A 55,573-nucleotide genomic window follows, 5' to 3' on the forward strand; every position below is an offset into this window, starting at 1 on the left:
TGCCCACACTATGTCTCTGCTTCCCTTTAGATGCAGTGTCTCCTACTGATTGACAACTCATCCATAACTTAGTCTTAGAGAGGCACTGACAGGCCAGGAGATTTGCCTGCTGCAAAGCTACATGGTCAATGTTGGGGAGGAGAGAGGAATTCCTTTTGACCCTCCCCCCTTACCGGGACTGTCTTCCACAAGCAGGTCCTGGCTTGCAAAGTCTTACAACTCTTGAAATGCTTCTCTGATTGCTAAATGGTATGTGTCCTTTTGGAAAAATCACTGCTACCTGTTATGACCAGTAGGAGGGGGAGAGGAAGACAAATTTCCTCTGCTCCCCCTGAAAGGGGTCTCACCCTACCAACGATTGAAGTTTCAATTGCCTTGAGCTCCTCTGGGCTTAGCTATTCAAAGAACTCCAGGGGCATGACTAGTTTGGCTTCTCAGCCATTCACATTTTTCCCTTTTTGATTTAATCAGAGAGGTATTCCCACATCCTAAAGGTATCTGCTCAAGATTTATTTCCACTTTAACATCTCACCTTGTGTTACTACCTTAGCTGAAACGAGAGGGGAGGGATGTGCCATGAGAAGAATTATGTTTCACCTTCTTAAATAATAAAATACATGTTCTGACCTTAGCCAGGGGTGTGCTGGTTAAGTGTTTAACAATCAGCTGGGGGCAGAGGGAGATCTACACTGCTAACGTTCTCTCCATCACTTTCTTAAGTCTAGACAATCAACAAAACAACAAATCAAGCTCAGAATTTGTACCTTTTGCTACTTTACAAGGTGTGACTGCCCGCGCTGTAAAAGAACACATAGGGAGAATGGAAGAATAGGGGAGGGATCCCTGGAGGGGGGTAGGTAAGTAATAGGAGGGCAAGGTAGTGGTTAGAAGTAAAGTAGAGAAGTCAGGAGGGATAGGAAACAAGGGGTATGCACAAACATAAAAACAAAGATCAGGAGGAGAGTATGTTTGGGAATGTTTATGTCCATTTATATATGTACATATGCATATATGTATGTGTATATCTATAGCCATAGAGAAAAATATCTAAACTTTCTTGTAGCCTTCTTGGGGGGGTGGAGGGAGGGGAAAAAGAATGAAGTAAAAAAGTGCACAGCAGAGAACAAAAGAAAACTCACAAGGAAGCAAAGAAAAGATGGACAATTCTCAACACAATGTGTATTGTTTACAATACAGGCTTTCTTGAAATGAAAATTTACTGTTATATATTTTGAATTATCTCTTACATTCTGCTATGTACATGACATGCTTTTTTTTTCTTTCTTACCTTGTATTTAAGTTTCAATATTTAAGTTTATGGTATGTTTGGTTTCATTTCTCTATTCTGTATATATGTTCTGGCCTTTGAGTCTAAAATAAAATTTGAAAAAAGAGAACCCATAGAGAGCTGGCTCTCCTCTCCCCACTCCAGCTTTAAGTCAGACCAAGAGAATTCATTTGGGTGCCGTGGCACTGGTTAGTGGCCAACTAGTCATAGGGGCATGGTGCATAGGGGTAATGTGGGTGTGCTAGCAGTTGGGTTCTCCAACCCTGTCCCATCCGCTTAGGAAAGGAGTCTACTGAAAAAAAAAACAGACTGAAATACCTAAACTAGGTGATTGGAGTTTGCAATTCAAAAGTTAAAATACCTTTTCAGAGTTCATTTTCTAGCAACTTACAAAGCAGCTCAGCAAAGGAGCTTCCCTTCCTAGACATCTCCATGCCATACTGATCACACTCCAACATTCTCCTCTTCTGCTTGGACATCAGGCTTCCACCCCTGGGAGCTCAGATTAATGAATATTCCCTTATCTTTTCTGAACCTGGGTCTATTGGGCCACTTCCATTACTGACTCCAGACATCACTCCCTCAGACTCCTCCCTGGCCATCACTCCCCTAGATTCTTTTGTCTTTTCTTATTAGAATATAATAGCTCTCTGGAAGCAGAGAATATCTTGTATTTGTATCCCCAGTGTTTGCCACAGCACTTGATATATATTAAGTGCTTGATAAACTTTTTTTTTTCCTTTTCATTCATTCATCACAGCTGAAGACCAGCAGATGGTAGCTGAGCAGCTACCGGGAGCAGCAATTACCAGAGTCTTCCAGCAGAGAACATTTCCGTAGAAATGCCCAGCAGAGAACAACCTGGTGAGATTACCAGAAGTTATCTGCAACGTGCTGTGAGTTGTCCCCACCACATCTATTCCCAGTCCATGTGTATGTCCCCTGTGTGTGTACTCTTCCATCTGTGTCTGCTGATCATGCACGTATGATCTTTCCCCCATTAGGGTTATGAAAAATGATGGGAAAAGTGTGCCTCTGTGTGTATGGGAAGCATTGTCTTTGTTACTTGTTTTCCTAAGGCCCTTGATTGTGTCTTTTGCTTTGAACTAATAGGTCCTCTGTTGGTTCAAGTAAGAGAAACACGTCAGTTAGGGTTCTTAATCTCTGATTTCCGATGGCTGTTGACCAACCCAGCACCTCAAAGGTGGACTAGTTTTCTAGGGGTCCATGTGTGAGGGAGCCCTGGGTCAGAGACATACTTAACAGCTGCTTGGCCTTTGAAGAAATACAAACATCGCATAGTCTATTTATTTCACATACTCGTTACATGTGAGATCCCCACCCCTTTGCACCTCTTGCTAGTAGTTCTCCTGCAGAATTTCTGTAGCAAATTGCTTCTGGAGGTCTTCAAGCCTGGTGTTGATGTGATGCCGTTATGGGCTTGAACTACGACTGCTTTGAATCATTTCATGGCATTTGGTTTACAATTTTTGTGACCCTTTTTATGATGGGTGTAAGAATACGTTTGCTTGATAGAATGTTGTAGTTGCAAACACTATATACTTCCTTACTCTGGGGAATGTAAATGAATTGATATTACTGGCTAGAAAGTATAAACATTGTTATATTAATAGTTAAGGCCTGTCTCCCTTTTGAGGATCTATATGTTATTGGAAATTTGTTCCCTCTCCTTTGTAGAATCTGAATTAGCATTCTGATGTGGAATCCTAGAGGAAAGAGCCATAAACATCCATAAAGTTTTGAGGCTCACTCAAGAGATTAACCTAAGGCTCTCCTCTTGGCACTGGCCAATTTACAGTTGGCTACCATCCTGTACACCCATGTAGCTTTAATTGTTCATTGCTTTCATTTGGAGCTATGCCCAAAGGGCTATACAACTATTTATACCCTTTGACCCTACAATACCGCTTAATCACTGAATGGGCATTGTCTCAGTCAAACTGAGGCCTGTTTAAGACCGTAGCTTAAAAAGGCCAAGGTCTCCCATTGAATCCAGGGTCATCACCAGTTGTCCTGATCTATATCTCACCACTGGACCCATGTGGCTCTGGAGGAGAAAATGAGTCTGGTGACTTTGCACAGCCCTCCCCCACTTAAATCCAATTCACTTGCATGTTATAACATCACTTCCTTGATGTCATGGTTCTCCTCAAGAACAAAGGACAAACAACAACAAAAACGCCGTTACTAGGTCTGTACCCCCAAAGATATCAAAGAAAAAAGAAAAGGACCCATATAGCTAAAAATACTTACAGAATTCCTATTTGTAGTGGCAAAGAATTGGAAATTGAGGGGATGCCCATTAATTGGGGAATAGCTGAACAAGTTGTGGCATATGATTGTGATAAAATACTATTGCACTGTAAGAAATGATGAAAGGGACAAAAAAAACCCTGGGAAGACTTATGTGAACTGACGCAAAGTGATATGAGCAGAACCAGAATGTTGTATACAGTATCAGCAATATTGTAACATTGGTCAACTGTGAAAGACTTAGCTTCTCTGATCAATACAACAACCCATGACAATTTGAAAGGACTCATGTTGCAAAATGCTATTCACCTTCAGACAGAGAACTGATGGATTCTGCGTGCAGATTGAAACATACTTTTTTTGCTCTTTTTTTCTTGCTTCCTGCCTCCCCTGCCCCCCGCCATGTGGCTAACGTGGTGTGTTTTGTATGGCTTCATTTATAAGTATCATATTTCCTGCCTTCTCAATGGGAGGGAGAGAATTTGGAACTAAAACTAAAAAATTTAAATTAAAAAAAAGATTTATTGCTTTCTTTTGTTTTCCCCTGTGAAATCAGCCAAAAAGTCTCCCCATTTATAACTTCAAAAATAAGAGTCTATCTGCACCCAAAAAGCCCAGAGTACCTGGTGGGCCTAGATAAGACCCTCCACATCACCCTTGTTTGTTAACCTTGAATAAATTGGGAAGCATTCCAATTCCAGAGTCTCATCCCCCTCAACCAATTATTGTACTCAAAGATCCTAAAATATATATTTGGAAGTGGAGGTAATGGTTACCATTTTGCCACCCACCAATCACCGTTCTGGAATCCCTGAAAAGAAAGGAGTGACTCTTAGCAGGGATTTTTTTTTTAATACCAAAGGGAAAGCTCTGGGAAGTTATCTTTGAGGTAGCTGTGACATTAACATCTTCTCAATCTGGATTTGGGGCAAGGCAGCCCTATCTCACTGTCATCTCCAGCCTTCCTGACACCTTGGTTGGTTATACAGAATATCCTTAATAAATCCCTTTTGGAAATCAAGTCTCATGCACCTGGCTCCTTCATTCCCCTTCTTTTGTATGGAGGCTAGCTTACCACTCAGCCATATGTAGCCATTGAAATGGGTAGGAGAAATACAATGATCCAAGACAATCCCAAAAGACCAATGATGAAGCATATGACCCACCTCCAGAGAAAGAATTGATATTATTGAATACAGACTGAAGCATGCTATTTTTCACTCTTTCTTTTTTTCATTTATTGGAGTCTTCTTGTACAAAATTACTAATATGGAAACATTCTACATAATTGCACATGTATAACCTACATCTGACTGCTTACCATCTCAGGGAGGGGAGGAAAGGGAGAGAGGGATAGAATTTGAAACACGAAAATTTAAGTAAAAAAGTTTAAAAATTTTAAAAAAGAAATGGATATGAGAAACTGATCATGTCTCCTCATTTTAAGAATTGTCAATGTCAATCATGACAGCCTTCGTCCCATTGCTGTGGTGAGCCCAAGCATTTCATTCAGTAATGCTTTCCCAACTGCTTCTTGGTTTCCCTGGCTTCCTTTTAAGTCCCAACTAACATCCTACTTCCTACAGAAAGCCTTTCCCAATGCTTCTTCATTCTAATGTCTTCCCTCTGTTAATTATTTTCTATTTACCTAGTATATATATAAAATGCACACATACATATATGTGTGTGTATATACACACACATGTGTATATATGTTTGCATGTTGTCTCTCCCGTTACATTATAAGCTCCTTGAGGCCAAGGTCTGTCTTTTGCGTCTTTTTGTATGCCTAGGTTTAGTATAGTGCCTAGCACATAGTAGGCACTTAATAAATGTTTATAGACTGATTAAGTGAACAATTACTTGTCTAGGTAGCATTTTTCACCCCTCAGCACCCAGGCAATCCTACCCAACTTCCTTTCTCACTTCTTTAAAAAAGTTTAGTTTATGAAATGACACAAGCATTGCTGTAACATAGTGGAACAAAAAAAGGAAGATTGTACATGAAACTGGAAATCTGTTACATACAACTTGCTATTCCTTTTAAATATATAATAAAGTTGTCATGTAACTTTTCCTCCTTTTTTTTCTTCCCTCCCTCCACCCTGGAGATGGCTACCATTAGATACAAATACATGTGCGTGTGTGTGTGTGTGTGTGTGTGTGTGTGTGTGTGTGTGTAAAATCACTCTATATATATTTCTATTTATCAGTTCTTTCTTTGGATGCAGATAGCATCTTCCTTCATAGGCCTTTTGTAGTTAATTTGGGTATTTATAATAGTCAAAATTACTTAGTTGTTCCAAGTTGTTCTTAAAACTATATTGTTGTTACTACATACAATGTTCTCTTGGTTCTGCTCATTTAACTCTTCATTATTTCACCCAAGTCTATCCATGTTTTTCCAAGATCACTGAGCTCATCATTCCTTCCAGCACAGTAGTAGTCCAACACAATCATACACCACAACTTATCCAGCCATTCCCCACTTTCTGGGCACCCCTGCCATTTCCAGTTCTTTGCCACCACAAAGAGAGCTGCTATAAATATTTTAGAACATATAGGTTCTTTTCCTCTTTCTCTCATTGTCTTTGGAAATAGGCCTAGTAGTGGAATCTCTCTCTCTTTTTTTTTTTTACTAATCTTGTTTTACCAACTTATTAAAATTCTCATCTTCTCTTCTTCCTCTTCTCCAGGTTCTCCTGCTTGAGTTCTTCTATTCCTTCCATTTTTCTTCTTTAGAACACAAAATGTCAGACCTGGGAGGGCCCATCAAATGTCACAGCTGGAATGGCCCTTAGAACACAGAATGTCAGAGCTGAGGAGGCCTTAGACCAGAGAATATCAGAACTAGAAGGGCCAGTTCTGAAAGAAGGAAAGAAGAAAGGAAGAAAGAATAGAAAAAAAAAGAAAGAAGCATTTATTAAGCTCTTACTGTGTGTCAGATACTGAGCTAAGTGCCAGGAATACAAATACAAAAAACCCCCAAACAGTCCCTACCCTCAAGAAGTTTATATTCTAATGGAAGATAAAATTTAAAGAGAAACTGAAAAGGATGGGGGAAGGGAAGGCAATTGGTAGGGACGTGTCAAAGACTGGAGGGTGACCTACATGACTGGGGGCTCTTCAAGAAATGTTGATCCAACCTAAGGACTCACCAACCCAGAGAACAGACCTCAGTTCTCCCATGAGTCAAGGTAGTTGGTAGGAAAGTGGAGCAGTCTGGAGGGTGAGATGAGCTTGGGGTGAAGTGGGTAACAGTCATAGAATTTAGTGTAGGAAGAGACTTGGGGGGGGCAGGAGGGTTTTAAATACAATCCATAACCAAAATGACATTCTATTACATTATACTTGCTTAGTGTGTATCCAGCCTCTTCTTTCCTCCAGGGTTGGGGAAATCCACCATCTCCCAAGGCAGCCCTTGGTCTGAAATAGGTATTTCCCAGCCCTAACCCTGTGCTAGGGGCCCTCCCAGCTCTGACAACCTGAACTCTGTCCCCGGGACCTCTTATTCTTCCAAATCCGAGAGCCCTAAATCCCAGGGGGCAATACAAAAGACGCCTTCTTCTCTCCCCTTCCACCCCCACCCCAGCCGGGTGGTAGGAAGACAGCTGGTTTCCTCCTGATCCATTTCGTAATAGAAGAACCACGGATTTTCAGGCCGACTGATGAGTCACTCTCACCTTCCTGGCTCCTCAGGAAAGGCTGTACCGAGGGGGAATCCCCGGCCATTTCTTTGAAACCAGGTCTCTTCACCAAAGTCATCGGCTGGGCCCCACGGGGTCATTCTGAAGAATTTTTTGCTGAACTTGTGGAAAATCTACATCGTCTGGTAAAGCTCTTGCTTAGAGTTCCGTTCTTGAAAGGGAGCAGATGTTGCGATTTGATAGAATAAAGATTTACCCCAGGAGCCCTGGTGACTTAAAGCATCTAGAAGGGGCCTCAGAACCAGGGTTGTAATCAAGGTGGGACAAACAAGGCATTTGATGGACTATGTCTTCCCCTTAAGAATCTGGAAGTTGCCATTGCTGGGCCTACTACCTATCACCTCTTGTGCTGTGTGTAACATCCCTGGCCCTCAGGTCCTATCTGCTTGGCACCCTTTCCCTGGGATCCACCTTCCCCACCTCCCCCATAGGGATGCTGTGCAGGATACCCCTAGGCAGCTAGGTTAATGCAGTAGATACAACATTGGGTCTTAAGTCAGGAAGACCTGAATTCAAATCCAAACTCAGATACTGTGTGGCCCTGGGCAAGTCACTTCACCGGGTCTCATCTATAACATGGTGATAATGATAGCAGTGACCTCAAAGAGTTTTTTGAGAATCAAACTGGATAACTATTTGCAAAGCACTTAACACCATGCCTGGCATATAGTATGCACTATTTAAATGCTTGTTTCCTTACTTTTTTTCCTCCCTTTTTTCTGGTGTAACTACATTCATGGTTGTTCATCATTGCTAGCCACCAGCCACCTCACCCATCCTCATCCTTCACTATTTTTATCCCTCAGTGAAAGAAATTCTAGCTATAGCTCTGATACTAATGTAGATCTTTGATAATAATGTAGATCAGATCCCAGAATCTCCAAAGCCATCTAGTTCAACTTGTACCCTGTAAAATATACCTGACAAGTGTTCATCCGACCTTTGTTGGAAGGCCTCTGGTGAGTGGGAAGCCACCAGGCCATGGCCGCCCATTCCACGTTGCCATAGCTCTTAGCCTTAGAAGGATTTTAAAGCAAGACTCAAGCTACCTTCTTGCAGCTCCCCTACTCCCACCTTCATTGCTCCTAATTCTGCCCTAGGGCAGAAGCCAAGCAGATGTTTAATTCCTCTTCCATTTATTTCCAAGACAGCTATTTTCCAATTTTCTCTTCTCTAGGTAGAAACTCAAGGCCATTCCCCATCCTGATGGTCTTCCTCTGGACTGTCTCCAGCTTATTAATACCCTATCTAAAAGATGGCCCTAGAACTGAACATAGTGTTCCAGATGTGGGCGGACCACTGAAGTGTATGAGAGGCTCTTGTTGTTATTAAGTCATTTTTCAGTCACATCCGACTCCTTTTGTGGTTTTCTTGGTAGAGATACTGGAGCGGTTTGCCATTTCCTTCTCCAGCTCATTTTACAGATGAGGAAACTGAAGTAAACAGGGTTAAGTGACTTGCCCAGGGTCACACAGCTTCTAAGTGTCTGAGGCTGAATTTTGAATTCAGGAAGATGAGTGTTCCTGATTCCAGGTCCAGAACTCTATTCATTGTACCACTTAGCTGCCCTTAAGAGGACAGTCACCTTATTTCTAGAAGCTCAACATCTCAAATCAACCCAAGATTACATTAACTCTTCTGGCCTACACATCACAATTGAGCTTGCTGTCCATGAAAACCCCCAGATCTTTTTCAGAAAAACTGTTATCTAACCTCCACAGTTTTTACTTTTGAAGTTGATTTTTTGAACCCAGTTATAAGATTTACATTGATTCCTCTTCAGCTTCATCTAACTAGGGTCATTCCCATGTTCTAGCCTGTCAAGATTCCTTTGGATCCTCACTGTTATCCAGGGTGTTCCTCATTGGTGCCAGTCTTGTCTCATCTGCAAATTTGATGAAGGGGTTATTTATGTACCTAAGCCACATAGCAGCTCTGTTAAGTAACCATGACAGGCACCATGATCTCCACTTTATAGATAAATAAACTGAGACCTGGAGAGTTCCAATGACCAGTTCATAGTTAGACAACCAACTTTAGAACAACAGAATTGGGTGGGACCATAGAACATAGACCATTAGGGCTGGGAGTGCTCTTAGAATACAGGATGCCAGAGCTAGAAGGGCCCTTAGAACACAGGATGGCAGAGTTGTGGGGGCCCCTAGAACCCAGCATGTCAGAACTGGGAGGACCTTTAGGACATAGGATGTCAGAGCTAGGAGGGCCTTTAGAATACCAAATGTTAGTGATGAAAGATACCTTAAAATATAGACCTGTGTTCAAATCCCACCTCTGATAATTACCACTTGTGTTACTTTGGACATGTCATCTACCCTCCCCAGGCCTCAGTTTCCTCAAGGGATCATACTGCATGGCATCTGAAATACCTTCCAGCTCTAGAGCTATGATTCTATGATCCTATGTGTCTATGGTATTGGAGAATATATTAATAATGTACTCTGCAGGGTGGGCACAAATCTATCAGAAACAATTTTTATTAATTTATTTTTATGCTAATCCAAGCTCTTTCTAAAACTTGGTCATTTTGAAGTGTCACTCTCCTGCCCTCAGGCATCTGTCAAACACAAGCATTCTTAAAGTTTTTTGTGTCCTGAAGCCCTCTGTCAGTCAATCTGATGAAGTCTACAGGACATCCCCCTTCTTAGAACAATGTTTTTAAATGCATAAAATAAAATCTACCAGATTACAATGGAAACCAATTATAATGAAATACAATTATCAAAATGTTAAAAGTTCTGAGTTCATGGGTCTCAAGTTAAGAACTCAGGTTCAGAACACAAAACAATTTGTTGTAACACAAATCAGGGGAAGGGAAAAGCCAGCATTTTGCTCATCAGTCCAAACAATGGTCATTTAATCTTAGAGTCTCATTTTCCTAAAACTATTCAATCCCTTTATGACCTTTCTCTTGAGGATACTTCTTCCCCCTCTCCGGAGGCCAGGAGGCTTCCTCTCACCCCCACGCACCCCCCAAGATGCTTCCAGACCCCACACCCCCAAGGTGACAGGGACCTCTTCCCACTGATCACTACCCTAACTCCTTCAGGGACTTGGGGAGAGGGCAGGGAAGACCACTACTCTCAGGTGGCTTGATCAAAGACTACTTGCCTTGTCTAGTGACAGTTCTAACTACTTCCCTCAGGGATCCTTCCTGTGCTGATCAGAGAGAGGGCTATCTGATACTGTTTCAGAACTGAAGGAAAAACTTTTTTCTAAGGGTTTCCCTTTCAGATCAATCCAACAGCTTCATACTAGGATATATTTAAAATGCTTTCTCATTCCTTCTAAAAGCAGGATGAGGTAGTGGGTTGGAGGTTGGCTGCTGCCACTGGGGTGAGAACGTTGGAATTGAGAGGACTTGTGAAATGTAGAACGTTGGAACCATGAGGGCCCTCAGGACAGAATATCAGAGGAAGAGGGGAACCATAAAACAGATCATGTAGAGACTGGGAGGGTCCCAAAACATAGAATGTTGGAACCAGAAGGGGCCTTCTTTGTTCAGTCATTTCAGTCTCAGTGGACTCTCCATGACCCCATTTTGGAGTTTTCTTGGCAAGATACTGGAGTAGTTTTTCATTTCCTTCTCCAGCTCATTTTACAAATGAGAAAACTGAAGCAAACAGGGATAAGTGACTTGCCCAGGGTCACACAACTAGCAAATATCTGAGGCTAAATTTGAACTCAAGTCTTCTTGACTCCAGACCTGGCCCACTAACTAATTAACTATCTGGCCCAGAAGAGTCCTTAGAACACAGAAAATGGAATGTTAGAGCTAGAAAAGGTCTTGGAAAATGGAACTGAGAATGTTTGAGCAATCCCAGGCCAGGGTTCTTTCCAGATGCTTGCACCCTGAACTTACTTCCAAACCACGTGAAGGAAACATTTCCTGTTTAATTAGCCAAACTGCACTCTCTGCCCTTGGCTCCCAACAGGGATCCTTTGGAGAGACATAAATGCAATAATTCAAGTCTCTTTCCAAGAGTGAGTCAGTCCTGGGAGTGCATAAAGGAACCTAAGGAAGGTAAAATTAGGGCCAAGAATGTCCTTGTGGTTTACTCTTGTTTCTCCCATGTTTATAAATGCCCATTAGAGGGGATGCTTTCTGCTTTTTGGCATAACTGCCCCATGGCCCTCCTCCTGTATGCACACCTGGTTTGCAAAATCAGCTCTGGGCGGTAGATCAAATGCAAAGGGCCCCACAATTCAGCCCCCACGTGGAGCCAGTAGAGCCAAAGGAAACATAAAACAAGAGGATCAGAGGATGGGAGGAACTGGGCTCCTTTTCTCCTTTCTGCTTTTTGACGCTCCTTTCTGTTTTTTGATTTGGCCTTCCCATAGCACAAGTCCTTCTAAGAAAAAGCATCCCTTGTTGATTACACTTCAAATTATAGGCACAAATGGGATCTGGGTCAGCTAGGTGGCGCCCAGCCTGGAGTCAGGAAGACTCACCTTCCAGAGTCCAAATCTGGACTCTGACACTTACTAGCTATGTGACTTTGGGCAAGTCATTTAACCCTGTTTGCCTCAGTTTCCACATCTGCACAATGACCTGGAGAAAGAAATGGTAAACCACTGCACTGTTTTTGCCAAGAAAATCCTAAACGGGGTCACAAGGAGTTACACACGGAGACACAAATGAACAAATAAGTTGACCAAGGACTTCTTACCTTCATCTAAAGCCTTTGATTGCTTCACTAGAGGTATCTAGGCCTTGCTCAACTTCTATGAGTTCAGTGAGATGCTTTCTCATCCAACAAAAGTATCAGGGCAAACTGAGTGGGGTGATTGAATCAATCAACTTCAACCCTTACAAAGTAGAAATCTGCCTCTCGGAAATGGCCATCTGTTTATTTTCATTCTGTCCTCCGGAATTTCCAGTACCAGGGTTTGCTGAGCCATTTTTGGGGCTGCTCATTCACCTTCGGTATCCACCTGGCACTCAACCCTCACCTGTGGCTCCAAGAAGCTGTAGTACGTGCAGTGGCCACACCGCAGTAAAATTGTCTCAGCAGACAAGCTAAACCAGATTGAGGGTAACAACGGATCTCATGCACTGGTGAGGTGGAAAGATGTCTACACCAAGCATGTGAAGGGCAGAGTAGGTGGATGAGGGCAGCTGAAGCAGGCACTGTGGAATGCTTAGAGCTTGGTTGGACATTGAAGGCGCCAAGGACATCCACTGCATCCCAGGCCATTGCCAGTCACCTTGACTTTTGTCCTACCACTAGACTTTGATAACTGGAAGAGAGAATGAGGCCAACAACTTTGTGCAACTCTACCTCATTTAGGTCCAATTCATGCATGAGTCATCACTCATGATGTCATTGGTCCTCTTTGAAAACAAAGGACAAGCCACAGCCTGATAGAATCAAACACGTGATTTCCCTATTCGACATTTCAGCCCTTCAAGTACTCAAAGACAATGACTGTCTCCCCTGCTAAGCCTTCATATCCCCAGTTCCTTCCATGGATCTTTGTCCGGATCAGTTCTCAGAACTTTCTCCATCCTGGCTAACCTTCTCTAGATTTGTTTTAGTTTGTTAATGTCTTTTCTGGAATAAGGTCCCATAATCAAACCCAATGGCCAATCAAAGTCCTCCTAGGGTATAGGATAACAGGATCATCATCTACCTTCTCCTGAATACAAGATTTCTTTTAATGTGGCCTAAAATCACCTTAGCTTTTGGGGGTGCCTGGTCACAATGATTTATATCGGGCATTTACAGTTTGCCCAAAGCGCCAAAGCTTTTTTTCAGGTGGCTGTCACCCAATAATGCCTACTTCTCTCTGCATTTTTCCAGTTGTGATTGCTTGGCCCAAATGTAGGACTGCCCATTGAGCAATATTGAATTGTATCTTTTTGATTAGGCTCATATTTCTGCACTCTCAGAGCTAGAGCAAACCCCTAGCAGTCTTTGAACTCTAGAGTTCATCTGGAAATTAGCCAGGAAGAGACACATAGTGTCTTATAGTGAGTAGAGCCCTAAACTTGGAGTCAAGAAGACCTCATTTAAAACCTTTTCCAAACTCTTGCTAAGCTGAGAAAGTTCACTTAACCCCTGAGAACTTCCGTGTCCTCATCTGAAAAAAGAGAGGGTTGGACCAGATGGACTCCATGGCTTCTTTTAGCTTTAAATTTATGATCTTATGAGCTAAAAGAGTCAGAGAGGTGTTGCCACTCACCAAAAAGTGAAATGATAACTTTTAATTTGCATTTCTCTAATCCATTGTGATTTAAAGCCTTTTTCCATATGACTATAGATAGTTTTGATTGCTTCTTCTGAAAACTGCCTGTTCCTATCTGTTGACCATTTATCAATTGGGGAATGACTCATATTCTTATAAATTTGGCTCAGTTCTCCATTTTTTGAGAAGTAAAGCCTTTATGAGAGAAACTTTGCTGTAAAGAAATTTCCCCCAGTTTCTTGTTTTCTTTCTAATCTTGGCTACATTGCTTTTGTTTGTGCAAAAAAATTTTTAATTTAATGCAATAAAAATGATTTTACATCCTATAATGTTCTTTATCATTCATTTGTTTGGTCATAAATTCTTCCCTTATCCATAGATCTGACAGGTAGCCTATTCCACGATCCCTTTAATTTACTTATGATATCACCCTTTATGGCTAAATCATATGCCTAGTTTGACCTTAACTTGATATATGGTGTGAGTTGTTGATCTATACCTAGTTTCTGCCAAACTGTTTTTTAGTTTTCCAAGCAATTTTTGCTAGATAGTGAGTTATTGTTTCTAAAGATTGGATCTTTGGGTTTATCACACACTAGATTACTATAGTCACTTACTACTGTGTATTGCATACTGAACCTATTCCACTGATCCACTACTCTATTTCTTAGTCAGTACCAGATTGTTTTGATGATTACCCCTTTATAATACAGTTTGAGATCTGTTACTACTAGGCCATATTCCTTCACATTTTTTTTTCATTGATTCTTTGATATTCTTTACATTTTGTTCTTCCAGATGAATTTCATTATTTTTTTCTAGCCCTATAAAATTATTTTTGGTAGTTTGATTGGCATGACACTGAATAAGTAAATTAGTTTAGGTAGAATTGTCATTTTTATCATATTGGTTTGGTTTACCCATGAGCAATTAACATTTCTCCAGTTGTTTAGATCTAAGTGTTTTGTAATTGTGTTCATATAGTCCTTGGGTTTGTCTTGGCTGGTAGACTCCCAAGTATTTTGTGCTGACTACAGTTATTTTAAATGGAATTTCTCTTTCCATCTCTTCCTGCTGGACTTTGTCGGTAATACATAGGAATGCTGATGATTCATGTGGGTTTATTTTATGTTCTATATTTAAAGAAATTAATTTAGACTGTTCTTTGGAAGGACAAATGCTGAAGCTTAAATACTTTGGCCATATAATGAGAAGACAGGACTCATTGGAAAAGACCTTGATGTTAAGAAAGATTGAGGGCAAAAGGAGAAAGGGACCACAGAGGATGAGATGGATAGAGAGTGTTACAGAAGCAACAAAAATGAGCTTGGGTAGATTTGGGGAGATAGCAAAGGCTAGGAGGGTCTGGCATGCTATGAGGTCACAAAGAGTTGGACATGACTGAACAACTGAATAACCACAAAAATTTCATATCCTGCAAAAATCACTATTGATAAGAGAAATGTAAATTAAAACAATTCTGAGGTATCACCTCACACCTATCAGATTAACTAATATGACAAAAAAGGAAAATGACAAATATTGGAGGGGATATGGAAAAATTAGGACACTGAAGCATTGTTGGTAGAGTTGTAAACTGATCCAACCATTCTGAAGAATAGTTTGAAACTATGCCCAAAGGGCTAAAAAAAACCCCAAAATCTGCGCATACCCTTTGACCCAAAACACTACTACTCAAAAAAGGGAAAAGGACCTACATATACAAAAATATTTATAGCAAGTCTTTTTGTGGTGGCAAAGAATTGGAAATTGAGGGGATACCCATTAATTGGGGATTGACTGAACAAGTTGTGGTGTATCAGTGTGATGGAATGCTATTGTGCTCTAAAAAATGATAAGCAAGTTGCTTCCAGAAAAACCTTACATGAACTGATGCAAAGTGAAGTGAGCAGAACCAGTAGACCATCGTACACAGTAATAGCAATATTGTGCAATGATCAACTGTGAATGACTTGGCTAGTCTCAGTAATACAATGATCCAAGAAAATTCCGTAGGACTTATGAAAAATGCTACCCATCTCCAGAGAAAGAACTGATGGAGTCCGAAAGCAGATCAGAGCATACTTTTTTTTTTTACTTTTTTTTTGTCTTTTCCTTTGCAGCACGGCTGATATGGAAATGTTTTGCACAACTCCACATGTATAATCTATAACAAATTGCTCACCTTCTCAAGGAGGGGGGAGAGAAAAGAAGGAGGGAGAGAATTTAGGACTCAAAATTTTTAAAAAATGAATGCTAAAAATTGTTTTTACATGTAAAAAATAAAATAAAAACCTAACATGTAGTGCTTACTATGTACCAGGCACTGTGATGAGCACTTCCTAATTATTTTCTCACTTGAAACTCCCAACAAGTAGTAGATACTACCATTATCGCCTCCACTTTACAAATGAGGAAACTGAGGCAAACAGAGGTTAAATGACTTGCCCATAGCTAGTAAGTGTCTGAGGCTATTTGAACTCAGGTCTTCCTGACTCCAGGTCCAGCACTGTATGTAGCTTCCCTGATAATTACAACTAAGAGTAGGAAGTGGAAGAGGAGGAGACCTCAGTAGTCCTCCTCTGCCAAGGACCATTGAGAGCATTTGTTCCCTTGGCAAGAGAGATGACTCCGGAGGTACTGAGCCAGATCCAAGTTGAAATACAAAAGATACACTGTCAATCCCTTTCAGAGGAGCTGGGTGACACAGAGGATAGAGCACCTAGCCTATGTCAAGAAGACCTGAGTTCAAATCTGGCCTCTGACACTTACTAGCTGTGTGACCCTGGGCAAGTCACTTCACCCTATTTGCCTTGGTTTCCTCATCTGTAAAATGAGCTGGAGAAGGAAATGGCAAACCACTCTAGTGTCTCTGCCAAGAAAACCCCAAATGGGGTCATGAAGAGTTAGACACAGACGTGACTAAACAGCAACAGCCGTGTTCTTATCGGCAAAATAAATTAGATGGAAGTTTATTTTGTTAGACCATCTCTCATCTTTTATTTTGATTTATATCATTCATTTCCATATTTTACCACAAGGGAAAATAATCTGAAGAATCATGGAATTTCAGAACTATTATAGAATTATATATAATGGAACATAGCTATTATAGAAAAATCATGGAATTTCAGATACATTAACTGACTCCATAAGAATTCCATTTTCTCTTCTAAGGACCCTTCTAACTGAATATTCTGTGTCCTAAGGGCTCTCCTAGCCTTGACATTCTGGGTTCTAAAGATCCTCCCAGCTCTGACACAATCATCTAAGGTCCCTTCAGATCTGACATTCTCTGTTCTAGGCTCCCTCCCAGCCCTGACACTCTATGTTCTAAGGTCCTTTCTAGGACTGACATCCCAAAAAGACATTGCCATTTTCTCAGGTTCATCATCTCTACTTCAACCTATGCAAGGTTATTCCTCATGTAACTTAAGATTTAAGTTTCCTGAAGACTCAGATGTTCTTAGAACTGAAAGAAGAGAAAGTGTTAACATCCTTACAGGGGTCCCCACCTCTGGAGAGGTGAAAAGTGGTGCCATTTGCTCTCTCTCACCACCATCTTGACCACACAGGTGCCTGGTATCTTGCAGGCCATCCTCCCCAACTACTTCCACATGATTCTGCCTATTGTAGCCAGAAGGAAGCTCCAAGTCCAGGGGTGGGTCATTTTCTCCACCCGTTGGTCTCTCTTTGATGTCTGGGATCCCCTTGGGCTCCTCAAGGTGCAGTAGTCTGACCTCAGAGCTCACTTCAGGCTCCACTTTGGGGGAGCTGACCTCAACAATCAGTAGGTCCCTTAGGCCAACATCTTTCACTGTGTCTGAGGATCCTACCCATGGCCTTACCTATGGAAAGAACAGGGAAAGTTATAAACCCAAGCTTGGGTCTCCTCTCCCAAGAGGCAAGTAAGCAGGTGAGAGTCATTCATGAAAGGCCAGCTCCAATCTCTCCTCTCTTCTCTATCTGTCTCCAGAGACATTCTCTTTCAGAGAACTTCCTTGGATGAGGTGGGAGTTGGTGTTGGGCCCTTGGCTAGATCTAGAGCAGGGCTTCTTAGATGTTTTCCACTCTCAACCCCCTCTCGTGTTTTGGCAGCATTAGTTGGCCTGAGGGCATGTACAGTGCAAAGTGTGCATGCTTTGTGTTCAGAGCCAAGGCTGCAGTGAATTGCCTGATGCAACATGGGCAAGCACTGCCAGAAATACCTTGGGTTCATAAGTGTTTGATTTTGAATTAATTTTCGGTCATCGTACAGTCAGGTCATGACCCACAGTTTAAGAAGCACTGTTCTAGAGTTCTCTAGATAACCTGGGAACCTCATTGATTGCCATTCTCGAGAATCAACCAGAGCAAAGGAATTCAGAGAATTGTCATAGAGATGGCTAGAACTAGCCATTGTTTGGCCTTAGACAAGAAACTTGTCATTCCTCTTGGCCTCATCTCCCCCATTTGCAAAATGGAGTTAGGAATTCTTACACTCCCTGTCTCAGGGTGGCTATTGGAGTTTAATCACGTATAGATCTGACCATGTTACCACCAACTCAGTGAACTCCAGTGACTCCATATTGCCTCTAGGATAAAACATACATACACACACACACACACACACACACACACATAAAATCTCCTTTGGCTTTTCAAGTCCTTCAGAAACTAATGTCACCTGTGTGTGCACATGTCTCTGCACTTGGTGTATACAAACTGTCCCAAAATTCTTAGTGCATTTAAAAGCTTTCAATAACTTCAAACTCTAATCCTGTATTTCTCAGTGCATGTGTGCCTAGATGCAGGTATAAGGGCAGAATCAGGACTTGTGACTTTAATGGTATGGGAAACTCCCTTTCCTAATGCAAATGTACCCTTTCTCTTTACCTCATGGTCTTAGATGACCTAGAATGTTGAGACTGGCTAACCGTCACATAGCCAATATGTGGCTGAGGTAGGACTTGCAGCTCCCTCAGTCTTCTGGGCTTAAAGGCTGGCTCTCCAGCTCCAGCACTCTGCTGCTTCTCAGGCAAGGAGGATGATGAGAAATTAGACGAGAGAAGTAGGTGGGAGATAGATTGGATTTTTTTCTTGGTTTTTTTTTTTTTTGGCATGGGAGGCAATTGGAGTTAAATGACTTGCCCAGGGTAATACAGCTAATAAATGTGTGAGGCTGAATCTGAACTCAGGTCTTTCTGACTCCAGAGCCAGTGCTCTTTCTACTGTGCCACCTAGCTATTCCTTGGGAGCCAGATGGTAAAAGGCTTTCAATACCAGCCTGAGGAATTTAAATCAGATCTTAGAGGGGCTAGAGACCTGATTTTTTTTTATCAGAGGAATGACATGGTTAGACCTTTAGAAAAATAACTTTTGCAGTTAAGTGGAAGATGGCCTGGGGTGGAGAGAGACAAAACCCAACAGGCTATTACCAAAGTCCCACTCACAGATGGAGAGGGCCTGGACCAGGGTGGTCACAGTGTCAGAGAGAAGAGGGCATCTAGGAGACATGTTGTGGATGAAGGCTTGAACAGACTGGATATGGGAAGTGAGGAAAAGGGAAGAGTTGAGGACAGCTTTAAGGTTGGAAACCTGGGTATCTGCTCAAAAATCAGGACGTTGCCCTCCCTGGCAAACTCTTAAGGAGCTCAGGGTCACCTGTGCCATAATAAGACATCAGCAAAGGAGAATGGTAGAGTACTGGTATTGGTGTTGTTGTTATGGGGTAGCTGGGTGGCACAGTGGATAGAGTTCAAGGCCTGGAGTCAGGAAGACTCCTCTTCCTGAGTACAAATCTGGCCTCACGCACTTACTAGCCATGTGACCCTGGGCAAGTCACTTAACCCTGTTTGCCTCAGTTTCCTCATCCATAAAATGACCTGGAGAAGGAAATGGCAAACCCCTCCAATATCCCTGTCAAGAAAATCCCAAATAGGGTCATGAAGAGTCAGGCATGACTGAAAAATGACTGTAATAGGAACTTACCAGCTTTGTATCTCCTGCAAGGAACTTAGTTGCGCTGCTGGTAGAGGGATTGGGTAGAGGTGGACATAGGAAGCTTTTGACCCTGTGGAATTATGACAGGATTTCATTAATACTCACATTCTCAAGGAAATACAATGGACAATGGCACAAAGGGGACCTTGAGTTACCTCTTCAGGACAAAACATATGACGACGACTATGAGGACTATGGCTACAAGCAAGATCACACACGGCAGGAGGACGGGAGATGGGTGAGCCGCTTTATCATCTAGAGAGAAACAGAGTTCTGGTTTGGAAAATGATCTCAAGGGAATCCCAATAAACAAGACCTACCTGACTTGAACCCTAGACCAAGGCACTCTAGAGACAGGGATTCTATTCCTGACTATCTCAGGGTACTGTTTTGGGGCTTCATTTCTTTAACTCTAAGTTGAAGCATTTGGATAACTAAACTCTAAGGTCCTTTCCCCCTGCCAACATTTCATGTTTGAAGGTCCCTCCCAGATCTGATATTCTACATTCTAAGGTCCCTCCCATCTTCAACATTCTGTGTTGTAGGGTTCCTCCCAATTCTGACATCCTATATACAGGGAAAGCTCTGGAATTAGAATGAGGAAGATCAGAGTTCAAATCCTGCCTCAGACATTTATGAACTATGACCCTGACAAGTCACTTAACATCTCTCAGCCTCCGTGTCCTCCTTTGTAAAATGGGGTTAATAATTTATCTATCTCACAAGATTGTTACAAGGATTGAATGAAATAAAATTGCAAAGTGTTTTCCAGATCTTAAAGTACTATATACTACATATAGTGTATATATATATATACTGTATAGAAATACTAGCTATTATTGTTATTTTCTAAGGTTCTGCTTATCTCTGATGTTCTATATTGGTTGAATAGACCATCCTCCGTACTTGGAATGAATTGTTTACCATTCCTGGTCCCCAGCCTGTTGAAAATCCCTTTCTCCTTTTAAAACACTTTAGAGATGGTCAAAGGATATGAATAGGCAGTTTTCAGAGGAAGCTATGAAAGCTATCTATAGTCATATGAAAAAATGCTCTAAATCGCTATTGATCAGAGAAATGCAGATCAAAACAACTGTGAAGTACCACCTCATACCTATCAGATTGGCTAAATGACAAAATAGGGAAACTAAAAATGCTGGGGAGGATGTTGGAAAATTGGGACACTAATTCGTTGTTGGTGGAGTTATGAACTGATCCAACCATCCTGGAGACCAATTTGGAATTATGCCAGAAGGGCTATAAAAATGTGCATACCCTTTGGCCCAGCAATACCACTTTTAGGGATGTATCCCAAAGAGATCATAAAAATGGGAAAAAGACCCACATGGACAAAAATATTTATAGTAGCTCTTGTTGTAGTGGCCAAGAACTGGAAATTGAGGGGATGCCCATCAACTGGGGAATGGCTGAACAAGTTGTGGTATATGAATATAATGGAATACTATTTTGCCATAAGAAATGATGAGCAGGTGGACTTCAGAAAAACCTGGAAAGACTTATATGAACTGATGTAAAGTGAAGTGAGCAGAACCAGGAGAACATTGTACACAGTAACAGCCACATTGTGCAATGACTAACTTTGATAGACTTAGCTCTTCTGAGAAATGCAAGGACCTAAAACAATTCCAAAAGACTCATGATGGAAAATGCCATCCACATCCAGAGAAAAATATGGAGTATGAATGCAGATTGAAGCAGACTATTCACTCTCTTTTTTATCTATTTGGCTTTTTCTTTCTCCTGGTTCTTCCCATTTGTTCTAATTCTTCTATACAACATGACTGATGTGACATATATGTTTAATATGAATGTATATGTAGAGCCTACATTGGATTGCATGCCATCTTGGGGAGGGGGAAGGGCAGGGAAGCAGAGAAAATTCAAAACTTATGGAAGTGAACGTTGAAAGCTAAAAATTAATTAATTTAAAAAATCTTTAGAGGGATCCTCCAATCAGATCAGTTCAATTCTTTGTCTCTAAGACTGCTTTGGGAGTAGGTGAAACAATAGTGGGCTCTCATTTTGTAAAGCTCACAGAACTTGAAGGCCAGTCCCAGCTCTACCACTTTGGAGCTATGTGACCTTGGGACAGGTTCGTTCCCTAAGCCTCAGTTTCCCTTGCTACAAAATGAAGATACCCCCTCCTGAACCTCAAAAGGCAGATGAGAGGAAAGTGACAGGAGCTGGTTGTTTAGGGAAATGGTAAGTGGGTCATTCAGAGTAGGGATTACAAGAGTGTGTGTGTGCGCATGGTTGTGTACGTGTGTGATCTAGAAAGGACAAGCCCAAATGCAGTTGAAAAGATGCTACAAAGACTTCCTAGGGTCTTTATTTCCTAACAGAGGAATGCCTATAGTGAAGAATCATGGGAAGAATGGACTGACCTAGTTTGAACTCCAGGGGCTCACTCCACACCCCGGAAGTTGTTGCCGTGTCTCCTCGGATCCTAATGGCATAGAGAGTGTCCTCACTCAGGTTGCCAATTGTGTACTCCGAGGCAGAAGCATTCACGTAATGAACTGTTCAAAGACACAAGGCAAAAATAAGTTCCCTGGGAAATGATTTTCAAGTCCCTTCCCCCTAGTCTTTCAGCAACATGTCACAGTGTCCACCGGCTAGTCTTCAGCCAGAAGATCCATCAGGATGGCAGGAGAGATTGGAGAAATCTTGGCAACCCAGCAAGAAGCCAAAGACCAGGACTAGAACCAAGCTAGTCTCAGGATAGAAAGGCAGGGGCCAGACACATGTGTGGGTCACCTCCAATGGTACAGCAAACCAAACAGAATCGGGAGTCAGGAGAGGGTCAAGTATCCAGGAATTTAAAAGTACAGAAAGCAGCTAAAGTCAAAGGTGAAGCCGCAGCTAAGAGACCAGGTGAGAGGACAGATCATAACAGATACAAAGGCAGCATGAGACAACAGAAGGGAAGGGGTTTTATAAACTGCAAAGTATTACATTTGTGTAAAGTGTTCTCCGTAGAATCAAAGACTGTCAGGGCTGGAAGGGCCCTTAGAACAGAAGATGTCAGGGCTGGGAGGAAGCTTAGAACACAGGATGTCATGACTGGGAGAGAGTTTAGAAAAGGGAATGTTAAGCTGGGAGAACCCTTAGAACACAGAATGTCAGAGCTGGGAGGGAGCTTAGAACACAGGATCTCAGGGCTGGGAGAGAGCTTAGAATAGGGAATGTTAGAACTGGGAGGGCCCTTAGAACAAAGAATGTCAGAGCAGGGAAGAAGCTTAGAACACAAGATGTCAGAGCTGGGAGGGAGCTGGGAGAGAATGTCAGAGATGGGAAGAGCCTTAGAACATGGATTGTCAGAGTTCAGAGGGACAAGAGCATAGAGAATGTGAGATCTGGAAGGGCTCTCAGAACAGAGGAGATAGAAAAGACTTAACACACAGGCCCTTGAGACACAGACCATAGACTGTACTGACAGGCAGGTGTTAAACCATAATTTCCAACCTACAGATGGTTTTGTTGTTCATTTCATTCCAGCAATAGATGACATATTTCTTCAATACTCCTGGGCACTGGCTGAGTGGGGAAGGATTCCATTCCAGGGTCACTTCGTGGGCTATTATCCTTTTCACTGTGAAGTAACTGGGCCCAGCTTTCAAAACTGAGAAGATTAGCAGAGGTGAGGGAGCAGCTTCTGAAACCCAGTCTTCAGGAGGAGAAAACTATCCATCTTATTAATGAAATAAGGAAAGACCCCAAGAGAGGTCCTGGGATGGGAGAATGGGAATGATCACAGGAGGGCCAACTAAATGGAAGGATCATAGAGTTGGAGCTGGGAGGGACTTTAGGGAACATCTAATCCAATCCCCTTCATTTTACAGATGAGAAACTAAGACTCGGGTCACCCAGAGAGAAAGTCTGAGAGAGGGCAGGTTTGCATCTCATTCATTCATTCACTTACTCACTCAACACACATTCAAGAAGTAGTTCCTGGGTACAGACTGCTCTGAGGGTGACAGAGATGGATAAGGGTCTGTCCTAACCCTCAGCAAACTTTCAATCTGATAGTATAGAATAAGTCATACCGGGACATGCTGATCTGTAACAATGGGTAGGATGGGATGAAGAACTGAAGGACATGGAAGAGGGACAGATATAGGATTGTGGGGTTGTAGAGTAGGGAAGTAGGCTTTGGAGAAGGAAGCAATAGGGAAGATTCCTGGGGAATGTTGCCTTTGAGCTAGGTCAGAAAGGATGAGGCAGGGGAGAGCACAGACTTGATTAGTAAATCCATAGATACATAGGCAAGTCCCTTCCCCTTTCTTAGCCTCAGCTTTCCTTAAAATTAGGAGCTGGAACAAGGTCAGGGCTCCTTAATCTAGAGTCCATAGACTACCTTGAAAGATTATGCTCAGTTTTGCTGGTAGTTGCTTTTTGGTTATAATCCAAGCTCCTTTGCATTCTAGAATATCATATTCCAAGCCCTCTGGTCCTTTAATGTTGAAGCTGCTAAATCCTGTATAATTCTGACAATGACTCCTCGATATTTGAATTATTTCTTTCTGAGTCCACAGACTCCCAAAGGACCCATGGTTAGATTCCGGGGGGGCGGTTCATGAAATTGGATGAGGAAAAAATTACAACATTATTTTCACTAACCTCTAACTAAAAGTTAGCATTTCCTTCAATTATGTTTTTAAATTATTATGAGAAGGGGTCCACAGCCTTCTCAAGACTGCCAGAGGGACTGATGATACAAAGTTAAGCATACCTTGGCTGGTGGATCTCTAAGGACCCTTCTGGGTTTGACTCTATGAGCTGAAGTTATGCTATCTTGGTACCTAGTACCAGATATCCCCAAATCCTGTATGCCACCTGGATCCCAAGGCCTGATTTCTCCTTTGGAAGAGAGGTATAGACTTACCATCCCCACTGAAATGGTGCACAGAAAAGACAGTGACCCAGGAATGAGGGTTTTTGGGTTTGTCTGAAGCATAAATATTGATCCGGTAACACTTTCTAGGGTCCATGATTCCAAAATCTTTAGCCCAGCTATATGTCACTGTTGGGGAAAAGAACGACATCAGAGCCAGGAAAGATTTATCAGTCATTTAGAAAACACCAACTGTGAGCAGGGACATGGGCCGACCTCAGCGTTGGACTGACAAAGAAAAATAAGGTACAGTCTCTGCCCTCAAGGAGTCTCTCAGGGAAAACAAGATATGGACAAGCCAAAATGTGGGGCAAGATGAGATATGGGCTGTAGAAGAGGGCTAGGCATGAGTGTTTAAGGGATTCAGAGAAGAGATATCAGCTCAGCTCAGCTGCCACCTCCCATCTGAATCCTTTCTGTATCCTCTGGGCTGCGAGGGATGCCTCCCCTACACTGAAATTGCCTTGCATGTACTTTATATATGTTGTGCATTTGTGTGCGTGCTGCTTCCTGCAACAGAGTTTAAGCTCCATAAGGAAAAAGACTGTTCTGGGGTTTTCACCTCTAGGTCCCTCATGCCTAGCCCAGAATCTAACCCATAGCACTTAATTAATATTATTTAATTGATCGATTAGTGTAGTTGGGAAAGGCTTACAAGAAGAGATGGGGCTTGAGTAGGAAGGAAACTGAAAGGCAGGTAGGATTCAGAAAGGTCAACTAGCAAGCATTTATTGAGCACTTTCAAGGAGCCGGGCGGGTGCTGTCCTAGGTGCTGGAGGATTTGGAGTAACGGGAGGTCCAGCCAGCAAAAACTTTTGCAGAGCAACCTCCTTCTGATGACAATAGGATTACACCGTCTTTAGAGTTAATAGAAAGTCAAATAAGACTCCAGCACTGGTTAATTTTGTGACTATCTGGCAAATTTCTGCCAGAAAAAAAATAAACCTGTCATTGATCTGAACTCTGACCCAGCACCGAGGATTATCATTGGCCCAGAAATCTGGCGCATCCTTCATTTTAAGAGAGGCAGCTTAGTCCCAGTGGGGAGAGACCCTAGCCCTGCCACAGATTTTCTGTGAGACCTCAGTCACCCTAGCTGTAAAATGAGACCAGTAACTCCTCCCCTGCCTTCCCCAACCCCCTTCTGGTAAGGAGAAGAGATGGAGAAATGCTTGGTATAAGTGCCTGGGGCTATTCACACAGGAGAGAGGATTATTGTTCCCAGTGCCAATTAGAGTCTCACACCCACTCTTTAAGGTCTCAAGTAGCATCATGCCGGGTGTAGGATGGGCCTCTCCCTAGGGTGACAATCAATGTTTACAGAACACTGGAGAGGCGGGGGAAGCTAGGTGCAGAGTGATTACCTAGGTGTTATGAATGGTGTGATCACAGGTGATGGGCCTTGATACCCTCAGGAGCTACACTTATCTCTGTTTGAGAAGAGGAATTGAGCAGGCTTGCATCTTGCATGAGATTTCTTTCAGTAATGCTTCCTCTGGGCCTCAGCATTCTCTTCTATAAAGGGAAGGGTGGGGGTGGACTTGAATGTATTTAAGGCCCTCCGTTCCCAGTTTTCTTAGTCTGATTGTCAGACTGAACTCTCCTAGACCTGACACTCTGTGTTCTGAGGGTCCTAGCATTTCTTCTTTCATAATATCTCTGTTACGTGCCCCCCTCTTCCCTCGCCACTCTGCAATCACCCTAACTCGATGATTAGGCTCTCATCACCTTGCACCCGGACCATTGCAATGGCCTGCTGGTTGGCCTCTCTGCTTCAGGCTCTCCCCACTCCAATCCATCCTCCATTCAGCTATCAAATTAATCTTCCTAGAGTGCAGGTCTGACCATGGCACCCCACCTTTCAATAGGGGCATGGAATAAGCATTTATTAAGCATTTACTATGTGACAGAGACTGTGCTAAGTGCTTTTTACAAATAGTGTCTCATTTAATCTGCACAACCACCCTGGGAGGTAGGTGCTATTATAATCCCATTTTACAGATTAAGGAAACTGAGACAGAAAGAGGTTAAATGACCTGCTCAGGGTCACAGAGCTGGTAAGTGCTTTAGGCTAGACTTGAACTTGGGTCTTCCTGACTTGGGGTCCAGAACTCTACCCACTGCAGCCCCTGGCTGCTTCAGTAAATCCCAAGGGTTTGCTTTTACCTCCAGGGTCCAATATAAATAGAGCCTTTGACAGCCTGACCCCTTCCTTTCCAATTTTCTTATGCATTGCTCCGCCTCTCAGCAATGCAGTGACACAATTTTCCTTGTTATTTCTTGAACACTGTTCTGTTTGCCATCTCCTGACTTCAGGCATGTGTGCTGGCTGCCTGCATGCATGCCTGGGTCAGTCTCTCTCTTCATCTCTCACTCCTAGCTTCCATGGCTTCCTTCAGTTCTCAGCTAAAGACCCACCTTCTATAAGAAGCCTTTCCCAGTTCTCCTGGATCTTAGTGCTTTCTCTCGAGACCACTCCCCTATCTATCTTGTTTTTTCATAGTTGCTTTCATGTTATGTCTCCAGTTAGATTGGGAGCTCCTTGAGGTCAGGGACTGTCTTTTGTCTTTCTCTGCATCCTCAACACTTAGCAGAGTGCCTGACATAGGAGAAAGTGAATAAATGCTAGTTCACTGATTGACTGAACCCCAGCTCTGACATTTTGTGTTCTAAGGGCCCTCCCAGCTCTGATATTCAGTGTTTTAAGGTCCCTCCCAGCTCTGACCTTCTGGGTTCTAAGGGCCCTCCCAGCTCTGACATTCTGTTCTAAGGTCCCTCCCAGCTCTGACATTCTCTAAATATCTATAAAGACAGGACACAGTCAGCACTGCCCTTTCTGCTATACCTTTTCTATTATTTCTTTCTTTTCTGACACTCTTCAGAGAACACGTGACATCTGTCCAGTTGGCAACATGGGGGTACCATTCAATGCAGTAAATCTTGACCTTTCTTTCTAAGGAGAACCACTGCATCATCATGTTGTCTTCTGAGGTGCTGATGTTCAGATACTCTGCATCCTGGATAAATCCTAAGGAAACATTAATAGATAACCATACTCCTCCAACCATTACAGCGCCCATTGTCATTTACAAGGTGTTTTATACGAGTCTGCAAGGTGCTTTATAGCTTACACCATTTCCCCTTCCATTCTTTTCATATCCTCCCAGTAGCCTTGGGAGTGGGCTGTATGTGACATAGATAGGGCAGTCAGGGATTTTGATAGATTCCCATTTGATAGACGGGAAAACTGAATCTCCAAGAAATTAAGTGATTTAACTAAGGTCACATAGCTCTGAAGCAGCAGTACTGGTATTTGCACTCAGGGCTCCTTCTATTAAACCACAGCTGCAGCTCAGATGCTAGCTGATCACCAAGGGAGACACGGAAGAGAAGATGGAGAGAAACAATGATCTTGTCTCACATTGACTCATATGGTTTATTTACATAGACCTTCAATCAAATGACCTTGTCAGACAGTTAGTGCCCAAAGGCAGACCTCAGCTCCTATAAACACTGTAGGAATGGACTAGGCCTTTAAGGCATTCTAAACACATGATCTCATCTCCCACCTCTGTGTCTTTGCACTGGCTGTGCCCCATGCCTAGAGGGCCTTCCCACCTCACCTGCAACTCTTCACCTCTCTGGCTCCACTCAAGGTCACCTTCTGCAGGAGACAGTCTCAGTCCTCCCTATATATGGGCCTCCCCCTCTAAAGTTATCTTCTTTCTACTGTCTATGTAGATTGTATGCACCTCTTTCATTTACATGTTGTTTCCCTCAATAGTATGTGAGCTCCCTGAGAGCAGGAGTTATTTTTGTGCTTTTGCTTTTCTTTGTATTCCCAGAGCTCAGTACAGCACATAGTAAACCGTTAATGTTTGTTGATTGATCTGTGTTCTAAGCTTCCTTCTACATTTGATGTTCCAAGATTTTATTCTTCTCTCTGTTCTGTGTTTGAAACTTCCAGTTCTAGCATACAATGTTCCATATCTTATATTTCAGCTCTGTTATTCTGTGTTCTAAGGACCCTCCCTGCTGTGGCATTTTATGTTCTAAGGACCCTCCCAGCTCTGACATCCTGTATTCTAAAAGGCTCTCCCAGCTCTGACATCCTATGTTCTAAAGGGATCTCCCAGCTCTGATATTCCCTTCTAAGGACCCTCTCTGCTCTGACATCTTAGGTTCTAAGGACCCTCCCAGCTCTGACATTCTGTGTTCTAAGGACCCTCCCTGCTGTGGCATTCTGTGTTCTAAGGACCCTCCCAGCTCTTATATTCTAGGTTCTAAGGACCCTCCCTGCTGTGGCATTCTGTGTTCTAAGGACCCTCCCTGCTCTGACATTCTGTGTTGTAAGGACCCTCCCTGCTCTGACATTCTGTGTTCTAAAGGGCTCTCCCAGCTCTGACATCCTGTATTCTAAAAGGCTCTCCCAGCTCTGACATCCTATGTTCTAAAGGGATCTCCCAGCTCTGATATTCCCTTCTAAGGACCCTCCCAGCTCTGACATTTTGTGTTCTAAGGACCCTCCCTGCTCTAACATCCTGAGTTCTAAAGGGATCTCCCAGCTCTGATATTCCCTGTTCTAAGGACCCTCCTGGCTCTGACACCTTATGTTTAAAGATTACTTCCAATATTGACATTCTGTATTCTATATTGTAAAGTTCCTTCCAACTCCAACATTCTAAGTTCTGTATTCGATGATCCTTTTCAGCTCGGACATTTTGTGGTCTATGTCCTAGGTCCACTTCTGACATCCCACTTTCTCGTGTTCCTTGAAGCTCTTTCTGTGTTCTAACTCTAACATTCTATGTTCTAAGGCTCTAAGGTCCTTCTCAGCTCAGACACCACGTTCAACTCCCAACTAGGTGGTACGGTGGACAGAGCACTGGGCCTGAAGTCAGGAAGACAGGAGTTTAAATCCAACCTCAGACATTTCCTAGCTATGTGACTCTGGACAAATCCACTATCTGCTACTCGCCTCAGTTTTCTGAACTCTGAAATGGGAACAGTAACAGCACCTACCTCCTAGGTTATTGGGAGGTTCAAATGAGACAATATTTATAAACTCTTGGCAGAGTGCCTGGCCCAGAGTAGGCTTAATAAACACTTACTCTCTTCCCCTTCCCATCTTTCCCTCCAACTGCTTCTTCTTTTTTTTCCTTTGGAGAGGGGAGGCGAGGCAATCAGGGTTAAGTGACTTGCCCAAGGTCACCCAGCTGGTACATATCAAGTTTCTGAGGCCCTATTCACTGTTCTACCTAGCAGCCCCTTCCTTACTTCTAAGGCATCTCTCAGCCCTGAAACTCTGTGCTGCAGGCCCTCCCAGCTCTAGCATTCTTTTTCACCAGTTTCCAGTTTTTCTGCTTGTATGTTCTATCCCCAGTGTAGTCTCCCACCGTCACCCCCACATACCTGAGTTGAAATCAGCAGGGATTCGGAATGTCCTGCTCAGCTGTGGCCCAATGGTTCCCTGGGTCTGGATGATGACATCATACTCTGCCCCAGAAACCTGAACCACTTTCTCCAGCTTCACTTTCTTCTCAGACCTTGTTTTGCAGGGGCAGGAAAGCACCCGAAGAACAAGGCTGAAATTCACTTTTTCCATGCAGTTGGGGGGCAGCTTCCCTTGCTCAGGCTGCTTGGGAATGAAGGGGATGAGTACAGAGGTGGGGATACTGAGCCATCTCCACACTGTCAACCTTCAGAGTGAGTTCATTTAGATACTTTATGCAAACCATTAGAAAAGGCAAAGGACAGCGAAGAAGCCCAGAAGAAACTCATACCCTCCCTTCCTCTAATGGGAATCCAGACACAGTCTGGAATATCGCTGTTCCAGTTAAATGAGACCCCTCACATTCTTACGGGGCAAGTGGAAGATCTCAAAGAGCTTTTCTCTCCATAGTCTACTCATCCCCACAGCATTCTGGGAAAAGGACTAAGCACAGACTATCATCTCCCTTTAATTTGTGGCTAAACTATATCCAAAGAGGAGAAGGGCCTTGTCCAAGCCGATAAGTGATCAGTGAATTTGGAGGACCAGAACCCAGGGCCGTTGGCTCCCAGACAACAAATGCTTTTCCCATTGAGTGTCAGTGAGGCCTCCACCAATATTCACAAAAGTACCTCCCAGTCAAGGATGAGGTCCCGCTTTCCGTTATCATCAAGTTTTCCCACTGTGTAATTCACCTCTGGAATTTTGAGAATTTCTGTAAAGAGAGGAATACATTTCGCACATCAAGTCATTTATCAGTGTTAAGTCATAGACTTTTAGCAATAGAAAATCCCTTGGTGAATGTTAGCATTGGGAGGGAGCTTAGAACATAGAATATCAAAGCCTGGAAGGACCCTTAGAACATGGAATGTCGGAAATGGAATGGAGGTTAGGACACAGAATGCCAGCTGGGAGGGATTCTAGAACTGTGAATGTCAGGGCGAGAATAGACCTATGGGAAGAAGCAGTGCCGACTTCTTACCCGCAGGAATGCAAACGGACTTGCTCCAGTTGCTCCACTGACCGGTCGGAGAGGCTCTTTTGTGGCGGCGGAGCTGAATTTCATAGGCAACGGGGCCTTCCAGCTGGAGACTGCACATTTCTAAAGAATGTCCAGGTGCCACAGGGGTTAGCTGGCTGGCTAGTGAGAAGGTTCCAGAGATACCTAGACAGTGCCTCTCCAGTCACCTCCCCAGGCTGGCCCTGCTCCGGCCAAACCCATCTTCTAAATGTCTCACCTCTTCATTTGTCCCTCGAGCCAACCAGTCCCACTAAGTTTAACTGGCCTAATGAACACAGCATTGGGCTTGGAGGCAGAAGACTTAGGTTCAAACTCTGGCTCGGCTGCTAGCTACCTGTGGGACCTGGGAAGTCACTTTATCTTTCTGGGCCTCAGTACTCTTATCTGTACAATGAGTGGGATAGATGAGATGGCATCCAAGGTCCCTTCCTGTTCTAAATTTATGATCTTACAAAATGGAATGTCATAGCTAGGAAGTACCTTTGAACACAGGAGGTCAGAATTGGGAGGGCCCTTAGAACACAGGATTCCGGAGATAGGAGGAGCCTTAAAATACAGATCTTGACAGGACCTTACAATGGAGAATACTGCAGATGGCAGGGACTTCCTAGACCTAGTCCAACCTCCTCTCTCTACAGATGGTAAAATTGAGACCCAGAGGGGTTAAGAGACTCACCCTGAGTCACACAGTAAATTAGTGGGAGAATTAGAACTAGAACGCAGAACTCCTACCTCCCAGTGAAGGGCTATTGTTGTTTTTGGCCTTTGTTCTAGAAGAGGACCATGACATCAGGTAGGTGATGCTGTGATATGCAAGTGAATTGGATTTTAGAGGGAGGACTGTGCAAAGTCATCAACTTCACTTTCTCCTCAGGAGCCATCTGGGTCCCGTGGCTAGATACGGATCAGGACAACTGGAGATGGCCCAGGATGCAGTGGGAAAATTTTGACTTTAACTAAGGTCTCAGTCTGACTGAGGCAGCGCCCATTCGGTGATTAAGGCTAGGTAAGAAATGAGGCAGAGAATGGCCTTTTTACCTAATTAATATACTGTTCTCCTGTATTGCCTCTTATTGGACAAATGTGCATAGATTGAGCAGTTGCTAGGGAGGAGGGCTATATTTCCCCACTAGGGCCGAGGAAGCTGCAGCTCCCAAATTCTCACCAAAATCAGAGTTCATCTGGGCTCCACAATCTCCCTGGAATGAGATAATGTTGATCATTAGCATTTTCATGCTAGAAAAGTAACGTAGACATAAAGAGAGCAGGGAAAGAGGTGTTCAAAGTGACTGTAGAAGCAGTTTTTGACCTGACAAGTGGCATTCTCTTAGAACTGACCTATCAAGAGGTGATTTTTGTCATCACGAGCAACTCCCAGTGTGGAAGTCCCCTTCACAGAGATCATAACTCATCAATGGCTTACAAAAGAATGCCTAAGGTCACCTGAGATAAATGAAGTTTAAATAACATACTCAGGGCAGCTAGGTGGCACAGTGGATAGGGCTCTGGGCCTGCACCTGGGAGCACTCATCTCCCCGAGTTCAAATCTGGCCTCAGACACTTACTAGCTATATCAGCCTGAGCAAGTCACTCAACCCTGTTGATCTTAATTTCCTCATCTGTAAAATGAGCTGGAGAAGGAAATGGCCAACTACTCTATTATCTTTGCCAAGAAAACCCCCAAAGGGGTCACAAAGAGTTAGACACAATGGAAATGACTGACCACCAACAACATACTCATACAAAGCCAACAAATGTCAGAGACTGAATTTGGACCCAGGTCTTCTGGTCTAAACCCCTTATTTGATTCATTATAACACGTTGACTTATTACAATATACTGATTATGTAACTCTAACCAATGGGGAATGACATCCTGAATTTGGAGTCAAGGGACCTGAGTTGACCTTGGGCAAGTTCCTTGTTGTCCCTCTCTTGGCCTCAGTTTCTCCCTACGTAAAATTGAGGTGAGAACACAGTATGTCAGATCTGGTACACAGGATATCAGAGCTGGGAGGGCCCTTAGAACATGGAATGTCAGAGCTAGGAGGGCCCTTGGAACATAGAATATATGAGCTATAGTGTCCTTAGAATACAGAATGTTAGAGCTGGGATGTCTGAGCTGGGAGGGACCTCACAAGCCACTTAGTACAACCCCTCCATTTTGCCAATAGGGAAACTGAGGCCTAGAGCAGGCAGGTATTTGCCCAAGATCCCCCAGTTAAGCTATGGCTGAGCACTCTCCTGATTCCCATGCCAGGTCCCTTTCCTCTCTACTCCACCAGGGAGTAGAAGATGACTCCCCTGGGGCCTGCTCACCCTTTGGGATTGACAGCTCTCTCCCTAGTAAGTGCCCCTGAAGGGGCTCCTGAGGTAGGCCTGCCTCACCTGTTCCCATGTTCCATTCCATGTCCGGTAACGGTATTCAGCTATCGCATCCTCTTGCTTTTCAGGGGTGTTCCATTTTATTGTGAGTTGGCCATGGAGCTTGGAGATAATCATCTCTCCACTGGGAGGGTCAAACTTGACTGAAATCACAATCATATGAAGTACCCTGACTCAATGGCCCTGAATACACAGTGCTCAAAAGGAATGAGGAGAAGGGGAGACTTGTTATTAGTTCTTCTCCCCCCAGCCCAAGCTCTTCGGTGACTAGACCCTGAAAATCACAGCATTGTCTGCTGCTTCATGAGACATCACACGGAGGCAGCTGTCAACTCACTTCAAGGTCCCTTTGTCTCTGGAGCCAGTCGTCCAGGTTTCTATGGTTTCTGCCTTCTAGCCATGCCCTTGGCTTGAGCTACAACTCTGTGTTGACCTGAGGTCCCCAAATGTTCCTCAGCCTCACCCTCTTCCTCGGGGAATCAGAACTATTACATGGTACAAGGGGGACTGGATGAAGGAATTGTAGAATCATAAAATCTGTGTAGTGTAGCAGGAAAGGGGTTGGATTTAGTCAGAGAGCCTTGGTTCAAAGCCAAGCTCTGCTATTTCCTAGCCATAAGACCTTGGGTCAATCCTTGCTTCTGGTTAAAGTCCTGTGATTCTTAGACACGAAGGAACTGCAGAGGCCATTGAGTTTAATCTGTGTCTGAAAGTGATCCCTGAAAAAATGGCCATCCAGTCTCCACTTGAAAATCTCCAGGGATGGGGCAGGCGGTGGGGCTCCAGGATGGGGACCCATTAAGGCAGGCACAAATCACAACTTGCAAAGAAAATAGAAAGCCCACAGATACTTACAGGCCCTATAGAGCGCCAGGGTGATTTTCGGGGACACTGCTGTCCTATTTCCAATTCGGGACTCCACCCAGAATGTGACATTCTGTAGGATGGGCACCTTATCTTGGTCAGTAAACCTGACTTGGTTGGCAGTTCCTGCTTCAAGATAGCAACAATTCCCATTTCTAAGGCTCAAGAGGAAAGACAAGTTTTTGGTCACACAGCTGTAATCCCAGTATGGCACCTGGAGACCTGAGGAGCTCTGGAACTCCCAAAGGGTCACCCATGCTCAATGGGTCCAGGGAGAAGGAAGAGACTGTCTGGGAAGGCCATTTAAGACCACCTACAATCCATACGATGGATTTCACATAAAGGTCAGCATATAGATACAATCAACCTAATAACAACATAAAGCTTTCTTTAAGAACTCACTGAGGGTGTCCCAACAGAGAGGGGCTGGAGTCAGCTCTGGGTTCCCAGAGCCTAGAGCTGATTGTTAAATTTTCAGGGTGAGCATTCAGACCTCTGAAATTACCAAACACTACAAATCATGGCTTGATTTATTGTTTTGTTGTTTGTCTAGATTTAAGAAAGTGATGGAAGAAATATTAATAATGGGGATTAAACTTAAAAGTGTCCTGATTTTTTTTTAGAGAGTCGGTTGTTAAACATTCATTAAACATTGCAGCATTCCCCCTGCAAATCCCTTCTAAATAAATGCTAGGGTAACCAGTATTCCTGAGACAGGAACCTGCTGGATAAAGTGTAGAGAGTGCTAAAATTAGACTTATAAAATCTGAGTTTGAATCATAACTGCCACTTGGTAACCATATGACTTTGGGCAAGTCATTTCTGGGACTCAGTTTCCTCACAGAGGGATTAGGCTAGATGGCCTCTGAGGTCCCTTCAAGATCACAGGTTCTTAACCTTTTTCAGTATCCATCCCTTTGACTTTCAGGATTCAGTACCCTTCCTTTACACCTCATTCAGGCACATAAAAATAAAATAAGGAGATTAATTTTCCATAAAAATGTAAGAGTGGGATAAAAGTCTCTAAGAGCAAATGAAAAATTTTGTAACTGCACTGATTGGATATTAATTCCAAAAAGTCAAATTAAAATTGTCCCTATATCCTCTTGAAAAGTTTTTCACACCCCTAGGAGGTCTGTGTGTGCCAGGATGGGAATCCCCTAACTAGATTTCTGATACTATGAACTATGATCTACATTCTAAGGGCCCTCCTCGCTCTGATATGGTTCCCATCCTATGTTTTTGGTTCTGAGGTTGTTTCCGGTTCTGATAGTCTGTGTTCTATGTCCTAAGGACTTTTCCACCTTCAATATTTTATGTTCTAAGTTCTTTGGTCCCTTCTAACTCTGAAATTCTAGGTTTTATGTTACAAGCTCTCAGTTCTATGTTCTAAGACAGGCCTTTATCAGTAGAAATTGTTATTGAGTCGTTTTAAGTTGTGCCCAACTCTTTGTGACCCCATTGGGGGTTTCTTGGCCAAAATACTAGAGTGGTTTTTGCCATTTCCTTTTCCAGCTCGTTTTACAGATGAGGAAACTAGAGAAAAGAGAGTAAATTGACTTGCCCAGGGTTAGTGAGTGTCTTGGACTAGAAAATAATCAGTATTTGTCAGTGTATGTTTTCAACAACCCAGAAAAACATAGAACAGAAAAGTCAGACGTAGGAGGGCCTTAGAACACAGGATGTCAGAGCTGGGAGGGCCCTTAGAACACAGGATGTCAGAGCTGGGAGGGCCCTTAAGATCCAGGTCAGAGGTGGGAGGGCCCTTAGAACACAAAATGTCAGAACTGGGAGGGCCCTGAGAACACAGGATGTCAGAGCTGGGAGGGCCCTGAGAACACAGGATGTCAGAGCTGGGAGGGCCCTTAGAACACAGGATGTCAGAGCTGAGAGGGCCCTTAGAACACAGGATGTCAGAGCTGGGAGGGCCCTTATAAGAAGGGATGTCAGAGCTGGGAGGGCCCTTAGAACACAGGATGTCAGAGCTGGGAGGGCCCTGAGAACACAGGATGTCAGAGCTGGGAGGGCCCTTAGAATACCATGTCAGAGCCGGAAAGGCACTTAGAACACAGGATGTCAGAACTGGGAGGGAGCTTAGAACACAGGATGTCAGAGCTAGGAAGACCCCTAGTAAACATCTACTTCAGTTGTCCTCAGCCTGAGGTCTATGAACTCACAAGAGGTCTGGGAAGAGATTTCAGGCGTCTAACTTGTATAGGAAATAAAAATCACATCTTTATTTTCACTAATCCTTAATATTTTTTAGCATATCCTTTAATTAAATGTAGGCAGCAAATATTAGTCCAGAAGAAGTCCCCATGTTTTACCAGGCACAACAAAGGTGAAGAACTCTGATCTAATCCAACTGGAAGAGTTTAGTGATAGAGGAACTGAGGCCTAGGGAGGGGGAGGGGCTCAACTACAGGTACCTTTCCTATTTTTTTTGCAATGGATTTTGTGACAAAGGGACTAAGGGAATACTGACTAGAATGGTTAAAATCAATGTCTTATGGCTTCCTTTATGGGTTCTTCATCTGGGGTCCAGCAACTTGTAAAAAATAAATATCTTGATAACTGTTTTTCAATAAATTAGGTTTCCTTTGTAATCCTATGTTTTTGAGAATATCATTCTAGGTGGGCATGGAGGTACACACCAGAACAACGATTGAGCTTAGGAGGTCTGAGCTTCAACAGGGCTAAGCTGATTGGCTGCCTACACTAAATCCTGAACCAATATGGGGAACCCTTAGGATTGAAGAGGTGAGGGGAAGAGCAATGGTCTGCCTAAGGAGACTAATTGGCCCAGATCAAAAATGAAACAGTGTGCCTATGTATTGGGGGGGTGGTCCAGGTAACCCCTGCACTTCCAGAATGGAAGAGATGGAGAGACACAATATTAAAAAATCAAAAAAACAGTCCTCCATAAACCAAAGGGGTCCATGGCACAAGAAAAGTTTCAGAATCCCTGCTTCTGGAGGTGAGTGTTGAGCCAGGATCACTATGATTTGTGAGGGTTGGGTCCTTAATGGTTCTCCCATTCTTTCTGCCATGGGGAAGTATTGGTTGAGATGAACCTCCTGAGCATTCTACTTACCAGCATCGGAGGAAGTGGGTGACATGAGTGGGGTCTCCATCATATTGCCAAGAACACTCGAAGCCCTTTGGGAAGATCCTGTAACAAAGTAGTTCCCTTGGACCTTCCACTGACCCTGAAAAAGAACACAAGAAACCTATGTCTGTGGACTATTGGCTAGGTAAGACCTTAAAACAAAGAAATTGAAGGTCAGTCAGATCGCCAACTGGCCAGTTTGCCATTCCTCAACCTAACCATGCCATCTCCAACCTCCCTAGAATGCACTCGCCCCTCACCTTGGAAGGAAGGAAATAAGTGTTTAAGGAAGTGTCGACTATTTGCTAAGCAGTTTATAAATACTATTTTGCTTGGTAATTTACTAATAATAGTTGGGAAGGCAGGTACCATTATCATTCCCATTTTATGTTTGAAGAAATTGAGGCAGACTAAGATTACTTGACTTGACCAGGGTCACACCAACAGCAAGTATCTGAGGTTAGACCCAGTGCTTTTATCTACTGCACCACCTAGCTGCCCCTTAGGATTCTTAGATTCCTTCCTTGAAAGCTCGTTTCACTGCTGCCTCCTTCTCAAAGCCTTTCCTTATTCCCCTGGTTGCATCTTCTCTCTCCAGACATCGTGGATTTAAACTTCTGAGTGCAAGCTTGGGAATAGCCTAAGAATTTGCATACTGAACGCCCTCTGTTGACCGGAGAAAATATTGCAGTCTTTTGGCAGGCTACAGACACCTGAGGTGACTCGGTGGATGGTTCAAGGAGTGTGCCACCTGGTGAGCAAGTCAGGTATTACACTTCATGGATGGATTGTTAATACAGTATCCAGCTGTCATCTGGTATGCTTAAGGAAAGTGGAACAGGAATTGATTTGGACTGCTGCCACACAGAGTGGCCCAAGCACAGGGCATTGGCTCTTGGGATTCGATTGTTAAATTTTCAGGGTGAGCATCTACCCCTTGGAATCATCAGATGTTACAAATCAGGGCTTAATTTATTGTTTTGTCGATTGTCTAAACTTAAGAAAACAATGGAGAAACATTAATAATGCCTATCGGTATATCCTGTATGGGTCATCCCCACCCTCCAACCCAGAGAACTGAGAGTTAAACATTCAGCAGCAAGCGCACTCTTACCCAAGCATCACCTGCAGGGCAACCAGGTATCACCCTAATACCTGAGCTACATCTATCCCAGGAATATTACAAGGAGCATAGGACACTTTGTAAACACAAAGGTACAGTAGAAATGTGAGATTTTCTTATGAGATTGTGGACTCGGTTCCATCCCCTCCCATACCTGAACCTCTTTCCCAGAAGGGCAGCTCCTGGAAACAGCACTCCCCGTTTTTGCATGCCCCACCTGTATTGGAAGAGACAAGAGTTAAGAGCCATTTAGTGGCAGGGAAGGGATCCAGGGTCACTAAATGGGAGGCTGGGGGCTCCAAGCTAGGGGGAGAAAGATCAGGATCATTATGAAGAATTGTACCCCCTACTTCTACAAAAGAATTCCCTGCTAAGCTCCCAAGTGGCTCCTTGTTACTGATGTCCAAAGCCCCACTCTCCAGGAGTTGGTATCCCCATGTTGCCACCACAGATACTAGAGGTCCCAGAACCCAACCCCTTCTCCTTAATTAATAGCTCTTTCAAATGGGCTCTTTCAAATTTCCAACACACTTTATATGCATTACTTCATTTGAACATCACCACAATCCTGGGAGGGAGGTACTTTGGATTATTCTTCCCATTTTTCAGTTGAAGAAACTGAGGCTAGAAGCATTGAAATGGGCAAAGTAGCATAGAGGATAGGGCATTGGGCATGGAGTTTAGAAGGTGTGGGTTCAGGTTAAATTCAAATTCAAAGGCTGGCTATTCTAATCCTGCCTCAGATATTTACTAGGTGCAAGACCCTGGACAAGTCACTAAATCTCTCTTCAGTTTCCTCATCTGTAAAACGTAGGGATTGAACTAAAGGGTTTCTAAGGTCCCCTCCAGCTCGGAATCTACGAGCCTATGACCTGCTAACGGTCTTACGGTGAGTGAGGAAGTGTCCAAAATGGGCTTCAAACCCCAGTCCTTCTTGAGTCCGTGTTCAATACTTTTTGAAACACCTTTAGAGAGAGGCAACATGAGGAGGCAGCGGGGAGAAGATTCTTGAAGAGTAAACGTACATAGGACCATTGGTCCAGAGCTGGAAGGGACCTCAGAGAACATCTAGTCCAGGGATGGGGAATCTCTTCATTTTACCAAAAAGGAAACGGAGACCCAGGGAACTCAAATAACTGATCCAAGGTCACACATACATTAAGGGTCATAGTCAGACCTAGACGCAAAAGATTATTTTGGTGGCAATGTGCCACTAGATACAGGGAAAGCCAATTAGCACAGAGCCTTGGACTACTTGTTCTTCCCATATATTAGCTATGTGATTGGGTCACTTCCCCTCTCTGGGCCTCGGTTTTCTCATCTATAAAATGGGTGTGATAATCCACATACTACCTACCTTACAGGTCCATAACAATATTATCTCCCATGAGTTCTCTCTCTCTCTTTCTCTCTCTCTCTTCCTCTCTCTCTCTTCCTCTCTCTCTCTCTCTCTCTCTCTCTCTCTCTCTCTCTCTCTTTCTCTCTCTCTCTCTTTCTCTCTCTCTATCTCTCTGTATATATATATACATATATATAAATTAAAAAATAATTTAACGTATAACATATTAGTGTATACTTACACATACATTTAAATTATATAAATTAAATAGATGTATCTATGAAATATAGATGTTTATAGATATATAAAGAGTAGTAGAAATGCCAGCTATGATTATCATTAGTCCTGTGAGCACACAGCAAAATTGGGGGAAGGGATGCTCTTCGTGAAAACTCTCTTAGTCTCTTCTCCAGGCTTTGTGTTTCTTTCCTTTCTGTCCCTATTTCTTTTTTGTTCAATCCAGCATCACTAGCCTGTCACACATCTTAGAAGCAGGACTCATTCTATTTTCTTCCATCTCTGCCAACAGAGAGAGACAGACAGACAGAGACAGAGACAGAGACATTTTGTCTCCATACTTCCTTATTTTCAGTTGAGGGCTCCACCATCCCTCCCATCACCCAAGGTCAGAATCACCATCTTCCTCACCCCAGTCATCCAACCAACTGCCCAGTCTCTGTTTCTACACCTATGACATCCCTCTCCTCCATACTTTTCTCTCTGCTCACCCACCCACCCCCCTAGTTTAGGGGCCCTCCTCACTTCTCCCGTGGACTATTCCTAATAGCTTCCTAATTCATCTTCCTCTATCTATCCTCTCCCTCTTCTCAGCCATCCCCCACAGTGCTGCCAAAATCATCTTCCTGAAACACAGGTCTGACCACAGCCATGCTTACTCCCTGTGTGATGTTGGCTACGTCATTTAACTTGCTTGGGTCTCACTTCCCTCCTCTGTAAAACAAGAGCATTGTACTAGGTGGCATCTGAAGACCCTTCCAGCTACAGATCTATGATCACTGGGCTACTCAAGAACTGTATGTGGCTCCCTACTGCTTCTATGACAAATATAAATGCCTCAGCCTGGCATTAAAACCCCGCCACGGTATGGCAGCAGCCTTTACTCATACCCCTTAATCCTCCCTGTCAAGCCTGTTAGGTCCCAGCCAAAGGACATACTTGGTGGGCTACTTCTCATCTTGATCCCTTGTGTGGGCTGTCTGTCTGTAATGCCTACATTACACTTCCACCTTACCTCTGTCCCCAGGAATATTTAGCTTTCTTTGAGGCACAGTTCAGGTGGGACCTCCTGCCTGAAACTTTTCCTCTTCTCCTCGTGGTGGGTGGTCCCTCCCTCCTCAAGTTACCTTGCATTTGTTCCTCTTCCTCACTGCATGCCCCAAGGAGAATGCATGCTCTTGAAACAGAGATACTTGGCCTTTGTTGTTGCATCCTCAGCACCTGGCAGGGCTTGCACATGACAGGTGCTCAAGAAAGATTGGGCTAATTACTGTTGTCACCATAGCTGAGCTATTCTGGATTCGAGCAAGGATCTTTATGTCCAAAGGAAACAGCATCATTTCAGAAATAATCAGTGATAGACCTTCAGGGGCTCTACATGGCCACTGAAAGGGATAAAATCCTTGTTGTGACATTCAAGGCTCTCCATTATTCTACCTCCACCCTACCTTGCCAGTTTAATAAGCTGTTTGATTTAGTGGGAAAAAAAAAACCACAACAACTCTGAACTTGAGGTCAGGATGATTCAGGATTGAATCCATCTCTGCACTTACTAGCTTTGTGACTTCAGCCTCAGTTTTTCTACTCTGTAAACGTGAATAATAGCACCAAGCTCACAAGGTCATTAGGGTGTATTAAATGAGATGATGTTCATGCGGGAAGTGCTTTTCAAGCCTTAAGATGCTATAAACATAGTAGTTCTTCTTCTTCTTCTTTTCTTCTTCTCTTCTTCTTCTTTTCTTCTTCTTTTCTTCTTCTCTTCTCCTTCTCCTTCTCCTCCTCCTCCTCCTCCTCCTCCTTCTTCTCCTTCTCCTCCTCCTCCTCCTCTTCCTTCTTCTTATTTTTCTATTACCTTGTCATCTTATTTAGTGTAAATAAGAAGACTTTGGAGGGGAGAGGGTGGCCTGAGCACTGTTTTTAAGGATTGTCATCCGGAAGAAAGGTGAGATTTGTTCTGCTTGGCCCAGAGCGTAGAGCTAGAGACAGTGAGGGGGAATGGCAAAGAGGTCGATTTTGGTTCATTACAGGAAGGAAAAAACAATGAGGGCTGTTCAAAAAGGGAATAAGATGTCTCCAAGGATGGTGAGGCCTTTCAGTAGAGGTTGGAAACATTGTTTTATTATATTTGGAGGGGACATTGTTGAAGAGATTCTTTTGGGGGGGGGAGGTAATCTGGGTTAAGTGACTTTCCCAGGGTCACACAGCTAGTAAGTGTCTGAGGCTGGATTTGAACTCAGGTCCTCATGACTCCAAGGCCTGTGCTCTATCCATTGTGCTAGCTAGTTGCCCCGAAGGGATTTTTAGTCATCTAGGGGTTAGACTGAATGCTGTTCCTTTCCTTTCCCAGCTCCCTTCTCAGTTTGAGATTCTGCTACCCCCCATGGGACCCCATGGGGCAGAGGGAGCTGGCCGTTCCCTATAAACCCAGGGGTCAGAATGGCTAGCTGTGGGACCATGGGAAAATATCTCAGCTTGTCTGAACTTCAGTTTGCTCACCTGTAAAGTAAGGTTAATAACAGCACCCCTGCTACCTACCAGAATGGAGCTGGAGGGAATCATGAGACCATGCCAACTGCGCATAATACAGATTTATGTGACACACCCTCAGCTGGGCCATCGTTGCTGCAGCAAAGCAATCCTATTGCATCTCCCTAATCGATCCACTACTCCACTCAACCCTGAAGCACCTGAAACCCTTTCAACAGTCCTCAAGCCCCCAAAGGCCCTTCCTCCCAGCTGAGGACCTTGTCTCATACTTTACCAAAAAAATCAAGGTCATCCACTGAGAGTGCCCTCCTCCTCCTGACCTCGCCTCCCTCTGATGCTTTCTGCTATCTCTTCCTTCACCCCTTTCTAAATGAAAAGCCCTCTCCATACACAAGCAATCCCATCCCATCCCATCTTCTCCAGCAGACTACCCCTCTGTCATCCTCCCTCTATCACTAATCTTCAACCTCTCCTTATTCACTGGCCCCTTCCCTCCTGCCTATGTATCTCCCCCAAGCTCAAAAAACCCTCATTTGATCCGTCCATCCCCATTAGCTCTCGTCCTATATCTCATCTCCCTTTTGTGGTGAAATGAGAAAACCAGCCACAATCCACTTCCTCTCCTCTCATTCTCTCCTAAACTCTCAGCAGTCTGACATCCCACGTCCTGATTCAACACAAACTGTCCTTTCCAAAGTTACCAAAGATCTCTTAATTGCCAAATCGAATGACTTTTTCTCAGTCCTCATCCCTCTTGGCTTCTCTGCAGCCAGTCCTTAGATACTCATGCCTCTTCCTGTCTGACCTCTCCTTCTAAGTCTCCTTTGCTGGGTCTTCATCCGAGTCATGCCCACTGACCATGGGTGCACCCCATGGGTAGAATATTTTTCCATCCACATGTCTGCTTGTTCTCCTCTATCAAAGAGACATTCATTATAAGATACATCAGTAAGAGTTGAGAGAGCACAATAAATACCCAGGCTCTTGATACTCCCTAGCTATGTGACCAGTTTCCTCAATGCATAGATGAAGTTCTAGGTCCCAAAGTCCTTCTCATCTCTGTCTATGAACCTATTATTGTATGCTAGATCCAAACTGAACTCACCATTACTCTCAAACATGCTGGCAATTTCCCCCTCTCTGGACCTTTGCTCATGCAGTTCCCTCTTCCTGGAAGGCCTTCTCCCCATTCTCACCTTTGCCCGTTGACACGCTCCCCTTTCTTCCAAGTCTCTATCCTGGTTCCTCTTTTCTTCCTTCATTCCACCTTCCCCGGTGTTCTCAAGGTGAGCTCCCAAGGCTTCAATGATCATCTCGATGCTCATGATTCCCAGATCTATCCATGCAGCCCTAACTGCCAGTCTCACATCACCAATTACCTATTGGACATTTGGAACCGGATGTCCCCTACACATCTTAAACTCAGTATCCCTTCCTACTTCTCAGTAAGTGTTGAGGGCACCACCATACTCCCAGTCACCCAGGCTTTCAGCCTTGTTCCTTGTCATCCTTGGCACTCTGTCCTACCCAGCATATCAAATCAGTTACCAACTCTTGTCACTTCTACCAGGACAACATCTTTGCTGACTGGTCCTCCTACCCCAAGGCTCTCTTCCATGCAGCTACCTATGTCATCTTCCTAAAAGAATCATGTCCCCACCACCACCCTCCCCACCCTCAGAATCAAAGAGAGACTCTTCGGGTTGATTTTTAAAGCCCTTTCTATCTAGGTTCCTTTCCGGTCTTTGTTCTACCCTGAGTACTCTAAAATTCTTGGCGTTCCTCGGAGAGGACACTCCTGACTCCAGGCATCAGCCCTGGCTGACATTGTGTCCCTCCTCCCCTCTGGCTCCTGCCTTCCCCCATTTCCTTCAAGATTCAGCTCAAATAGCATGCTCTGCAAGAAGCTTTTCCTGGTCCCTCTGGTTGCTGCTGTCTTTTCTCCGAGATTTTTGTTGTTGTTCAGTCATTTCAGTTGTGTTCAAATCCTTGTGACCCCGTTTGGGGTTTTCTTGGCAGAGATACTGGAGTGGTTTGCCATTTCCTTCTCTAATTCATTTTACAACTGAGGAAACTGAGGCAAACAGGGAGAAGTGACTTGCCCAGGGTCACACAGTTAAGTAGTATCTGAGACCGGATTTGAACTCAGGGAGATAAGTCTTCCTGACTTCAGGTTCAGCACTCTATCCACTGCACTGCCCAGCTGCCCTCTCTCTGCGATTACCTCCTGTTTATACACCTCCTTCTACCCTGGAACTTATAACCATTTACATTTATCTTGTACACACATATCTTTTTGTATACTGCCTCCTCCATGAGAATGTGAGCTCCTTACAGACAGGGACCTCCTTTGCCTTTCCTTGGATCCCAGTGCTTAGCACAATGCCTGGTATGTAGTAGGTGTTTAATAAATGCTTGTTGACCAACTGACTGACTGAACTGACAAGGCAGTTGTGAGAAAAGTGCTTTTCAAACCTTTATCTCCAATGAACGTGAATTAAACCCCTACTGTGTGCAGAGTACTGGGCTAAGAACTGATGTCAAGCTTGGATAAGACACAGATTACCGAAAGAAGGAATACCTGAGCTATACTTTGAAGGAAGCACCGTTTTCTATAAGGCAGAGGTGAGGAGGAAGTGCATTCCAGATATGGGAGACCAGCTGTGCAAAGGTATGGAGATGAGAGATAGAATTTGTATATGGGGAACAGCACATGGACCAGTTTGGCTGGAACCTCAAGAGGGTAAAATAAGGCGGGAAAGGGAGGTGAGAGCCACATTGAAAAGGATTTAAAATGCCACACTGTGATGGGAAGTGCCTTCCCCAGCCCAGCCCAATTGGTTCCCAAGCTCATTAATATAGCTGATTGAACTCTGATCCCTGACTTTCCACCAGGGGGTCTTCTCAGTTCCTCCATTTGTCCATAAGGTCAAGCATCCTGAGCCCCCGGGTTTCTCTGGGCACTTGCAGTACACCCCGAGAGCCCACACATTCACATCCTGTTTCCTGTTTGCAACTGACTTTCCTTGACCTCCGATGAGAGCCCCCTCCCCCAATGCCTCCACATAGCACCAGGGCCCTAAAACATGGGTGGAGGCTGAGCGAAGTGTGACCAGAAGCCTCCTTCCTGAGCCAGCCTCTTCCTGGTCATAGATCGGTCACAGAGGAATCAATCTATATACCAGATGCCCCCAGTGCAGATGTTGCCCCTGGAAGAGCAACCCCAAAGGATGCTTCAAAAAACAACTGCTCCACCTCCCTCTTTTCTTTGTAGAAGTGGGAATGCAATGTTGCAGAGTATTAGACTCAACTGACACCCCTCCCCCCAATTTTAGAGGTAAGGTAACTGAGGCCCAGAGAGGTTGTGATTCGCCCAGGGTCACACAGCTGGTGTCTAAGATAGGATTTGAATCCAGGTCTTTCTGGCTCTAAGGCCGGTACCCTATCTACTATACCATACCATACTGCTTCTCAAAAGGCAAATCTATCAGGAATTGGATGCGGAATCTGAGACACCAGGTGGGGGAATGACTTCCTCAATGTCTCACAGTTAGCAAGTGAAAGAGTCTGGATTTGAATCCAAGGCTTAGTTCTAACTCCAGGTCAAATGCTATGATCACTGGAGATCATTTCTTCCATTCCGGAATCCATCTGCCCAAAAGCCTCAAATGTGCCCTTCAGAAGAACCTTTTTTCTGGATAGCGCAAGGCTGAAAAATCCTTAGTCCCCTTTCCCTCTCATTTTTCTGGACTCCATAGAAATCCTACCCTTAGACCTAGAATTGACTGAGTCACTGCTTTCTTTATATTTGCTGTATCCCTGAGACATCCCAGTCCCAGCAAGAGCCCACCCAGAAATCTGAGCTCTGCCATAGATTCACTATGTAACTATGGACAGTGCCCAGTCTGGGCCTCAATTTCCCCATTTGTAAAATGAAAAAGTTGGACTGTATGGTCTCAAAGGTCCCTCCCCATTCTCAAAATACCTCTCAGATATAGATTTAAGTGAGCAAAGTCATTTCCCAAGCTAGAATGAAGTTCAGATTCTCGGTCCTGGAATGCACTGTCCTCTCTAGACTTCCCCCAGATTATCTTTGCATCCATATGCCTCCTTGTTCTTCTATATCAAGAGGCATTATAGGATACATCAGAGTGGGAGTTGAGAGGGCACAATCAATGCCCAGGCTCCTGGCCCTTACTAGCTGTGTGACCTGTTTCCTCAGTGTAAAATGAGAGTTAGACAAAGCTCTAGGTCCCAAAGTCCTTCCCATCTCAGTCTATGAACCTACTGTATGCTCGAGCCAAACTGGACAACTCACTACTGCTCCCAAAAGTGCTGGCAATTTTCCCCTCACCAGCCCTTTGCTTATGCAATTCCCTCTGCTTGGAATGCCTTCTCCCCATTCTCCCCTTTGCCTGTTGACACCCTCCCTTTTCTTCCAAGTCCACCTCCTCCAGGATGTTTTTCAAGATCCCCCCCCTCGCCCCAAGCTTTTGGCAGAGGAAGTTTCCTATCCTTTGTGTTTTCAAAAACAGGAAAAAAATATACAGGTGTAACAGCTACTCTCTCCCCTCAAGTGAACTCACCCCTTTGAACCAAGACAGCAAGAATGAGAAGTAACCAAGACATCCTCTCCCTGTGGGGCCCGAAAGCAGAGGCTGGTGTCTTTCTGCCCAGGTGGGGCCTCTGAGGTCCGCTTGATGAGGGGCCTTATCTCAGACCAGCCTGGGAGGAGCCCACAGGATCAGCCGTAGCAGTCCACAAGGTCAGCTGTACTTCTGTAGAGATGAACCAGGAGTTGCTGGGGCCCAACCCAAATGCATGTTGCAACCGTGCATGGGAGAGAACAAGTGAGAAAAGGCAACATCAAACATCCCTCCCTCTTTTAGTCAAAGTAAAACTGAAAGAAAGCGTGTCAAGGCAGCAGGCGAGAGGGCCCCACGTTACCCACCAGCCATGGGCAAAGCCACAGGGCTACCACATGGGGAGTGATTGGGAGCACTGAAGGCCAGGGCACCAACAGCATGCCGATTCTGATTAGCCATTGAGTCACCAGCCTGCTGGAGTCACTGAGGGAGGCGCACTATCAAGAGAAACCGGAGATTTCCAAGAAAGGAAACAAACATTGATTAAATACATACTGTGTGCCAGGTATTGTGCTAAGACATTTTGCAAATATTGTCTCATTTGATCTCCATCACAACCCTGGGAGGTAGGTGCTATTATGATCCCCAACTTTACAGTGGAGGAAACTGAGGCAGACAAAAAAGAAGCAACATATCCAGAGTCACACAGCTAGTAAGTTTCTGAGGTAGGATTTAAACTCAGGTTTTCTGGACTTGAGGCCTAGCACTCTGTCCATTGCGCCACCTAGCTGTCAAGGAAGCTCTAAAAAGAAGATTCTCTAACCCAGGGAGCTATCATGGCTACAAGGCAGCTGCAAAAAGAACCCTGGAGCCTTGAATTTGAGTCTTGGTTCTAGAACTTACTGGACTTTATCAAGTTACTCCCCTTTCTGGGTCTCAGTTTCCCCTGATGTAAAACATAGGATCTGATTTTTGTAGTGACAAAGAACCAGAAACTAAGAGATGGCCCATTAATTGGTGAATGGCTAAACAACTGTGATATATGAAGGTAATGGAATACTATTTTACTGAAAAAGTGATGAAAATGATGGTTTCAAAGAAACCTGGTAAGACTTGTATGAACTGATGCACAGAGAAGTGAGTAGAACTAGGAGCGCAGCTTATATAACAAGAAGATTAATCAGTTTGGAAAGTTCTAAGAACTTGGATCAATGCAGTGACCAGCTGTGACTCCAGAGGACCCAGGAAGAAGGTCAGAGAACTAATAGCCAAAATTTGGAACAAAACGTGCGTGGGGGACATGGCCAAGGCAGGAATTTGTTCTGCTTGCCAATGCATATTGGCTACAAGAGTTTTGTTTTTCTCTGTTTTCTTTTCTTTCTTTCTTTCCTCATTCATTCTTTCTTTCTTTCTTTCTTTCTTTTCTTTCTTCCATCCTTTTTTCTTTCTTTTTTCTTTCTTTCCTTCCTTCCTCCTTCCTTCCTTCCTTTCTTTCTTTCATCCTTCCATTCTTCCTTCTTTGTCTCCTTCTTCCATCCATCCTTCCTTCCTTCTTTTCCTTCCTAGTGACTCAGTGACCAATCAGCCTGCTATCAATGCCCTAGCCCTCAGTGCTCCAAATCACTTACCATGTGGTGGCGCTGTGGTTTTGCCCATGGCTGGTGGGAACATGGGGCCCACTCACCTGCTGCTTTCTTTATTGCTATCCTTCTCTCTTTCTCTCTTTCTTTCTTCCTTCCTTTCTTTCTTTCTTTCCTTCTTTCTTTCTTCCTCCCCCTCTCTTCTTGCTTTTTTTCCTTCCTGCCCTCCTTTCTTCTTCCTTTTCTTCCTTCTTTCCTCCTCCTCCTTCTCTTCCTTCTTCTCCTCCTTCTCCTTCTTCTCCTTCTTCTTCTTCTCCTCCTTCTCTTTCTCCTTCTTCTCCTTCTCTTTCTCCCCCTCCCCCTCCTCCTCCTCCTTCTCCTCCTTCTCTTCCTTCTTCTCCTCCTTCTTCTCCTTCTCCTTCTCCTCCTCCTCCTCCTTCCTCCCTCTCTCTCTCTCTCTCTCTCTCTCTCTCTCTCTCTCTCTCTCTCTTTCACTCTCTCCCCTTCCTGTATGGGAGGGGGAAGGTGGGAGGGATAAAAAACATGTTGTTTGATAATTGAAAAAACCAATGTAAAACATAGACATAACTAATGATTGAAGGTGAATGCTGTGAAAACATAATGCCCAAGCATAGCCCTGGGGAAGAAATGTGAGAGGGTCCCTCCCAGGCTCCTTCCTGCTGCTTCACAGGAGGAACACAGGATATAATGTAAGACTTTTTTGCTGAGTTGGTTAGTTTTGCTAAACTGTTTTTTTTCTTTGACTAGAGGCAATGAGGTGGCTCAGTGGATACAGCACAGGGCCTGGAGTCACAAGAGACCTGAATTCAAATTCTGCCTCAGGAACTTCCTAGCTGTGCCACCCTTAGTTTACTCTGCCTTAGTTTACTCATCTGTAAAATGGAGACAATGGCAGCACTTACCCTGTAGGGCTGTTCTGAGGATCAAAGGAGGTAATGATTGTGAAGTGCTTAGCATGGTGCTTGGCACACAACAGGTCCTGAATCAATGTTTCTCTCCTTCCCTCCTTTTTATTCTTCATTCTAAGGGACTGGGGGCGGGGGGAGCAGGAGGGAAGAGGGAAATACAGATGTGGTAAAAACAAAAGATAGCAAAAAACTATATTGAAAGGAAATAAAAGAGCTGATAGTAAAGGTCTGGGAAAACAGACAATAAAACGTGCCTCCTTCACCATGGCAAAGAGGTGGTGAACCATGGAAATAGAATACTATATACATTGCCAGATGCAGTTGTTGAGTTTTTGTTTAATTGTTTGTTGTTGTGATAGACTGTGAATGACTGTGATAGACAAAAATATCAATAATAATATATATATTTAAAAATAAGGTCTTTAGTTCCTTCCAAGTCTGACGTTTGATGTCATTATTATTAATGATAATAGTAATAATAATTATGATTGACATGACTATATGGCTGTGCTGAGAAAGAGCACAGAATGCATGCCCAGCTCAATGGGAGGTGCTCTAGTCTAGCAAGTGAGGGATCCCCTAATTAATCCCATTACAGCTACAAATAATAATAACAGCTAAATTTCTGTGATACCCATCATCTCATTTGTTAATCATCACAAAAACCTTGGGAGGTAGGTGCTCTGGTTTCCCCCCATTTTAGAAGATGAGGAAACTGAGGTTCGGTTTCCTTGCCCAGGATCATTCAGTGAAGTAAATATTGGAATTCCAGAATCTCTAAAAGATCTAAACTTTAGTGAATGAAGAGATACCCAAAAGGCATGAGCAGGTGGCATCATGATGCTGATGGAGACTTTTAAGTATGGCACAACATCAAAGACTTGTCCAGTAAGTGTATCACGCAGGAAACTGAAGGGTTGGTGATGGAGCAAAGCAAAGAGGAGCAGGCAGACAGTCTGAGCACAACCAGCACAGGGCCCAAAATCATGTTAAGAGACCAAGGGGAAGGATGGCTGCCAGCACACTGGGGAGATTGTCCATGAAAGAATCTGAGGAGTAGAAAAGATGGAAAGGCATTGCTACCTGCACTCTTGGAGGGTCTACTCACAATGGTGGGATTGCAGCTTCCCCAAAGATTGAAACTGGGGTGACATGATGAGAATTTATATTTCTATAGTGCCTTGAGGCTTACAAAATATTGTCTTCACAGAAAACTTGTAAGGTGGGCTTCACTCTAAAGATAAGAAAAGTGAGGATCAGAGAGTGGAAGGGACTTGTCCTGGGTCATTTCGTTCATTCATTTACCTCTTTTGTAAAGAAAGGGTTGACCTGAGACTAAAAATAAAGACTTCCAATTGTGACCATCAGAGCTCTTTATATTATGGTCTCAGACCCCTCCCAGCTCTGACATCTTATGTTCTAAGGGCCCTCCCCCCTGACACTCTGTGTTCCAAGGGCCCTCCCAGCCCTGACACTCTGTTCTAAGGGCTCTCCCAGCTCTCACATTTTGTGACTCTGACATTCTGTGTTCTAAGGGCCCTCCCAGCTGTGACATCCTGTGTTCTAAGGGCCCTCCCAGTCTTGACCTTCTGTGAGACCAAAGCCAGGGGGAGCCTTCAGGGCTCTATTCTGGAGGCAGCAAGAGCAGAGATTTTCCACCCCAGCAAAAAGTCCCAAGTTGGTCAGAAAGGCCCAGGGTGGAGACCTTGGAAACCCCAGGGAATAACAGTCATCAATATGTAGCAACAAGTACTCAGAATGAAAAATCAGAGCCACCCAGATACTCTAAGGTCATTAGCACCCAGTCCTGAAATGTCACAAAGGGCTCTAGAGGTGGTATTCTGAATCTCAAAGGTCTAAGAGACTCTAGCCCTGCCCCTTGCCCTCAGCCGAAGGTAGAGGTCTACATAAGAACACAGGTGGCTCAGGGTAAGACCAGGCAGGGCAAAGCCCCTTTACCCAAAAGTGCAGCCAGGAGCAGAGTCTGACCCATAAATGAAGCCCTAGTACACGAACTGAATCTGGAGAGATGGGTAAACCAAGAAGACATTGACCAATATGAAAAAAAGAGATATCCCAAAAGAAAGAGTAATTCCATAACAACGATAAGAAATGACTCAGGGGGAAAAATAAATGACACAACTAATACAGAATGAAGTAAGCAGAGACAAGAAAACAATATACATGACTACAGTAATGAAAAGGAAAAGAACAACCACCACACAATAATCAAAAGTGAATGCTGTAAATTACAAAGAAAAAGCCTGGCTTCAAAGAAGAGCCAGAAGAAGACACTCCCACCCTATACTTGTGTGAGGTCCACAAGTGGTGAACACTGCCTTTATTTTCAGATTTTTGTCTATGAATTGATCAGTTTTGCTGATTTTTTTACACTTCTTCCTCTATTTTTTTTCTTTAATGAAACATCTGTTATTCGGATGGTTCTCTGAGAAGTGGGAGAGGAGGGATACTGGGGAAAATTTTGGAGATATAGCAACAAAATATAGAAATAAAAATCCACCATAAAGAATGAATGAAGAAAGAGAATTAAAAAAAAAGAAAGAAAATTCCTGGAAGAAAAAATTGGAAGGAGAATAAATGATTTATAATAGAAAGTGGTAAACTTTACCCAAGAAATGGACTCCCCCAAAACTACAATAGACCAAATAGAAATCAATGACTCCATGACGCAGCAAGAAGTATTAGAACAAAATTGAAAAATTGAAAAAAAGAAAATGGAAGATGTCTAGTATAAAAAAGAATCAACCTGAAAAATAGGTTAAGGAGAGATAATTTATGAATTAGGAGACTCCATGAAAATCATAATTAAAAAAAAACAACCTGAAAACTATACTTCAGAAAAATCATAAATGCCAACTACCTAGATCTCTTAGAAGCAGACAGCAAGGCGAAGATTGAAAGAATCCACCAAACACCTTCTGAAAGGAAACTCAGAAGTAAGACCACCAAGAATGTCGTAACCTAAATCTAGAGCTCCCACAAAAGCATTTCAGGTACCAAAGAACCACAGTCAGGGTCACACAAGACCTAGAAGCTTATAGACTAAACCAGGAGTTGATACACTACATCCAGCTTGAGGATCATAGTCAGCCATCTGTTTTTGTATGTTCTAAGAATGGTTTTTGCATTTTCAAGTGTGTTTTGAAAAGCATTTAAACACTCATTTAAAAATATTTAAACAATTTCACTATTTACATAATAATTATTAATAATTTATATAATTATATAAGTATATAACTTAAATAATTTAACCACTTTAAATAATTTAAATGAGTTTTTAAACACTTTACATAAATACTTATTTAAATAGGTATTTAAACACATGTTAAAATCTCAAAGCTCGTAGACCTCAGGAAGTCTAGGAATCGAACCTTCCAAAAGGCTTAATAGATATAGGCTCATACCCCAGGATAATTTACCCCGAAAGCTGAATGTAAGGGGAGTTCAAGAAACAGATCTTTGGTAGACTAGAGGACTTTCAAGCATTTCTGATGAAAAGATCAGAGTTAAGTAAGAAAATTGGAAAACAAGCACAAGAGACCATAGAAACCCAGAAAGGCACATTGATTTCAGTGAGTTGGAAGGAGTTGTATGAACATGCTCTAATGCTAACATTCTAATAGGGAGAGAAGAAACAAGTATCCTCAAAATGCACTGAGGGAGTTAAATAAAAAGGGAGGGCCTGGGGATGGGTTGGTTCTGTTCTGAGGCATTTCAGAAGAGAAAGAGAAGGGAGGGAAAAGGAATATATTATTGTAGTAGAATATAGAAATGTAGAATGTAGGAATGAGAAAGAAGTGGGTAGAACTTGGCTATTTCTCATCATTGGGTTGAGTGTAAAGTAGAGGATCCAAAGATGGGGAAGAGAGAGGGTATCCAATGAAACTCATTCTTTATCTGAAACAAAGGGGAGTTGGGCATACATACATATAAACACATATACATAAATCATTTGGTATAGAAATGCATCGGATTCAACAAGGAAACAAACAGGGATTGGGGAGGAAGGTGACAAGCTTCCTCTTAAACTAGACTCCAAGGGGGTCCCAATAAGTTAGAAATGGCTAAACAAATTATTGGGGCAGCTAGATGGCACAGAGGTTAAAATGAACACCTGACTCATCTTCCTGAGTTCAAATCTGGCCTCCGACACTAACTGTGTGACCCTGGGCAAGTCATTTAACCCTGTCTGCCTCAGTTTCTTCATCTGTAAAATGAGCTGGAGAAGGAAAGGCAAACCACTCCAGTATCTCTGCCAAGAAAGCTTCAAATGGGGTCATGAAGAGTTGGACATGACTGAACTATGGCATGGGAATATACTATAAACTCATGCAAAGTGAAAGGAGCAGAAACAGGAGAACAATTTATATGAGGAAAATAACATGGAAAAAAAATACATCTTTGAAAGACTTCTGAACTCCATGCAAATAGAACAACCAACCAGAAGATCTATGGTGATGCATATTACCCACCTCCTCACCGAGAGGTAATGAACACAGGATACAGAGACACATTTTTGGACGTGGCCATTATATAGACGTACTTTGCTTGGCCACAATGTCTACTGTAAAATTTTTTTCTTTCTCTTGATCTTTTAAATTGGAGGGACAAGAGTTGGGGGAGATAGAGATGCTAATAATGCGCTCAAAAAAACAAAGGCCATTGAAATATTTGTTTAAATGCCCAGAAGAGACCAGAACAAAACACAGAGAAGCAAGACAGTTATGAAAGTATTGTGTAGAATTCATCATAAAATACTTTATTTTAAAAGGCAAACGGTATGAAACAGAGCTTCATGATTTCATATGCAATCCTCTATTTGTGCTCTGCCATGTACATGGAGAATTTTTGGTGTTTAAGTTCAGAGTAATGATAATTAAAACAGCATCAATATCTAACACTTCTATAGCACTTTAAGGTTCACAAAATGCTGAAATGTTATCTCATGTGATCCTCACGACGCTGGGTAGAAGGTTACATTATGATCCCTTTTTAACCAATAAGGAAAAACCTGTGGCAGACAGAGGTTAAGTGCCTTGCCCAGGATCATACAGCCAATAATAATACTAGCTAATATAACATTTATGTAGCTCTTACTATGTGCCAGGCACTGTGCTAAGCACTTTACAATTATGTCCTTTGGTCCTCATAACCACCCTGGGAGCCACGTGCTACTTTGATCCCCATTTTACAGTTGAGGAAACTGAGGCAGATTAAGTGTCTTGCTGTATCAGCAAGGCAATAATCAACACTGACAATAATTGTGAATATGCCTGTGTAGTTCCGTATCACAAAATATAAGAAACTCTCCATATAGAAGAAGTAAAACATTTATTCAGACACCAGAGAACCAATAAATCCAACCCATCCAAGCAGCAAGCAAATCCCAGAAACAGTAAGCCCACTTCATCGTAACATCAAGGAACTTAAGACACAATAACACAGCAGGGAGCCAAGCCATACCATAACCTCCCCCTCTGCTGGGGCCTTCCCACAAGCACTCACCGACAAATACCAGCTGACTGCTTGCCTACCTCCTCCCCTCCTGCAGCTCTAACTCCCTCTGAGCATTTCCTACTCCATCCTTCCAGTTCCACCGGAAGCAAGCTCCTCCCACCACATGTAACTTAGGCTTCTGATGAGGTAATCAGGTCACATGGGCCTATTAATGGGTGGGGAAGATCTTTAAATTTAAATTACCATTATACTTGCCCAGGGTCACACAGCTAGTAAGTGTCTGAGGCCGGATTTGAACTCAGGTGTTTCTGACTGCGGGTCCAGCACTCTATACACTGTGCCACATAGATAAGATAAAATAAGAATAATAGGATATATATATATATATATGAATATAAGAATAAAATGACATGTTGAGGTGAGGAGAAGGGAGAGATGGGGAGAAAATTTGGACCTCAAAATCTTGTGGAAGTGAATGTTGAAAACTAAAAATAAATTTTCAAAAAAGGATAAAATGATATAATTTTTAAAAATTAATTTTAAAAATCCCTTCCAACTCTCATCTTGTGTTC

General features: G+C 43.4%; 1 protein-coding gene across 1 annotated transcript; it reads right to left on the reverse strand.

The window, feature by feature from the left end:
- Positions 1-16,775: 16,775 nt before the first annotated feature.
- Positions 16,776-55,104, reverse strand: IL12RB1 (interleukin 12 receptor subunit beta 1). The gene is made up of 17 exons (XM_036741334.1): positions 55,050-55,104; positions 47,015-47,206; positions 38,520-38,582; positions 37,228-37,342; positions 34,125-34,294; positions 33,273-33,412; positions 32,051-32,084; positions 30,847-30,966; positions 30,497-30,579; positions 29,786-30,008; positions 27,219-27,401; positions 24,365-24,502; positions 22,949-23,101; positions 21,864-21,998; positions 19,614-19,713; positions 19,447-19,528; positions 16,776-17,324 (listed from the first exon to the last, which is right to left on the reverse strand). The coding sequence occupies exons 2-17, from the start codon at positions 47,055-47,057 to the stop codon at positions 16,893-16,895; spliced, it is 2,214 nt and encodes a 737-aa protein (XP_036597229.1). The 5' UTR covers positions 47,058-47,206; positions 55,050-55,104; the 3' UTR covers positions 16,776-16,892.
- Between the last annotated feature and the right edge of the window lie 469 nt (positions 55,105-55,573).

This window comes from Trichosurus vulpecula, chromosome 1 (genome assembly GCF_011100635.1).
Source record: "Trichosurus vulpecula isolate mTriVul1 chromosome 1, mTriVul1.pri, whole genome shotgun sequence".
Lineage (NCBI taxonomy): Eukaryota > Metazoa > Chordata > Mammalia > Diprotodontia > Phalangeridae > Trichosurus > Trichosurus vulpecula.

Coding starts and splice junctions, on each gene's coding strand:
- IL12RB1 (XM_036741334.1), bottom strand. CDS start 47,057: ATGTCTTGGTTACTTCTCATTCTTGCTGTCTTGGTTCAAAGGG. Junction 27,402..29,785: donor CCCTGCTGATTTCAACTCAG/GTATGTGGGGGT, acceptor ATGTTTCCTTAG/GATTTATCCAGGATGCAGAG. Junction 21,999..22,948: donor AATGAACAACAAAACCATCT/GTAGGTTGGAAA, acceptor GTCTTTGAACAG/TTCATTACGTGAATGCTTCT.